General features: G+C 48.5%; 1 long non-coding RNA gene and 1 other non-coding gene across 2 annotated transcripts; one reads left to right on the forward strand and one right to left on the reverse strand.

The window, feature by feature from the left end:
* Positions 1–392: 392 nt before the first annotated feature.
* LOC122454864 lies at positions 393–28946 on the reverse strand. The gene is made up of 3 exons (XR_006273545.1): positions 28910–28946; positions 21061–21145; positions 393–446 (listed from the first exon to the last, which is right to left on the reverse strand). It is a non-coding gene; the product is annotated as an uncharacterized LOC122454864 (long non-coding RNA).
* Positions 8162–8234, forward strand: TRNAR-GCG. The gene has a single exon. It is a non-coding gene; the product is annotated as a tRNA-Arg (tRNA).
* Positions 28947–61991: the final 33045 nt, after the last annotated feature.

The raw sequence follows: 61991 nt of genomic DNA on the forward strand, positions 1-61991 counted from the left end.
GCTAAAACAGGCGAAAGTACTAAGCATCTGGATACGGCAGGTCCTGGACACACAAATGGGATCCAGATAAATAACCAGCACCAAGCAGAACGAAGCAAGTTCCAAGGCGACGAAGATGTGGGATGTTGTGCAAAAACAAAGGCAAGATAACTCTGACCAGGCAGATCAGGGAAGGCTTCCTGGAGGTAGGGGCTCCTTGCCTCCCTTTCAAGACTCAGCAGTGCCACTTCCTCCAGGAAGACTTCCGTGCCTGCTCAGCTGGGTCAGGCCCCTCTACAGGGCTTCCACCAGCCCCTGGGGCTTCTTCCCTACTGCCTTGGGGTATAAATCTCTGTAGGTCCATCACTGCTGCTAAAATGCATGGGGGGCAGAGATGGTGTCGCCTTACCTCTGAGTCCCCACAGTCCCATGTGAATGACACATCCTAGTCGTGGAGTAAACAGCTCCTGTATTGGGGGTTATAATTAAAACATGCTGTGATTTCCCCACACCGCTCTCAGGGCACCACCCCATTTCTCCAAGGAATGCAGATTCTTGAAAGAAGTGATCTACTCTTACTCAGTTGAATTGCTGCCTCCCACCCCCTCCAGAAGCCATTCCATCAGCTTTGGCTCAGTCAGCTCCAGCCAGCCGCTCTTGACAAGGTCACCACTGCCCTCCATGCTGCTAAACCAAATGGTCACACTCGGTCCGCATGGTACCAGACCCCTCAGCAGCCTACAGTTCAGCCAACCACTCCCCATTCTTCAGACGGCTTCCAGGAGGCCACAGGGCCAAAGTTTTTTTTTAAATCCTTTGCACTAGTCAGCAATCTTTTTTCTGGTCACTCCCCATCTCTCCACGTCTGGACATAGAACAACCCCAGGGTTCATGTCTTGGACCTCTTCTCAATTTACACTCACCCATTTGGTGACATCAACTTTACAAGTCCTTTCAAAGCTACATGACACTGACTCCCAAATTTATATCACCATCCCCTGCACTCTGACTCCATCTACCCAAACACCTGCTTGATCTCCTCACGGGGTCCCTAACAGGCACCTGACTCTTAAGCTCTCCAAAACCACGCCCCGAACGTCCTCCCCAAACCTGTCCCCTCACCGGGCAAACGGTTACAGCCCGGGCTAAAGTCCAGAGTCCATCCTGACCTCTCTCTTCTCCCACACCTGACACCCACTCCGTCAGTCCATCCTATCGGATCTACCTTTAAAGTCATTGCAGACACAACCAGTTACCACCACCTCCTCTGTCACCTCCCTGGACCGAGAGCCTTCCATCGAGGCTTTCCCTGTCTACCCCGGAGTCTGCTCCCACTAGGCATTCTGACTGTTTGAAACATAAGTGAGAACTCAGCTATATTCTACTCAAAGCCCTCAGTCACTCAGAGTAAAAGCCAAAGACCCTGCGATGGCCTGGATGCTCACAGGTGGTCTGGACTCCATTAACTTTCTGACCTCACCTCCATCACTCTTCATCTCTCTTGCTCTCCACTGGCCTGCACTTTTGTTTTCAATTTACCAGGGACACGCAGGCCTCAGGGCCTTTGCACCTCCTGCTTCCTCTCTCTGCTGTACCCGCCCCCCTCCCCAATATCTGCATGAGGTACTGCCTCCGCTCCGTGAGCCCAGCTCCTCCCCACCTCTTTTTACATTAAAACACAGATAACGTCGATGAAATAAACTAATTTCTTTAAAAACACAGCAACTGAAATTGACATAAAAGCAAGCAGAAAAATCTCAGCAGTTGTGTCTATTAAAGATTAAATCTGTACCTTAAAACCTTCCTTCCCTCCTGCCTCTTCCCCTGTCTCTCCCCACCCCAAGCAAAAACAAAAACAAACCTTTAGGTCCAGAAGAATTCACTGATGAATTTTCCCCAACATTTAAGGAAAAAATGATACCAATTTTACACAATTTTAAACTCTTACAGGAAACAGAGAAAGAGGGAGCATGTCCTAACTCATTTGATAAAAGGACAAATACAATGATACACTTGATCTTAGACAAAAGGCCAAGAAGTGATAGGACAAATAATGCTCATAACTATACCTGATGAAGATACTATAAGAAAAAAAATGACAGCCCTTTATCCCTCATGAACACAGAGGTGAAAATCCTAAACAAATTATTAGAAAACTTTATATCACAATGTATTCAAAGGAAGATACACCATGACCAAGTGGAATTTATTCTAGTAAAGTATACTTGCCTTCTTCTTCAGCAACTGATGTACCGGTGTGGAATGATCTCCAGCATATAGTAGAGGGTGACAGAGTAAAAGAGTATCTATAGTATATTGCATTTGGTGTAAAAGAAAGTGAAAATTAAAAAAATATACACTCATCTGCTCCTCTGCACAAAAAGGAACAGGAAAGATAAAGCAGGGACCAGTAACACTGATTACTGTACTAGCTTTCTAGGACTGTCATCACAAAGTACCACAAACTGAGGGGCTCAAACTACTGACATTGATTTCCTCACCAATCTGGGGGATGGAAGTCCAAGATCAAGGTGTCAGCAGGGCTGGATTCTTCTGAAGCCTCTCTCCTTGGCTTGTAGGTGGCCACCTTCCCTCGGAGGTACGTCTGTGCTTTGATCTCCTCTTTGAGAAGGGCACTAGTCCTACTGGATTAGGGGCCCATCCATCTGACCTCATTTTAACGTAGTTACATCTTTAAAGGCTCTGTCTCTGAATACAGCCACAATCTGAGGTACTGAGGGTTAGGACTTTAACATAGGACTTGGAAGTTTTGCAGTTCAGTCTGTAACAGTTACCTACAGGGCTTGGGTTAGAATGCGGTGGGAAGGATGGAGGGAATGGCAGATGGCAGGATAACATTTCTGAGTATGTGTGTGTGTTAGTCACTCAGTCATGTCTGACTCTTTGCAAACCCAGGGACTGTAGCCCACCAGGTTCCTCTGCCCATGGGATTCTCCAGGCATGAATATTGGGCTGGATATCCATTTCTTTCTCCAGGGGACCTTCCCCACCCAGGAATGGAACCTGGGTCTCCTACATTGCAGGCAGATTCTTTACCATCTGAGCTACCGGGAAGCCCTTCTCTGAGTACAGTATTTTATGTAATCCATATTAATGTTTCACATTCTCAAAAAAGAAGAAAATCAACGAGGATGGAGGGAAAGACCTAAATTAGAATAGAAATAAAACAAGAGCTGTATTTAAAACAAATAACTACACTGAATGGAGAGAACTAAGTAACTTTTGGACACAGTATTTGCATTACATGCCCACAGACAATAAAAAAAAAAAAAAAGAATTTGAAGCAAACATGGAATTCTAATTAGCAAGCTCCTGTCTTTGCAGAGGTGGTTGCTGTTGTTCGGCTGCTGAGTCGTATCCAGCTCCTTGCGACCCCGTGGACTGCAGCTGCCGCCCGTGGGGTCACAAAGAGTCGGGCACATCTTAGCAACTGAACAATAACAACCACCACTTCTGCAGAAAGGAAGCTTACTAGTTAGAATTCAGGGTGGGTTAGCAATTTTGAAACTACTCTCCGCACATTCTAGGATGGGACAAATAAGTGAGTAGATTATTGATAACAGGAGCCAGGCTTTCCACTGCTGAGAAGGGAGTTACAAATACGGAGAGAGGGAGGGGGACTTCCCTGGTGGCCCAGTGGCTAAGACTCCAGGCTCCCTATGCAGGCTGCCCAGGTTTAATCCCAGGTCAGGGAATTAGATCCCACAGGCCACAGCTGAGAGTTTGCATGCTGCAGTGAAGATCCTGCATGCCACAACAGAGATCAAAATCCTGCATGTGGCAACTAAGACCCAGTGCAGTCAAACAGAGAAATTAATTAAAAATATAAATATCTTAAAAATACAAATATGCAAAGAGGGAAAGAACATGAATATGAGATACTGTTGGAAATTGGAGTCATTAGCGTGAACTCATAGTTTTTAATATATGTATAGATAGTTAAATACAGAAATAAGTGTAAAGGCACGTGGACATGTATGTATGTGTGTGTGTGTACAAAATTTCCCAGATCTGTTGATAACAGAGCTGAGTAGCAACGAGCATACACAAAGATGAGATCTTGTTTTATAAATAATATTCTCCACTCAAAGGAATCACTGGCTGATTCCACTGGTGCAGGGGAAGCACAGATGAACAACTTATGGCAAAAAGTAAGAAAATGTTCAAAAACATGATGGAGGCATGTCAAAAGTACAAGAACCAGACCAAAGGGGCCTCCACTTGGCCAGTCTGGGACAATTCAAACATCAAATAAATAATGACAAGTGATTATAACCTAAAGAATAAAGTAAGACTCTGAGTCCATATGATTCATAAATAAATGAAAAGAAGGACTCCCTTACAGCAGAAAGTCAACTAATAAAGGTAGAAAGAATGACATCATTAGAAAATCACTATTTGGTAGTAGTGATAATAATAATAACAACCCATTCTATCAGTAGAGTAGAAGCATAGAATAAAAACCATTTTAAAACATAAGTGGCCTGTGCCCTTTAAAAGTATCAGTGCCATAAAACAGGAGACTGAATGAAGAGGCATGATAAATTTGTCCAGTAGATGACCTTGGGTTTCCTTCTAGAATAAAGGACATTATAGGGACAATTTGTGAAATGGTGAAATCTAAACAAAGATTTAGATAATAGTTTTGCACCAATATTCATTTCCTGATTTTGATGACTGGACCATGGAGACATATACATATGTATAGATGGATGGATAGATATAGATACATAAATATATTGATATGTATCTCTCTATATATATGTGTATATATGAGAAATTCTTATTTTTAGGAAGTACAAACTCTGAAATATTTAGAGATAAAGAACCATCATATCTACATCTTACTGTTGAATAATTCAGGAGAGAGAAAGAGAGGGACAGAGAAATGTAAATGTAGCAAAATATTAGCATTTGAGGAGTTTGGATGAATAGTATCTGAAAATTACTTGTACTGTTCTTACAATCTTTCTGTACATCTTCATTGTTGTTATTCAGCTGTACAGTTGTGTCTGACTCTGCGACCCCATGGACTGTACATCTTAAATTTTGTTAAATAATTACTCAATGTAGTAAATAGGATACCATTCTTGACACTTTCCATCTCCTCCCTGTGCTTTATTTTCTTCTGTAGCAGATATCAACATATATCAGTGTAGTGTATTTTACTAATTTTGTTTGTTGCCTGTCTTCGCCTGCCAGAATATAAGCTCATGAGGGCAGGAAGTGGGATCTATTTTGTTCTCTGCTGTATCTCCAGCAACTAAAACAGAGGTTGCCACAGAATTTTAACAATAAACGTTTAAATAAATCATTTGCCCAGAGTGGTGCTCAACATATATTTGTTGAGTGAATTAGTCGGGGGGAAATGAATGTGAAGTTGGGCTTGAGCACAGCGTTCATGTGGCCTCAAGTTTAACATCTGAATGCAAACGTTAATGGAAGCATCCTCCACATTCCACCGGACTTCCCAGGCGGCTCAGTAAAGAACCCTCCTGCCAACTAGTACAGCCACTATGGAGAACAGTGTGGAGATTTCTTAAAAAACTGGAAATAGAACTGCCATATGACCCAGCAATCCCACTTCTGGGCATACACACCGAGGAAACCAGATCTGAAAGAGACACATGCACCCCAATGTTCATTGCAGCACTGTTTATTATAGCCAGGACATGGAAGCAACCTAGACGCCCATCAGCAGATGAATGGATAAGGAAGCTGTGGTACATATACACCATGGAATATTACTCAGCCGTTAAAAAGAATTCATTTGAACCAGTCCTAATGAGATGGATGAAACTGGAGCCCATTATACAGAGTGAAGTAAGCCAGAAAGATAAAGACCAATACAGTATACTAACGCATATATATGGAATTTAAAAAGATGGTAACAATAACCTTATATGCAAAACAGAAAAAGAGACACAGAAATACAGAACAGACTTTTGAACTCTGTGGGAGAAGGTGAGGGTGGATATTTCAAAAGAACAGCATGTATACTATCTATGGTGAAACAGATCACCAGCCCAGGTGGGATGCATGAGACAAGTGCTCGGGCCTGGTGCACTGGGAAGACCCAGAGGAATCGGGTGGAGAGGGAGGTGGGAGGGGGGATCGGGATGGGGAATACGTGTAAATCTATGGCTGATTCATATCAATGTATGACAAAACCCACTGAAATGTTGTGAAGTAATTAGCCTCCAACTAATAAAAAAAAAAAAAAAAAAAAAGAACCCTCCTGCCAGTGCAAGAGATGCAGTTTCAATCCCTGGGTCGGGAAGAGGCCCCGGGAGGAGGAAATGGCAACTCACTCCAGTACTCTTGCCTGGAGAATCCCACAGACAGAGGAGCCTGGCAGGCCACAGTCCATGGGGTCGCAAAGAGTCGGACACAACTGAGCTACTGAGCACACACACACACACACACACACACACACCCCACATCCTGTCCCTGGAGCTTGCTCTCCAGTGCTGCTGCCTAAACCTGGCTTTGATGAGTCTATTCCCACCTCCACGAGGAGTGAGGGCACTGTTGGCCCCAGAAGAAATGTCTGCAACTTAGCTCTCCTTAGCTCCCAAGGTGAAGTGGAAAAAAATTCTCAAGCAGCCCCCAGAACTCACCAAGATCCAATCACAATCCCAGGACTATGAGCCAAACCTCCCCAAATAGTCTCTCGAGTGTACTCACTGCTTCTCCTCGTAGGCATGACTGGAGGGCAAAGGAAGATCTAAGAATGCCTGGTTTCCAGCACGGTTTGGGGAACAACTTGGGAAGATGCAAAGGGAACCAAGGAAGTTAAGGTAGCAGGAAAAAATACCTGCTCCCTCCTCTCCCTGTCTCCCCTCCCTTCCAGAAAATTTGTAATTCCTGGTGTTTTAGCATTCCTAGTCAGTTTCTCATTATAACCTCCACTCCTATTTTAAAACAGTTGTTCTCTAATTTGTAGGGCTGTGAGACTCACCTTAACTGATATGCAGAGTACATCATGAGAAACGCTGGGCTGGATGAAGCACAAGCTGGAATCAAGATTGCTGGGAGAAATATCAGTAACCTCAGATATGCAGATGACACCACCCTTATGGCATAAAGTGAAGAGGAACTAAAGAGCCTCTTGATGAAAATGAAAGAGGAAAGTGAAAAATTTGGCTTAAAGCTCAACATTCAGAAAACTAAGATCATGGCATCTGTCCCATCACTTCATGGCAAATAGACTGGGAAACAGTGGAAACAGTGGCTGACTTTATTTTGGGGGGCTCCAAAATCACTGCAGGTGGTGATTGCAGCCATGAAATTAAAAGACACTTACTCCTTAGAAGGAAAGTTATGACCAACCTAGATAGCATATTAAAAAGCAGAGACATAACTTTGTCAACAAAGGTCAGTCTAGTCAAGGCTATAGTTTTTCCACTGGTCATGTATGGATGTGAGAGTTGGACTGTGAAGAAAGCTGAGTGCCAAAGAATTGATGCTTTTGAACTGTGATGTTGGAGAAGACTCTTGAGAGTCCCTTGGACTGCAAGGAGATCCAACCAGTCTATCCTAAAGGAGATTAGTCCTGGGTGTTCATTGGAAGGACTGATGCTGAAGCTGAAACTCCAATACTTTGGCCACCTCCTGTGAAGAGTTGACTCATTGGAAAAGACCCTGATGCTGGGGGGGATTAAGGGCAGGAGGAGAAGGGGACGACAGAGGATTAGATGGTTGGATGGCATCATCGACTCAATGGACATGGGTTTGGGTGGACTCTGGGAGTTGGTGATGGACAGGGAGGCCTGGCGTGCTGCGGTTCACAGGGTCTCAAAGAGTCGGACACGACTGAGTGACTGAGCTGAACTGAATGGTCTAAAATTTCCTATATTTGGTGGAAAATGTTAAGTTACAAAGAGAGAAACTAAACAAACTCTAAGCAGGATAAATACAAAGAAAATGACACCCAAGAACCTCATAATGAAAAGGCTAAAAGTCAAGACAGAAATTCTTGAAAGCTGTCAAGAAAAATGGTACCTTACATAGAAAGGAAAAAGAATAAAATTAAATAATGCCTTTTCATCAGAAGCAGTGATGATCAGAATGTATTAAAATTGCGTTTTCAAAGTACACAAAGAAAAATAAAACTACCAACTAAAAAAAAAACTGTTCTTCCAGAATGAAAACAGGGACTTCCCTGGTGGTCCAGTGGCTAAGACTCTGCACTGCGAATGCTGGGGGCCTGGGTTCCATTCCCAGTCAGGGAACTAGATCCCACATGTAGCAACTAAGAGTTCACCTGCTACAACTAAAGATCCGCATGCTGCAGCTAAGACCTGACGTAACCAAAAATATATATAAATATATGTGTATATTTTTTTAATGAAAGCAAAAAAGCCAAAAAAAAAAGAGAAAGAAAGAGCTCAACATTAAAAGAAATGCTAAAGGAATCTGAAGGGAAATGACACCAGATGGTAATTTATTTCTATAGGAAAGAATAAAGAATAAAATGCACCAGAAAAGGCCATCATGTGGGTAAATTTTAGGATGTATTTATTTCTTGTCTTAATGTCTTTAAAAGGCATATAATTGCTTAAAGCAAAACAACAACACTGTATTATTAAGTTTATAATGAATACAGATGTAATATATGTGATAGCATTAAAGGAAACCATTGTCCCAAGGTTCTTCTACTTTACCTGAAATTTGTATAGAAATACAAATCCTAAGCAGATAAAGATGCCTAGTGTAATCTCTAGGACAACCATTGAAAACAATGTTAATATATATAGCTATAAAGATGAATTTAAATAAAACATCAGAAAATTTGGTTAACACAGAAAAAGAGAAACAGAACAACAAGAAGAAATACACAGAAAACAAATATCAAAATCATAGACCTAACCCCTACCAAATTAGTAATCAGTTTTTTTAAAAAATGAGTCACACAGTAAAATCAAAAGGCAAAGATTGTCAGACTAGATCAAAATGCAAAATCCAGCTAAATGCTGTCTGCAATAGATGTACTTTAAGTGCAAAGACTGTTTGAAAGTAAAGTCATGGCGTAAAAGGTACCATGCATATAGTGAGCACAAGAAATTTGGAGTGGCTCTATTATTATTATACAAAATAGGCCTTACAAAAAGAAGCCGTACTGAAGTGAAATTCATAATGATAAAAGAATCAATCAAGCAGAAAGATGTAAAAATTATGAACATGTGTGCGTTTAAAATCGGGGCTTCAAAATAGAAAACAAAAACTAATAGAACTAGAGAAAGGAAAGCTGCCACTGGAGGCTCACGGGCAAAGAATCCACCTGCCAATGCAGGCGACATGGATTTGATCCCTGATCAGGGAAGGAGCAACTAAACCCCTGCACCCCAACTGTTAAAACCCATGTGCCCCAACTCTAGAGCCTGCGCTCTAGAGCCCAGGAGCCACAGCTGTGAGTCCACGTGTACGACATTTGAAGCCCGCTTGCCCTAGAGCAAATGTTCTGCAACAAGAGAAACCACCGCCGTGAGAAGCCGGCACCCCACAGCTAGAGCGTGGCCCCCTCTCTTTCTCTAGAGCAAGCCTCCTCGCAGCAAGGAAGACCCAGCACAGCCAAAAATAAATGAACTAACTAAATTGTTAAAAAAGAAAAGGAAGTTTTAAACCAAATCCCTTATAAAAATACACAAAATCCTTGATAAATATTAGCAATCAATTCTAGCAATATATAAAAATGATAATACATCATAACCAACTAGAGTTTATTCTAGAAATGAAACAGTTTAAGATTTGAAAATCAATCAGTGTAAGTTACCATATTAATAGAACAAAGAAGAAAGCTGACATAATTATCTAAATAGATGCAGAGAAAGCATTTGAAAAATTTCAGCACTCATTCTTGATTAAAAACTCAGCAAACAGAAAGAAATTGCCTCATCCTGCAAAAGGGTATCTACAAAAAAAAAAAGAAAACTATAGCTAACATCATACTTGGACTTTCCTGGTGGCTCAGTGGTAAAGAATCCACAGGCGACAATCCATGGGGTCACGAAAGAATCAGACATGACTTAGGAACTAAACAACAACAACATCATACATCATGGTGAAAGACTAAATGCTTTCCCCCTGATAAACAACCCAAATGTCTATCAGTGGTAGAATGGATAAATAAATCTTAGTATGGTCATACAACAGAAACGACAGATCAATGAGCAAATATTGATAAAGGAACCATTGAAATATGCAACAAAAGGATGAATCTCATGAAACCAGATACAAATTTTTACATACTATATGAGTCCATTCCCATAAAGCTCAAAAATAAACAAGCAATTAAGCCACAGTGATAGAAGTCAGGATAGAGGGTACATTTGAAGGAAACAATGGCTTCTGGGGTGTTGATAATTTTCTATTGCTTGATATATGTGGTGGTTATACAAATAGGTTGGCTTTTAAGAAATTCATTAATTTATACCATTGTGGTCTGTGTATATTTTTCTATGTATGTTACATCTCAATTTTTAAAGTTACTTTAAAAATGATGGTGCCTCCACTCTATAAAATGCCAAGTAACCATTTTTTAATGAGGTAGCTTTTCCTACATGTACTAATTTGAAAATCTCCTCAAGACACCTTAAGGGAAAATAACAAAAAAAAAATCATATAGCATGATAGTACATTTTAGAATGGGCTATTTATTATGCATGTAAGTGCTGTGTGTGTATACACACATTCACATACATTTTAGATGGATAGATAGGTATAGAAAGATAGATATTAAATTGAAAGTTTTGAATGAAGCATGAAGATAGAATAAATTTGAAATTCAAAAATGAGAGTCCCAACCGAGATAAAAATTTTCAAAGGAAATACTATGTCAGTGGCATATCATAGTACCAAGTGTGGCCCCATGAGAGTAGTCCACTCTGGGTGCAGACAATTGTCTATACATAATTTGAAAACAATAATAAAGCTAAGTAGGCATTACTCTGCTTTTTATTAACACCATGCATTGGCCATTCTAAATAATGCTAGTAATAAAATACTCCTCCTGGAGGGGGGAAATCTTTTTTTGATCTAAGTTCTAAATAATTGCTACTATCACATTTGAGCTTTAATAATATGTAGGCAAGTTTAAAAATTAGCACATTTTATAATGTACCCTTTATAAAATATTGTATCCTACAAGGAAGTTAATGCAAAGAACTTCCAGTTAAATGGTTTGCACCCACAACACATAAACTCAGTTCCATGTGTTCATTTGGAAAGTAAGTTCATAATGGTGGGAATTATTCAAGCTCGCAAACTGAGAGATATGGTGTCTTTGACATGAGCATATTTTAGCTCATGAATAAAAGGTTTTACTGAATTTAAATGTACTTAACATTGGGCTTCCCTGGTGGCTCAATGGTGAGGAATCTGCCCGCCAATGCAGGAGACACAGGTTTGATCCCTGGTCTGGGACGATCCCACATGCTATGGGGCAACTAAGCCCTTGCATCACAGCTATTGAGCCTGTGCTCTCGAGCTCAGGAACCCCAGCTACTGAAGCCGGTGCTCACTAGAGCTGGTGCTCTGCAACGAGAGAAACCACGGCAATGAGAAGCCCATGGACCACAATTAGAGAGTAGCCCCCTCTCTCCTCAACTAGAGAAAAGCCCACACAACAGCCAGGATCCAGCACAGTCAAAAACAAATAAATAAAATTATTTTTTAAAATGTACTTAACATTGGTAAGTTTTTTTTTATGGTTGTTAGTTTTTAAGAACAAAATAGCAGCCAAGAAAACAATTATCACTGATTATTATGTGATCATAACTAAACATTTTATTATACAGAAGAAGTGTTAAAAATCATTGACTTTGGGTGTTAACTACTCTAAGTATGCTACTGACCACAAGGATACTATAAAGATTCAAAAAGAAAATATATACAAAACTTATGGCATAGTGCCTAGTATATAGTAGATGCTCAATTTATGGTAGCTTTTGTTATTAACATTCATAAGTGATTGATCCCCATTCATCCTCTTAAACCATGTATCAATTTCCATCCTTTGAGAAGCTGAGATTCAAACTGAAATCAAAATTTCAACCATGTGCCAAGCCCTGTGATTAGAGTCTTATATGCATTGTCTAATTTATTACTCACAGAAACTCTAAGAGCACTATTTTTATTCCTAGCTAATGTATGACAAAACTACAGAGCTTTTCCTCAAACTTGTTTTCTTCAACTCATTCACCTAATGTGAAAGTGTTAGTAGTTCAGTCATGTCCAACTCTTTGCAGCCACATGGACTGCAGCCTGCCAGACTCCTCTGTCCATAGAATTCTCCAGGCAAGAATACTGGAGTGGGTAGCCATTCCCTTCTCCAAGGGATCCTCCCAACCCAGGGATTGAACTCAGGTCTCTTGAATTGCAGGCAGATTTTTTACCATCCAAGAAATGTAATGATCAAACCTATGTTCCTTGATATTAATCCTTCACTCTTTCTATGTAACCATCCTGCAATTGTTATACCGTCATCATCAACAACAACATCATCACTACTACCGTTTATGAGCATCACATACCAGATACTCCCAGGCTTTGTTTTACATTGTCCATATGAGACAATTGTGGGGGGCTTCCCTGGTGGCTCAGAGGAAAAGAATCTGCCTGCCAGTGCAGGAGACACGAGTTCAATCCCTGATCTGGGACGATTCCACGTGCCATGGAGCAACGAAGGCTGTGCGTGCACCACAACTATTGTGCCCGTGCTCTATAGCCTGGGAGCCACAACTACTGAGCCTCGCGCTGCCACTGCTGAAGACTGCATGCCCTGGAGCCCGTGCTCCACAGCAAGAAAAGCCACCAACGAGAAGTCCATGCACCGCGACTGGACGGTTGCCCCTGCTTGCCACAACTAGAAAAAAAAAAAAAATCCTGGGCAGAAACAAAGACCCAGTACAGCAAAAAAAATAAGTAAATAAATTTTTTTAAAACACCATTTTTAACCCACATTTTACCACTTTCTTGGATCTCCCTTCCTTCATGCCGCTCATACATTTCATGGAGTCATTTTCCATCTGCTTAACGTATATATATCCTTCAGAGTTCTTTTAGTGAAGGTCTATTGGTGGCAATTTTTCTGGTTTTGTTTGTCTTAAATAAAAACTGCATTTAATCTCAATTGCTAAAAGATATTTTCACTTAGAATCCCAGTTTGATTTTTTTTTTCCTCTGCACATTTAAGATACCATCCCACTGTCTTCTGACTTCTATTGTCTCTGCTTAGAAGTCAACTGCCAGCATATATCTCCTTTGCGTGTGTGTGTGTGTTAGCCACTCAGTCATGTCCGACTCTGCTATTCCTTGAATTGTAGCCCACCAGGCTCCTCTGTCCATAGTATTCCATAGTATTCAGGCAAGAATACTGGAGTGGGTAGCCATTCCCTTCTCCAAGAGTTTTTCCCAAACCATGTCTCCCACACTGCAGGCAGATTCTTTACCACTGAGCCACCAGGGAAGCCCTTTATGTATTATCTATCTTTTCTTATAAAAGAAAACCTTCTTCTAGAATCTTTTGGTTTTGGTGCCCTGAGGTTTCATTGTGTTATGTTTTACTTCAATTTGCTTCTGGGAATTGTTCTTTCCTCAATTCTGGAAAGTTCTCAACTGTTACCCCTTCACACTACTGGCCTTGCCCCATTCCCCCACCCCCATGTCATCTCCCTCTCTCTCGTCTTTTCTTTTCTACTTCTCTTCTTTCTTTTTTTTTTTTTTAATATTTGCTTATTTATTTAGTTGTGCCAGGTCTTAGCTGTGGCATACAGAATCTTTTATCTTTGTTGAGTCATGCAAACTCTTAGCTGCTGCACATGAGATCTAGTTCCCTGACCAGGGATCAAACCCAGGCCCCCTGAATTGGAATACGGAATCCTAGCCACTGGATCACCAGGGAGCTCCCCTTCTTCTTTTCTTTCTTTTTGCAGTTGTGATTAGACTACATTTGGACTTCTTTCTTTATCTTTTAGGTCTCTTACACTCTTGTTCATATTTTCTGTATCTTTGTCTGTAAGCTACTTATCAGTAATTTCCTTATTTTTATCTTCAAATTCACTAATTCTTTTTTATTGAAGTATATAGTAGTTGATTTACAATGTTTCAGGTATACATTCAGTTATATATAACTGAATCACTTTGATGTACACCTAAAACATGTGTGTGTGCTTGTGTGTCTATGTGTGTGTATTCTTTTTCTGATACTAATTCTTTCTTAAACTTTTTGTAAACTATTATTAAGTCTGTCCATTGAGTCTTTAACTCCAATTCTAATATATTATTTACATTCCTAGGAGTTCATTTTCTAACCTACTTTCTTCCCACTCATTCCAAACTTCCTCTTATATCTTAAATATATTAAACACAATTTTGTGCATTTTTTGTATAATATTGATATCTGACGTTGTTGAAAGGCTGATTATGCAGTACCTGATTTTGCTTTCTCCCTCCCCATCTCATTGTCTTGTCTGTCTAGTGATTTTTACATTGAAGTTGCTCATTTTCCATGGAGAGATGGAAAGTGTTTAAAAGCCTGGGATGAAACAGTTTCCTCTGGAGAGCGTGTTTATTCTGTTCTGTAGGTACCTGGAGTCACCACCAGTCTGGGGCCACTTTAAAGTCTCAGCTTGAAATTCTTTGGGCTCCCAGGCTGCGTGAATTTGGGCTACAAACCCTCCTTGTCTACAGATTCTCAGAGGAAGCTTCATTTTCCCTCTCACCCAGCCCCACAGTCCAAGACAGACGTCTTCCCTCTCAGTCTCGGGAGGGGAGCATTGATTTCGAGTCCTGTCTCACAAGAGGGTGTGCCCTCCTGTACTCCTAACTTCAGAACCAACTTCTCATCTCGAGCAGGTCCTGAACTGTGTCCTCTGACGCCCTGTTCTCAGGATATATAAAGTCGGTTCTCACCTTCACCTGGTTCAACACGTGTCCCCAAGGCAAAAACAAGCTTCAGCCCTCTGCTGGCCTTCCTGAGTCTCCATCTTCACTCACAACCTGCCCTCATAGACCTTCTTTTCTCACCATCTCAAGGATGCATTTAAGATTTTTTTCAATCCAAGATTTGTAGTTTTTTCCAGTAAGAGAAGTGTCCATTTGGTCCACAGTGTTACCTGAAATAGAAGTTCCTGGGCCTCAATGTTCCTATCATTAAAACAGGCTACTACCCATGCCCCCTGGGATCATTGGGAAGACCAAATGGGCTAACAGTTTTTAAGATAATTAGTAAACCAGTGATGCTGTTGGGAGAAACCAGAGTCAAATACCTCAGAAAGCCATGAGGGTACACGTAGAGACGCACAGTCCAGGGCTCCACGTGGATCCAGCTGGGGGAAAGGCCGTCATTCCGTGCTCTCAACCCTCAGCATCTCAGTTCCCTGCAACTAAAGACTGGGGGACCCAGGCTTCAGAGACGAGGTGGTGTAGGAGCCGACCTTGAGGGGGCTTCAGGGGGAGCTGGGGAGAGGCTAAGGAAGAGCATTCCAAAACGGAATTGTGGACAAAGGTACATACACATGTCTTGGCCACTCAAGTCATGTTTGACTCTTTGTGATCCTCTGGACTGTAACACACCAGGCTCCTCGGCCCATTTGATTTTGACTGTAACACACCAGGCTCCTCAGTCCATGGGATTTTTCAGGCAAGAATACTGGAGTGGGTTGCCATTTCTTCCTCTAGGGGATTTTCCCAACCAGGGATAGACCCCGCATCTCCTGTGTCTCCTGCATTGCAAGCGGATTCTTTACCCGCTTAGCCATTGGGAAAGCCAGACAAAAGCACAGAGGCCTGCAAAGAAACTTGCCCATGAGGGCAGTGAGGACTGAGGTTAGAAAGCGAGGCTGAGCTGGATGGTTGACGCCTCGATGGCCAGGCTCAGCAGTCCTCACTCTGTCCTCAGGCATTGGGAGTCCATGCACACTTGTGAGTGACGTCATCAGGGAAAATGGAGGAAATTTCTCTGTTTCACTCATCAGTTTATGTCCAATAGCAGGTTGCAGGCATGCAACAAACATTTGAGGAATGAATGGATAAGTGAATGAATGAATGAAGACCATTGGCGTGGTCTCTTTAAATTGTGGCCACATTATACGTCTTTGCTAGTTTAGTCTGGATTTGTTTGGAGCTACAAATGTGGATGGAATATTAAATAGCTTCAATAAACATTTCCAAGCATGCATTCAAATGTTCCAAGTGATCAATACTGTCATTGACAATGTACTGGCAGTTCCTGAATTCCCTTCTTGTCCTTGAAGAGCTTCTCTGGACATTCTCAGGCAATTCCCCGGACATCCAGTCACCTTCCTGACGAGCTTCATCTTGTTGCTGTCTTTTTCAGTCCAGTCCAGCTCCTCATCTGGGTGTTTGGGGAACAGATCCCATCCCCTAACTGATAGGATGAGCCCACAATCCAGGCTGAGCCTGCTGGTCACCATGATTGGTCCAGACATGGCCATAGGATGCGAGGCCAGTCAGGCCCTCCCCGAGAATGTCTTCTGGATAGACCCAATGGAGAAGAGTTGTCTTTGCTCTCAAGTCACTAGCTGAAAGCGTGTGATTCCAGAACTGTCTGGGGCAGTATATTCCTCCCCGTCTGTTCTGCACACACATGGAAGCAGCGTGCAGAGAGGAGCTGAGATGATTAAAAGATGGAGGGAGAGAGCCAGCCAGCAATGCTGTCCAAGCCTCCATCTCCAGGCATTCCGAGGTCATCAGTACCCTGTCCTGGAAGGTGTTTTACCACCTGAACTCTTTTACACCTCGACCCAACATGAGTTGGAATTCTCTCATTTGCAATCAAAAGGATTCAGCTAATTCAGAACACTCCGCATGACATGCTACTTTGAGATTATTCATTCACTCATTCATTTATTTATTCAACCATTTGTAGACTACGAAGGCAGTTTTCCACAAATTGCCTCAGGCAACTGGTAGCACAGAATTTTTCCAGATACCATCTCCACCTGCTCTTCTTCCAGAAGCCTGTATCTGTCAGGACCTCGGGCCAGGTGTGCTGGCTGTCAAGGGACATGTGAGATGATGGGAAAATAAGGATAATCTGGCCACCAAGCATCACCTGTGTGTGTGTGTGTTTGTGTGTGTGTGTGTGTGTTATATATTGTGAGTGTGCACAAGGAACTGCTGAGATTTTCCAAGCTACTCTGACTCTGAATTCCCACACCCACACACACTTCTACACACACACACACACACACACACACACACACACACACACACTTAGAAACCTGGGTGGGGGCAGCTTACCCTGAGGAGATGCCCGTGGTTCCACCAAGGTGCAATCCCCTCCTCTCCAAGTTCACCCAGCAAATATCACACCTTCCCCTCATCTTCCAAGGGAAAACACCAAGGCTCAGAGAGGTTCAGAATGTGCCCCAAATGACACAGCTACCAGGAGATGGAGCTGGACCCTGAGTCCAGGTTTCTCGGCTCGCATCCAGGGCATTTCTTCTGGAGACTGTGAGGTTTGCGGGTGAAGATGAAGGGGGAAGACCTGGATGCAGGCAGCACCCATTTGGATACTTACTGCTGAGTGACCCTCAGGTAATTACCCAACCTCTCTGAGCCACAGTGTCCACCTCTTTAGAGCAAGGGAATGTGTTTCGCCAGTGCCTGGTGCAGGTTAACCACTACCATATGGCGAATAGATGGGGAAACAGTGGAAACAGTGGCTGACTTTATTTTTGGGACTCCAAAATCACTGCAGATGGTGATTGCAGCCATGAAATTAACACATTCCTTGGAAGGAAAGTTATGACCAACCTAGACAGCATATTAAAAAGCAGAGACATTACTTTGTCAACAAAGGCCCGTCTAGTCAAGGCTATGGTTTTTCCAGTAGTCATGTATGGATGTGAGAGTTGGACTATAAGGAAAGCTGAGCACCGAAGAATTGATGCTTTTGAACTGTGGTGTTGGAGAAGACTCTTGAGAGTCCCTTGGACTGCAAGGAGATCCAACCAGTCCATCCTAAAGGGATCAGTCCTGATGTTGAAGGACTGATGTTGAAGCTGAAACTCCAATACTTTGGCCACCTGATGCAAAGAGCTGACTTACTTGAAAATACCCTGATGCTGGGAAAGATTGAGGGCAGGAGGAGAAGGGGATGACAGAGGATGAGCTGGTTGGATGGCATCACCGACTCGATGGACGTGAGTTTGAGTAAGCTCCGGGAGTTGGTGATGGACAGGGAGGCCTGGCGTGCTGCGGTTCACGGGGTTGCAAAGAGTTGGACACGACTGATCGACTGAACTTGTATTTACAAGACGAAGAGTAAATTGGTCAGGGTGGGGGTGGTTGTGGAAAGCGGTGGGGGGTGGGGGGTAGGACTATAAAGGGGAAGCACAGGGGGCTCCTTTGCCACAAGAGAAGAGTTCTGATCTAGACTGTGATGGTGGCCGTACGAATCTACACGTGTGATAAAACATCATAGAATTATAACCAAAAACAAGCCCAAAAGACCAGTGCAGGCCACAAGTGGCACAATCCAAGTGAGGATTTGTACTTTAGTTCATCACCTTGTGCCAACCAATTTCTTGGTTCTGATAATGGACAGAATTATGGTCACATTTCTCCATTGGAAGGAACTCAGTGATGACTAAATGAGACCACTCTTCTATTTTTGCAATGTCTTCTAAGTCATTATTTCAAAACAAAACTTGTTAAAGAAAAGAAGTATAGGCCGAAAAAAAAAAAAAAACAACCCCACAGAGGTACAGATGGTTCCTGTGACTTTGCAGTTACAGATATCTCGCAATATAACTTTCACTCATCACTACTTAGAAATGACAGTGGTTGGTAGATCTGGTCATTGGCTAGGGCTTGTAACTGACATGCATTCATAAAGAAGCCTGTGTTTTTCTGTATCCCACGTTTCTTTTCAAGTATCTTGATAGCTGTATTTCAGTATAATCAGCTCCCTTTGTAATCTTCCAGATTTATATTATGCACTAAGACCTTCTGCTTCCCCAGCTCCATAGCACAGAAAAGATTAGGAACCTTGTCTGGGGCATGGAATGTAAGCTAGCCATGGTCTAGATGAGGAAACTAAGGCCAAGGATGGGGGCTGGTTAGCAACATCACGAGGTCTCTGATCCCCAGACTCACCCAGAAGGAAGTATCTCTGCCAGAAAAAGAAGACAACTGTTCTCCCTATTTGCCACCAGCCACATCGGGGGGGAGGTGTTTACTCTGCCAGGTGGGGTCCGTCTGGGTCCACTCTGGGGCCGCACGGTGGCCTTTGAGACAGAGAACAATGCCACATTGTGGCCCTGGCCTCAGATAAAAGGGAAACTTGGCCCAACTGCCCAGGCAAGGGTGACTGTCCTCTTAATATTAATACACGGAGGGTGTGCCCCCTGCCCACACCCTCACCACTTTTGCCGTTGACGGTTGTATAGAATGTGATCCCACTGCCTTCTAATGGATGGTCAAAGGCCAGTGTGCCGGGCACTTTTATTGTCAGCTGCCTCAGTAATCTTTAACCTCCCACTGGCCAAAGGGCTGAAACCCAGAATGACAAAACAAACATGGGCTGGGCACCAGAGGAGTGATTGAAATGATCCGGGGCTGGAGGGAGCCAGCTCACCCCCTTCTCAGCTCACCCCCCAACCCTGGCCAGTCTGAATGCTGGGGGACAAACGCCCACCCCCCGGATGCCATCAACATCTCTCCCTTGCTGGTGGTGGGAAGCAGGACTCCTGGTAACAGTTGTTCGCTTGTCACCGCAGGTCCAGGGAAAGACAGCAAATGCCACGTTAGCCATGGTCACGCCCAGCCTCTGGCCAACGTGTGGGGACAGCTGGGCCCCTCCAGAAGCAAACATTTCCTCCGGGTCAATCAAGGAGGGAAAGAGGCTCAGCGGGCAGTGGGGTGTGTGTGCATCAGATGGGCTGGGGCTGACCCAGCCCCACCATTCACTTGAACCCCCTCTTGGAGCCTCCGTTTCCCGGCCTGTGAAACGGGGCCACTGACATCTCCTCTCAGCACCGGCACCATCTGCTGCCATTTGCAGAGCATGTGCCGCCGCCAAGGGCAGAATTGACTCCAATTCTCACAACTCTGGAGAAGTGGCCTCCACGCTCCCCGCTCTGCAAGCAAGAAACCGGAGCCCAGAGAGGTCGACTTGCCCAGTGGCGACACTGAGATCTGGACCAGGTCCCCATGATTCTGAAACGTTCCTCTTTCCACTCGATAGCACACGGCATGCCCTTTCAGCACGCAGGACCCCTTGCATGATGGCCGTGAGGTAGGAATCTTGGCTCCATTTCACAGATGAAGACACTGAGGCTCAGTCCCCGCAGAAAGGAGGAGTGAGTCCTGCCCAAAGCCCTCATCATTTGATTCCATGTCTTCTTACTTCCTCTCAGGCTGAGGAGGGGCTGCCCACACCCATGGGCGACACTTCTCGTCACTATCATGAGAAGCTATGGACACAGAGCCAGGGCCTGAATCTATTTCCAGGTGCAAAGACAGAGATCTAGGCGTCCCTAGTGGCCCCTGGTGACACGGGGCAGCTGTCCCTTTCAGTGGCCTTGCTCTCTGATCAGAGCTGTCGTCATTATGTGGGGAAAGGTCAGACAAGGAGAAAGCAATGGAATCCACTCCCCCAATTCTTGCCTCTGAGGTGCAGGAACTGTTAGTCGCTCAGTCGTGTTTGACTCTTTGAGACGCCATGGACTGGAGCCCACCAGGCTCCTCTGTCCGTGGGATTCTCCAGGCAAAAATACTAGAGTGGGTTGCCACTTCCTCCTCCAGGGGATCTTCCCGACCCAGGGATTGAACTCAGTTCTCCCGTGTTGCAGGCAAACTCTTAACCCGCGCCACCAGGGAAGCCCTGTGAGCTGAAGACAGGGGAAAATACGCTGGAGGTAGGCAAGATGCTATCAGCCTGGATTGGATTCCTTAATTCCTTTCTCCACAAGCTGGGTGGCTCTGGGTCCTTGCTGCGCTGGCAAAATCCGCACCTGCCCCCAACCCTTCTCTGACCATCCCAGGCTGGGGCCCCAGCCAAGCCCTCACCAGCCCTGCTAATAAAGTTACCTTCTGTGCGTGGGGCAGAAGGTCAGGAAAACCCAGCAGCGGTTTGAAGAAGGCGATGGTCTTGCGATCTGCAGCAGGGTGGGGCCTGGGGAGGGAGCAAGATAAGAGTGGACAATAAAAGATAGTCAGAGAGAGGCCGGGGCAGGGGCGGGGGGGTGCTGGCACAGGAGTGCGGCCCCCGGGGGTGCCATCTCTTTATGACCCATAAAGGACACACACTCTGGCACCCGTGCCAGCCTTATCTGCCCCTCCAGATCTGTAAATGATCACCCAGAGTCCACCACTGGCTTCAGAAACGACAGTTGCGCTGGTCACACTATGGGAAGCGAGCCATCGGGCAAAGGGGAGCCCAGGACGGAGGGGCTCCGCTGGGCTCCGCCCACGGGCTGGGAGACCCGGCCCAGCCAGGCAGCCCCACTCTGGGAGCCACAGGGCCCATGGCTACTGAGCAACAAGGCCCCTGAGGCTTCCATTGCAAGGAGGTGTGTTACAGGTCAGGGCTACCCCGGTGGCTCAGATGGCAGAATCTGCCTGCAGTGCAGGAGGCATGGGTTTGATCCCTGGGTCGGGAGGATCCTCTCAAGAAGAAATGGCTATTCACTCCAGTATTCTTGCCTGGAGAATCCCATGGACAGAGGAGCCTGGTGGGCTACAGTCCATGGGGTTGCAAAGAGTCAGACACAATTTAGTGACTAACACTTTCACTTTCAACATAAGTCAGGGCAGCTCCCCACCCCTACCCCCCCAACACACACAAAGATAATGGCCCAGATGGGGCCAGGGGCCCCTTTCCTTTAGATGGTGCAGGCCATCGGGGGTCAGCATTTGTAGGGTAAAATGTCCCTGGATGGCAAGGATCACAGTGGAAAAACTGACCCCCATTGTGTGAGAGATGCTTTCTTTGTGCATTTTTGTGAATAAGTTAGCTGCGTCCAAAGCGGTCCATAGGATGGCATAAGCAAATGATAAATGGTGAGTGCTGTTATACTCATAATTCACACAACAGGCCTGCAAGAGGTGCCTTCTGTCCGGAGCCCAGGAGAACTCCAGGCTCCAGGCTCAGGGGCTCCACTGACCTGCACACCCCCTGCAACACCCTGGAATTCATCATCTCTGCATTTGCAGTGGGGCCGAGGCCTGGCTTCCCACCGGCCACTCCCAGCATGGCAGGGTCCTCAGAGGCGGGCAGGCATGGAGCCCTCTCTTCCTAGGGTCCTGCTGAGATACCAGGAATGTCATGGATATTGTTGTTATCATTCTGTCACTAAGTTATGTCTGACTCTTTGCAATCCCATGAACTGCAGCATGCCTGGCTTCCCTGTCCTTCACCATCTTCTGGAGCTTGTTCAAACTCATGTCCATTGAATCAGTGATGCCATCCAACCATCTCATCCTCTGCCACCCCCTTCTCCTCCTGCCCTCAATCTTTTCAGCATCACGGTCTTTTCCCGTGAGTCAGCTCTTCGCATCAGGCAGCCAAAGTACTGGAGTTTCAGCTTCAGCATCAGTCCTTCCAGTGAACATTCAGGGTTGATTTCCTTTAGGATGGACTGGTTGGATCTCCTTGCAGTCCAAGGGACTCTCAAGAGTCTTCTCCAACACCACAGTTCAAAAGCATCAATTCTTTGGTGCTCAGCCTTCTTTATGGTCCAACTCTCACATCCAGACATGAGCACTGGAAAAACCGTAGCTGTGACTAGACAGACCTTTGTTGGCTAAGGAAATGGAGTGGGGACGGAGGATGGAGTGGGGATGGAGGATGGAGTGGGGGCCCTCCCCTGGGGCCCGGGCGTTGGTGGTCAGGGCCCAGAGCCACCCGGAGCCTTGGTGACTGTGAGCATCCTCCAGGTGCAGCACCAGCTCATCCACAATCCAGTCCCCGCCCCTTTCTGTCTGCCCTGTGCCCCCATTTCCTGTTGGGCCCAGCCAATGGGAAACCGCAGTTGGGGATGGGAGGGAGGACAGAGGGAGAGGCTAGGTCTTTCTTGCCTTTTTTAGCTTTGTCCTCAAGCGACTGGGGCGACTGTGCACCTGTCAGGCGCCTCCCCTCCAGCGGGCTCCCTGCTTCCCCAGGCTGCTGCTCCCGGGCGCAGCAGCGTCCTCCCGACTCCTTTATCGCTGCTGCTCCCGGGCGCAGCAGCGTCCTCCCGACTCCTTCGTCCCGGCTCACACCTCTGCGAAACGTCCCAGCGTTACTTTCCCGTCCTGCATGGGATGCCGCCGCCTACACGGCCTTGCTGGCTGAGGACCAAAGCCCACTCTCAGGGAGGCTGGGCGGCTGGCACCAGGAGGGTGTTGCCCTTGACCATCACCCCCAGGCAACCACAGGAAGTGACCGCCACCCCTCCCCCAGCTTCCTGCCAGAGCTTCTCTCTGCCGGCCGGGCACCTCTGGGGGCAGTAGGTGGGCCGCCCTGCCCCAGCAGGCCTCTCCAGGGAGCCGAGAGAGACCAAGAAAGACAGACAGTGGCGGAGAGGAAGCAGAGGACTGTGAGGGGGTGGGGGAGGGGCATGTGTGAGTCTCCCAAAGGCCAAGAGGATGAAGGGCCAGGGATGGGGTCTGGGCCCCTGCTGCCTCCTCACCTGAGACGGCCACCTGGGAGAGGGTGGGTGCTGGTTGGCGGCCAGAGGCGCGGGAGGACCTGCTGCCCAGGGGCCAGGTGAGCCTGCCAGGGAGCTGGGCCCTGGGGTGGCCCCTGCACTCACATCGCCTCCCCCATGAGAGTCAGCATCCCGATGGGGCCGGCCGCCCAGGGGACACCAGGTGTCCAATCAGATGGGAGGGGAGCCCTGCCCTGGATGTGAGACTGCGGTTCTCAGCTGCCCGGGCTTTTGACAAGGGTCCAAGGGCTTAGAAGAGGGCAAGGGTGAGGTGACACAGTCCAGACGGAGCCAGAGAGTGCAGAAAAGCTGAGACATTTTGTGTCTGGGTCCAGCCCACCTGGAACCAGTCTGTAAACCAGACACATCGGGCCAGGTTCCCAGGCTTATAGAACTGGGTTTGAAACACCTAAGCGGAAATGATCCCAACCAGTGAAGCTGGTTGGATGGCATCACCGACTCCATGGACAGTTTGCTCAATTTGAGCAAATTCAGGAGATGGTGAGGGACAGGGAAGCCCGGTGTGCTGCCGTCCAGGGGGTCGCAGACAGTCGGCCACGACTGAGCAACGGAACAGCAACAAAAGCTGGAAAGAGGACAATGACTGGGCACCCTCTGCCTGCCCCCTCACCTCCTTCCTCTCCAGGTTCAGTCCCCTCCTTGGGGCACACGTCCCTGCATGCCCTGTCCTGGGCTGAAGCCACAGCTCCAGAGGAATAGACGTTGTAACGTAGCTGGTTGCAGAACCAGCTACAGCACGCGCTGCCTTGGGACCATGGTACACCGCACAGCAAGGAGCGCGCCCCCCAGAGGTCAGAAGAGTTTAAACTCAAAGTCAGAAGACGCGGATTATGCAGAATCTCTGTACCCATCTCCTTTTTCGAAAAAAAAATCTTTTGGCTGCTCCATGAGGCATATGGGATCTGAGTCCCTGAACCAGGAATTGAACCCACATGCCCTGCATTGGAAATGCGGAGTCTTCACCACTGGAGAAGGGGGTGTCAGAGGATAAGACAGCTGGATGGCATCACCAATGCTACGGACCTGAACTTGGGCAGACTTCGGGAGGTGGTAAGGGACAGGGAGGCCTGGCATGCTGCAGTCGCAAAGAGTCAGACGTGACTGGGTGGCTGAAAAACATCCACGGGACCACCGGGGAAGTCCCATCTCTGATTTTTAAACATTGAATGCACACCCGCTACACATCAAACACCACCGAGTCCTTCTACACATGTTATTCCATTTAATTCTCATTACAGCCCCAGGGCCTCCCTCACTGCATGACCGTGAACCTCAGGCCCTGCATCTATAAAATGGGGCTCCTAATATCTACGTGACTGTCTTAGACTGTGGGTTAAGGGGATCAGCGTCCCAAAGGCTTTGGAAATGGAGCGTCTGTGAACTTCTGTCCCCTGATGGTCCGTGAGCCCTCTGAGCACACAGACCTGCCCTGTCCATCTCACTACCCCAGTTCTGTGGATAAAGCCAGACATGGGGCGAGGGTAACCCCTGGGAAGTTAATTTACTACTTTAATATAAATAATTGGGGGCCTGTGATTTTACAGGTAGACGTAAGAGACATGGTTTCAATCCCTGGGTCGGGAAGATCCCCTGGAGAAAGAAATGGCAACCCACTCCAGTATTCTTGCCTGGAGAATCCCATGGACAGAGGAGCCTGGTGGGCTATAGCAAAGAGTCGGACATGACTGAAGCAACTTAGCATGCATGTGATTTTAAAATAGATCCAAACCACATACAAATGAGCTAGCTTTTATGCAAGGTCAGTTGGCAGGGTTTTGCTGCAGCGTGATGGGACAGAAATCTCAGTAAACGAACACAGTTGGAATTAAGGTGAGTCGCGTCCCCCACCCCGCCCCACACACACACTCATTTTAAAGCTCATCAAGAAATCATATAAAGTCAGTGGTGGGAGCGGGTAGAGGGCGCTCTAAACTGTGTTTGGGCTCTTGCCACACGGGGGCACCACCTTAGCTGGTAAACGGTCCTCCTGGTATCCTGGTCCACATGGTCCCTGGCTGGAGGGAGGTCTGTGGACCCCAAGCTCCAGGGGACCAGGCACCCCGTGCAGAGAGCCAGCAGGTGGTGCCAGGGCACCGGGGTGGGTGGAAGGCCCTCCTGGAGGTCTGGTGGGACGGACCAGGACAAACGGGCCAGGAAAGGCCAGTCCCAGAGGTCAGGTGGCTCCTCCATGGTCCAGGAACCCCCTGGGCCAGTTTCCGGTGTGGTCTGAGATGCTGTCACGTGAGCCCTGCAGAGGCGATCCCCTCCCCAACGCTGGGGATCCAGGGTGACCTTCCAGAGTCAAGCTGGGGCTGCTGGCCGCGAGGCGCTGGGCCGGCTGGGCAGGGCCTTTGCGGAGGGGGAGCCACGCCTGGGCTGGGCTCTCACCTCCGCCCACCCATTTGCCCCCTGCTTCTCTTTCCACTTCGTCTGTCCTCAGCCCTGACCCTCACTCTGGGGGTGCCCTTGGAAGGAATGCAGATCTCCCTCCTGCTCCAACTTCCTCCAGTGCTCCTGTCCCGCCCTCTCTGCTCAGCAGACAGGCCAGGGGACCCCAGGGACAGACGGCCAGAGACACCTGGCCCTCCTCCTCCTGTGGATACTGCAGCCACATAGCAACGCCACCAAACCACCAGGGTCAGCTGCCCACATGTGGGTGGTCAGCATGTGGCAGGACACGAGCTGCCACCCCGACCGGGCACATGGCCAGCTGTCCAGGGAGCAGCTGGGCCCTCGGACACACCTGGGCGCCATCAGGGCTGGTCTGCTGGGCCTTGGCCTCCCGCGCACCCGCTCACTCACCGCCTGTTCGTAGCGTGCTGGTGGACATGTGCACACGCACAGTCGCACTTGGGTTACACACTCACGTGTGCCCCAGGCACGCTGAGCACCTCAGGGAAGGAGTCTGAAGGTCTCCCGCTGCGTGTGCATCTGCAGCCCCGTTCTCTGTCTCCCCCTCCCATCCATCCACTCTCCTCCGTCAGCCCAGCCCCCGAGAACAGAGGGGGTCCCCTTCCTCAGTCCTCCCAGGATCCTCCACTCTGGTCACACCCCAGCATGAGCAGGACACGCCTTTGCCGGCAGCCACCCTGTCACCCCAGGAAGCCTCTTTGGGAGTCAAGGTGACTCCATGTGCCTGGACATAGACCCAGGCCTCGGGCTGGTCGCCTGCGTTCAAACCTTGGCCTCACTCACCTATAGCTTCCCATGTTAACTCCGGGCAAAACTCTCCTAACACCTATGAATCTCCATCTCATTGTGTTTCAACATCTCAGATACATGCCCAGGTGGAAACACCCCTCCCACTCTGGCCTAATTCCAGTGTATGTCATCTGCCGATTCCTCCAGGAAGCCCTCCTTGAGCTCTCCAAGCAGAGTCCGTGCCTTTCCCCACTGGCCATGTTTGTCCTCCCCCACCTCCCATCTCTGCGCCTCTCCACACGTGCTGTAACTCCCAGGGGGCCCATGGCTGGCGGCCACGCAGAGCCAGGCTGGAGGGACCCCAGTCATGTCCCCGGAAGGCCCCGGAGGGAACAGAGAGGAAACGGAACGGCATGCTGTGGCGGGGCGGCTGCCGCTCCCGGCGGCAGGCAGCGTGGAAGACTCTGGGTTTTCCATATGCCGAGTGCTTCTCCCCTCCGCGGCATTCGCCTGGGAGCGAACTTTGGGTTTGGCAGCGACCCCAGGACTCCGTGTTTCTCTGTTCCTTCCAAAGCTTTAGGAAGCAGCCTCCTGCCCGATGACAAAGTTTGGATCCTGGGGACTCTGTGAAGAGGCTCCCCTCCCCAGGGCGGTTCTCCCTCCCAGGCTCCCCAGGGCGAATCCCCCTCCTAGGCACCCCTCCCAGGGCAGTTGTCCCACCATTGGTGGGAAGGTCCAGAGAGGCTCCACCTGACCTGAGCCAAGAGCCCTTGCCCTGGCCGTGCCCTGGGAGGCCAGCCCCATCTGGGGGACCGATGGCCCTGCCTTTGTCCGCAGTTCCTCCAGCCCCCCTCCTCCCCCAGCACTGGCACTGATGCTTGGCTCCTGACCTGGTCCTGTGGCTGTGTCTTTGCTCCATGAACTCCCACCTGCTACAGCCCTGACCCTGGCCCCAGCCTCCAAAACCACCCTGCTGGAGTGAAGAAAGCAGGGTTGAGACTTGGGGTTGACCTATTATCTGCCCACGGAAACTGGGCCTCACTGTTCTCATCTGTAGAATGGGGACACCAGCTCCAACACAGCAGGGGCTGAGGATCCCCTGTGCCCGGTCCCACCCTTACCTCCACGGTGCCTCTGTGGCCCTGCATGCACCTGCCAGCCCACCCATCCTGCACCCTGACTCTGGCCAGGCCCAGCCTGGACTGCCCTTTTCCCTCCTCCGCCATTCCAGCGTCTCCTCCTCCAGGAAGCCCTCCTATTGCCCAGCCTCAGGGGTGGCTCTCCCCCAGGGCCCTCAACCTAGCATCACGCCTGAGTACCATCAGACTCCCTGGCCCTTCCCTCTGTTCATTTCTTTTCTTCCCATCTCTGAAAGCAAAGACGGGCTTCATCCACATGCCAAGCATGCTGCCTGGGTTGTTAGGGGTGTCCCGGGCCTCAGGGGGCTGGAGGAGCCTGACTCTTCCCCTTTTGGCTGCAAATCACTTCCCTTCTCCGAGCCTCAGTTTCCCCATCTGTACAACGGGGATGAAATGGGTGCTGCCTTCTGGAGTGTGGTTAGAACTCCTGGAGGCACACGCGTGAGTACTCACAGAAGTGTTTCATAAATGGCAACAGAAAACAAGCCTCTTCCTCCTCCTCCCGTCTTCCCGGACATCAGGCCCTGTTTGGGCATAAACTCCTTGAGTCCCCATCCTGGGCCATCTCTGGTGACATAGATAATTCTGGCAGCCCACTGGCCCGTCCCTGCTCTGGGCCTCTTCCTGTGAGTCTGGGCACTCCTCCTGGGGCTGGGAGGCAGTGGTCAACAGACACCGCCCGAGGACCATAATTTGAGTCCAAGCTCCTCTGTTTCAGCTGTGTGACCCAGGGAGAGTTACCCAGCTTCTCTAAGGCTCAGGGTCATCATCCATAAAATGGAGACAACAATGAAGATTAAATGAGAGAATGTATATACAGTGCTTAGCATGTATAGCACTGGGCGTCCCTGTAAAGAATCTGCCTGCAACGCAGGAGACCCAGGTTTGATCCCTGGGTCAGGAAGATCCCCTGGAGACGGAAATGGCAACCCACTCCAGTATTCTTACCTGGAGAATGCTATGGACAGGGGAGCCTACAGGCGGGCTACAGTCCATGGAGTTGCAAAGTAACGACTGAGTGACTAACAGTTTCACTTTCACACTTGCAGTGCTTAGCACAAAGGCTGAGCGCTGGTTACTATGACTGTCATTGCTACCATTATTAGTCTGGAGGATTGCAGGCTTGGCTTCCAGGGCTCTTCTGAAGGACAGAGAAGCCTCCTGGGGAGGACCTCAGGCCCTGGAGAGGTGTGTGTGAGCACAGGACGGCAGGTCCCTGTCACTCTCACCCTGGGGACCTGCAGCTGTGCCCAAGACATGCAGAGTCTTGCCCAAGGCTGTGGGGTGTCGCAGAGACAGTCAGCCCCAGGGGGCCAGTAGTGCAGGTGGCCCAGGCTCTGGCAGCCACACGAGGCCATGTCTGAGGGTCCCCTGGACAAGGGGGCAGAACCAGAGAGGAGGAGAATGGCAGGCACCTGGGGGGCACTCTTGGAAACATCTAGGAACCTTCTTGGGGGGGCTTTACTTCCTGTTGCAGCAGGTAGAGCCGAATCAGGGAAATACCGTCAGACTGTGCTCCCGGATTTTATTAATGGGAAACATTTTTTTTCTTTTTTAGAGGAAACCAGGTGAATTGGGCAATTCAACGTGAGCTTCCGTGAGGTCTATGCGACCGCCTCCTGCCCTCTGTGCTCCTAAGGACACCCTTTCTCTAGACTTACAGAGAAGGGTGCCATTTGTTTACCCGAGTATTGACTGACGGCCCTGCAAGTGCCAGACCCTGCTGATTCCGTGTTGAGCAAAGCCGAGCCCCAGTCCTGCCCACGGGAGCGGACTGACCGTCAGGGCTCCAGCTGCCCAGAGCGAAAAGAGTGCAGACTCAGAATCGACCACACAGGCTCCAGTTCAGACCGCATCTCTGCCACCCCCTGTGCCGTGACTCTGCATGACCGTCTGTGAAATGGGCGTGCAAGCTGACACATCAGGTGTCCTGAGAAGTTCATCCAAAGATGCTTTTTTATGAAGTTTTTTGAAAAAGTAAAACTAAGCAACACACCTTTTCTAATCCTCACATGTGAAAAGTGCTTTAACTTTCTGTTTAAGTTTTGTTTTGTTTTTTTTTTTCTGTTTAAGTTTTGAACACAACATTCAGGAGTGTGGTTCCCTGGGCAGGGAGAACAGAGGCCCTGGGTGGAAGCAAGTTATAAACAATGTTCTGGTTCTCACGTTGGGTGGCCAATCCTTGGGGTTTATTATTTACAGACGTAAAATATTAATGAAAACACACTGGGCCAGTCATGAGCATCTGGCATAAAGTAAGGACCACAGTGACCAAGTCCTATGTTCCCAGGGTCCATACAAGGGTGAAAACGGGATGATGTGGTGCCTACAGGAAGCCTAGTTCAGAGAAGATGCTTCATAAATGCCTCCTCCCCATCTTCCTTCCTGGAAGGTGACATTTCCCTTGCTTTTAAAAAGCAGATTTATGCCATTCCAGTGAACTTCAGAAGAAACAAAGAGCATGTCTCCCTGGTGAAGAATCAATCTGTTTCCTCCTCGAAGCAGTTCCGAGAACCCCTCAGACATCACACAGGCAGGTGACAGGTGTCTGCTTTGTCTGTCCAGGCAGAGCCATTAGGACATACATCTTTATACAAAGAGGTTTATTACAATGCATCGTTTGTCATGATTATGGAGGTGGGCAAGTCAGCAGTCAGCAAGCTGAAGAGTCAAGGAGAGCTGACGTTTCAGTTGGAATTCAAAAGCAGAAGAAGCTAATGTCCTAGCTCAAAAGCAATCAGGCAGGAGGAGTTTTCTCTTACTCGGGGGAGGGTCAGCCTTTTGTGCTATTCAGGCTTTCAACTGATTTGGTGAGGCCCACCTTAGGAAGAGCAATCTGTTTTACTTTTTTTTTCTTTCCAGTGATCTGTCTCTCTTTTTTAAGTGTACATTGGAGTGTTGTTGATTTACACTGTTGTGTTAGCTTCCGTTGTACAGCAAAGTGACTCAGCTATGCATTACATGTATCTATTCTTTTTTTCGAATTCTTTTCCTATTTAGGTTATTAAAAATTATTGAGCCAAGTTCCTTGTGCTATACAGTAGGTCCTTGTTGTTTACCTATTTTAAATACAGTAGCAGTGTTAGTCATTCAGTGGAGTCCAACTCTTTGATACCCCACGGACTGTAGCCCACAAGTGTCCTCTGTCCATGGGATTCTCCAGGCAAGAATACTGGAGTGGGCTGCCATTTCCTTCTCCAGGGGATCTTCCCGACCCAGGGATGGAACCCGGGTCTCATGCATTGCAGGCAGATTCTTTACCATCTGAGCTACAGGGAAGTCCATTTTGAATATAGTAGTGTATATATATATATGTCAATCTCAAACTCCCAATTTAGCTCCCCGCCCCTGACTTTTCCCTTTGAAAACTGTAAGTTTGTTTTCTCTGTCTGTGCTATTAAATGTTAATCTCACCCCAAAACATCCTCACAGGAACACCCGGAATAATGTTAAACAAATGTCTTTGGCAACCCATAAAATCCACCATCACAACTGTCAAGAGCTCACATGGGGCTCAGCACCGAAGGACCTCCTCACTTGGACCCTTAGATCAGGCCTCGCTGAACTACACTTTGGCATTTTCCCCTAATCCAAGACAACGTAAGATGCTGCTAGGAAGGAGAGCTGGCACCTTGGGGGTGCTGACAGCACCGTCATCCCATCTCCTTGGGGTGTACTTTGCCTGACTCGGTGAATAAGAACCCAGCAGGCCCAGCTAAATGTGAATTTCAGAGCACTTGAAACAATTGCTTAGTGTACTGGTGTCCCAGGAACTACTTCTACAACTTCATCTGACTTCCCTACTGTTGTTTCTCCTTTATTCTGATTCCCTCGCTTCCTTCAGGTTTAGGAGATGAACAGAGAGACTAGGCTTGGGGCTGGGCTCCCCGCCCTGGCTTGGGTTCTGTGTGAGTCACCCTCAGAGTGGCCACACTATGCATGCAGGGCCCCTCTGTGACTTCCACCCTCTGCCTTCCCCTCACAGAACTCTCTCTCTCCCTCCCTCTCTCTCTCTCTTCGCACCCTTGGATCAGAGCATATTTACTGAGCAATATCATCTATGTCCACAGCACAGGGCCCGCGGCTCCTGTTTCATGAAGACCCAAGCTGCTCCAGGTCACATCTCCCAGGGTGGTCACGTGACCCCAGGGGCACCTGAAGTTCAGATGCTTAAGCCCAGGGTGTGAAGAGCCTGAGACCAAAATGCTGGTGCCAGGACCACCCTGCCGGCAAGATGCTTCTGCTTGGGAGACGGACCTACCCGCCTCGAACTGCTTCAGACAGGCTTGTGGGCTGGAGTCTGATCACAGATAAGAGTGGCTGCCCTGAGAGCTAGGAGAACCAGGCTGCACCCCACCGTCCACGCAAGGTTTCTGCGCCCTCTTAAATGATCTGCTTCACCTTGCAAGCTTGTTTCCTCATCACCAGAGTCCTACTTGTCAATCTAACGTTTGTTCTTCTACCCAAAGTCCTGTGACCTTTACAGGTAAAGCAGATAAGCTGGCTGGTGTCAAGGTAGGCAGGGTAGAGAGGCTCATCCAGCCTTCAATCTGCCCCCAGAATAAACACTCATCCGTTTGTTCAACAAACAGAGAAGGTTTGCTCGTTAATGGTGCTTGGAAAGCGTCCCCCACACGCTAGAAACGCTCACAAATGCTGACTTCCAGGGGTGCCAACTTAACAGTGAAAATACTGGAAAGAATGGTTTGGTCTTCCAAGATCAGATGTTGGCCAAGGCCATCTGGTTAATGCCAAAAGGAGCTAGTTGATTGTGACATTGGCAGGAGCCCACATTATGCCATTTTCTGTGCATTGTGCTTAGCGGGAAAGACGGAAGAAAGAGGGATGGACACAGAGATGCAGAGGCCGAGAGATGGCTGGTGATAGAGAACCTTTTGGTCCTCAACCGTCCCTGCCTGTACCACACGGACACCAAGTGAATCCTCGCTAGATGGGCATCTAGTGGGTCAGCCATCAGCTCCCTCCACAAGCTAAGTTCACATCATTTTGCTGCTGCCAAATCTCTCCCCCAAATGACAGATTATTATCAGGTTCCCCATAAGAATAGCTTAGAAGGCCTTCAGACTCTCCACCATAGTAGTAAAAGTCATTCAAGCTGTAAAGACCCATTAAACTTCAAACTGGGATACTTCTAATAAATCACCTATGCCTAACATCTTAGTCTATGTTGAACAGATGGGGAAACTGAGGCTCAGAGAGGGAATGTGACTTGTCAGGATTGCACAGACAGCCGGGGTGGCTGACAGAGGACAACTCTGGTCCCTGAACCAACTGGAGAGACCATAAAAGCACTCTGGGGCCTCGTCACAGGATGCCTGCCCCCTAAACTGCCAAGACACCAGACTCGACCAGCCAGTTCAAAAAGCAAGGGCAGCTTCTCTGCAGTCAGCAAAGCCCTGTCCGTCTGCCCCTGCTTTGGGCCACATGGGGGCTTCTACCTTCGGAGGACAGTGGACGTCCTCATGCCAGTAATTATCAATCCTGTGGCTCAAAAAAAAAAATCCTGTGGCTCCAAAAACCAACATCAATGACAAACAGACTTTGCCTCCAGTTCTTAGACAATTGGATGCTGAAGAGAGTCTGTGCTGAGACCACACATACATCCTGATGGCTTTGCTGGCCTCTGAAATCCGGGCTGCACGTGGAGCCCTGCTAACCCCTCCATCAAGCCCTAACATGCTGCCAGCATCTCCCTGGCTCGGGGGCTCTTGTGCTTGATAAAGGGATGGCCCAGGAGACAGAGGAGATGAATTCCAGGAATGTGATCTTTCAACACCCAAGGAGCTGGAGCCTGGGGTGAGAAATTCCTTCCTGCCTCTTCAAGTGGCTTCAGTGCTTCTAGGACATGACAGGGCTGGGCCTTCTTCTAATCCGTTCTCATTCACCCACCCAACCGCTAAGAGGCAGAGAGCACCGGCAGTGTGCCAGGCCAGGGGCCGTGGGGGCTCCAGCTCCATGGAGCCCTGCTTCCCCCCCACACCCCGTGCTCAGGACCCTGTGTCCACCCTCTCAGGACACACATCTCCTGAGCATGTGTCAAGTGATCCCCACCCCCTTGCACCTGCCATTGACCTGTCCGAACCCCTCCCCAGACCATGACGCCCATGGGAGACTCACACAGAATAAGGTCTTTGCTGTTGGTCAAGCTAAGATGAGGTCAGGAAGGTGGACCTTAATCCAGTATGCGTGCATGCATGCTCAGTCGCTTCAGTTGTGTCTGACTCTGTGTGACCCCATGTAAGCCACCAGGCTCCTGTGTCCATGGGATTTCCCAGGCAAGAATACTGGAGAGGGTTGCCATTTCCTCCTCCAGGGGATCTTCCCGACTCAAGGATCGAACCTGCATCTCTTGTATTGGCAGGCAGATTCTTTTCCCCTGAGCCACCAGGGAAGCCCCATCCAATATAACTGTGTCCTTATATAATGGGAAATGTGAACACAGATGCACACACACACGGACAAAGCCATGTGCAGATGAAGGCAAAAGTTAGAGTGATGTGTCTATAAGCCAAGGAAAGCCAGAGGCCGCCAGCAACCAGCAGAACTCCATCATGCATGAACGCCGGACGCCCCACGCACAGTTAGGTCCGCCTCTTCCCCCACTGCCTTTGTTCCTGCGGTTCCTTCTGCCCAGAACGCCCTTCCTGCCATCCGGCACCCGTGCTTCCTTCATTCACTCAGCACCGCCCTGGCGGCTGCGCAGGTTGCCCCAGAACCCCAGGGGTCTACCGCCTCCCCACCTGCTCTATGCTGCACCCCATGGGGGTCCCTACAATGTGCCAAAGAGCAAGTGCCTCACCCGCTCAGAAACCATCCATGGCTCCCAAGGCCTTCCCCCTTCCTGAGTCTGCCCCCCACCGTCCGCCCCTCTCAAGCACAGCCCGAATTTGTCCTGTGCCCTCCTGGGGGCTGGATGCACCTGGGTTTCACTTTCTGCTCCCATGTGACCTTGGAAGCGATACCTGCTCACTGAACAGCAACCGCCCCCCCACCCCCACCAAGCTGTCAACAGGAAGCTTGAACTACAGGTGTCTCTGAGCTCCCTTAGGGCTCCCAGGTCTCGATGCTGGAGGAAAAGCTCATTGAGAACATCTATGACCCAGCAATCCCACTTCTGGGCATACACACTGAGGAAACCAGATCTGAAAGAGACACGTGCACCCCAATGTTCATCGCAGCACTGTTTATTATAGCCAGGACATGGAAGCAACCTAGATGCCCATCAGCAGATGAATGGATAAGGAAGCTGTGGTACATATACACCATGGAATATTACTCAGCCGTTAAAAAGAATTCATTTGAATCAGTTCTAATGAGATGGATGAAACTGGAGCCCATTATACAGAGTGAAGTAAGCCAGAAAGATAAAGAACATTACAGCATACTAACACACATATATGGAATTTAGAAAGATGGTAACGATAACCCTACATGCTAAACAGAAAAAGAGACACAGAAATACAGAACAGACTTGTGGACTCTGTGGGAGAAGGTGAGGGTGGGATGTTTCGAGAGAACAGCATGTATATTATCTATGGTGAAACAGATCACCAGCCCAGGTTGGATGCATGAGACAAGTGCTCGGGCCTGGTGCACTGGGAAGACCCAGAGGAATCGGGTGGAGAGGGAGGTGGGAGGGGGGATCGGGATGGGGGATACATGTAACTCCATGGCTGATTCATGTCAATGTATGACAAAACCCACTGAAATGTTGTGAAGTAACTAGCCTCCAACTAATAAAAAAAAAAAAGAGAGAGAGAGAGAACATCCCACCACGCCCTCGGGGAAGGGTCTGGCTCCTCCTGCCCGCAGCCTCTGAGCGCTGATGCTGTGACCCTACCGTGTGATCTGCAGAAACCACTAACCTTTGGAGTCTCCGAGAGGATTAAAATAGGAAACTGTCTCCGCCTCCCACACGGGGTAGACGGTTTTCACAGTTCACACGGCACTTTGGCTCAGCGAGCCACGGCTGCCGTTCCAGCATTTTCAGACATGACGATCAATACTTAAAAATGGATAAAAATAAAAGAGAGAGAGAGAAGGTGAGTGGTGGTGGCGACAGGAGGTCTGCCCCCCGGGGCCTCCACGTGCCACCAGAACGCGTCCTCTTGTTTCTGAACAGGTCTGAGGTGGGACGTCACACACACACACACACACACACACGTGAACATGCATGCAGACATCCCAAGTAATGCCTGTAAACACTCAAATGCACCAACATCCACAAACCCGCACACAGCCAAACACTTACATCCGCCCTCCGCCACCCACAGGCGCGTCCACCGGCCACACACACGCCGCGTACCCATGTGCATGCACCCGTGTGCTTGTATGCACACCTCCCCCTCGTTGTCTGACCCGCCTCTGAGCGAATCCACGGGATGGCACACGAAGACACGAGCCCCACGCACCTCCTCGACCACCGAGAGGCACACAGCGCACGGGGCGCCCACATGGACCTCTCCGTGGGGCGGGTGTTCTGCGGGATGGGTGGAGCTCCAGCTTCGGGGCTCCCCCGCACTGCGGGGTCCCTGGAGAGTCTGGTCGGAGTGGAGGTCCGGTGGGCGAGCGGAGCCGCAGAAGTCAAGGCAGCGAGTCTGGCCAGGACGACCACTTCCTCGAGGAGACGGAGGAATTCAGATGCCCGGAGCCGGGCCTGGGGAGCGGCTGGACGGCCTTCACCCGCAGCATCCTGCCAATGAGGAAACTGAAGCCCAGTGGTGGAAAAGACAAGCCGCCCACCCCAGGCTGGCCACCTTTTCACACCCGCTGTCCTCACCTCGGGGGTCCAGATACAGGTGACCCCTCCTCTTGGCAGCCAGCCCGGCGATAGGAAGGACTTCAAGGCTTGACCTCAGTCCACGTGCAAAAGGCTGGTCTCCAGGAAGCGCCGTTTGTTCACTGGACACAGACAGAGGGCTCCCTCCTACGTGCCAAGGCCCCAGGGGGTGGAAGTGAAGGATGCAATCTAGAAGATGAAGGCCTGCCTGGGGTGGGGGGCTGCCCTGGCAGAGCTGAGCTGAGGTGGGGGGTTTGGGAGGGGCTGTCAGGAAGGGGACTCCGGAGGCTTCGGGACAAACACGCAGAAGCTACAAGCGGTGCGGGGCAGGAGCCCTGAGCGGGCGCAGGGGCGCTGGCACTCATCGCCAGCTTGCCTGGGCGCGGGGCGGGCTCCTGGCAAGCACAGCGTTTCTTCTGGAGCTCCTGGCTCCAAGAACCCAGAGGAGGAACTTCCCTCGGCTCCTAGCTAACAGTTTGCATTCTGGGCAACCTTTACCATCTCCGAGTTACGTGCTCGGAGATCTCAGGGTGTCGCGCTGACATTTCAACTCCTCCAAGCGGCTTGTCACCTCCGTGTTTTATTTCCATGCGGCTCCGAAGAGGGTGGTGTCTGGCCAGCCGCGGAGCCCAGGGAGCGGGTCTGGCCTTTTCTTGGGGAACATTTGAAAGGCTCTTGGCAGAACCCCGAACGCATATGGGAGGGGGCTGGCGGGCCCACTGGAAGAACTCCAGAGCAGGAGAGAAGAGAGTTCCAGAAACCCTGAGGACTTTCTGAGCCTCCGGTCTAAAGAAAGCACCTGCTGGCAGGCTTCCCCTGGCGACGGGGTCAAGGCAGGCAGGGCTGGACATCTGTGAAAGGTGACCGCCCGTCAGAAGCAGTGGACTCAGGGGCCGCGGGCGGGACCTGCGTTTTGGTCCTAGTCCCATGCCTTTCTGATTGTGGGATGCTTGTCTGCTTGACGAGGGCCTCCAAGCTTCAGTCACGTCATTTCCAAAACTGGGATAATAATAAATAGCTCACGGGGGTCTTGTGCTCTGTAAAAGGCCCATGCTTTTAAAGTGGAAAAACATCTGTGCAGGAAGGATGATGACTTTCCTCAATGACAAATAGGATGGGGAGGCGGGTTCAGGATGATGGGGGGACACATGTATACCTATGGCCAGTTCATGTTGATGTACGGCAAATCACAATATTGTAATTATCCTCCAACTGAAATAAATTAATTAATTAAAAAAAAATAGGATGGAAGGGTGGACCTGTATCCCTGAGTCATCCCCAGGAACAGAGCCACCCACCAAAGGAGCCTGCTCGCCCAGGGCCAGTGGAAGTGGGACCCCTCCCATCTTCATGAAGCCACTGGGTTTGTGGGGGCACCTTGGTTAGCAGAGCTCAACCCTCACCCTGACTCACACATGCTCCTTTGCGGGTCACCCTCACAGGATGGCATTTCATCCTCTAAGCATCATTTCACATGTGATGTGATTGCCAAGGGACCAGCAGACTGGGCAGCGTGCAGGTCGCCTGGGGAGACTGGAAAAGGCAGAAGCCAATCTGGAGAGGGCTGAGGGTGGAACGTGAGAAAAGAGTGAACAGAGCAATTCTTACAGGAAGTCTTCACTGGAGGGCCATGTAGAGTCAAGGGAGGGGTTTTGTTTGTTTGTTTGTTTTTTAAAGATTTTTAGCTTAAGTATTAGTAGGAAGGAACCAGATGTGGGGAGGTGCCAATCAATTGTATAAGGTCCCTGAGAAGGGAGGAGATAAGTTTTGATGCATGATGGAGGAATCAGTCTTATGTAGAGGAGTGGACCCATCTCAGGAAGCTGCTATGGATATTTAACATAAACCTAGACAGTGTTAGGTCCTAGAAAGCAGAACCTAAGAAAGCAGAGACATCGCTTTGCCAGCAAAGGTCCATATAGTCAAAACTGTGGTTTTTCCAGTAGTCATGTAAGGATGTGAGAGTTGGACCATAAAAAAGGCTGAACGCCAAAGAATTGATGCTTTCAAACTGTGGTGCTGGAGAAGACTCTTGAGAGTCCCTTAAACTGCAAGGAGATCAAACCAGTCAATCCTAAAGGGAATCAACCCTGAATATTCACTGGAAGGACTGATGCTGAAGTTGAAGCTCTAATACTTTGGCCACCTGATGTGAAGAGCCAATTGATTGGAAAAGACCCTGATTGGGAAAGATTGAAGGCAGGAGGAGACGGGCATAACAGAGGATGAGATGGTTGGATGGCATCATTGACTCCATAGACATGAGTCTGAGCAAACTCCAGGAGACAGTGAAGGACAGGGAAGTCTGATGTGCTGCTGTCCATGGGATTGCAAAGAGTCGGACATGACGGAGTGACTGAACAACAACACAATATTAAGTCCTTAGCAACTTGGTAGCACATAGCAAAAACTATTTCATATTAAATAATATTATTGAAGAAAAGGAATAACTGTTCATTTGAGCCAAAGGCCTTTTAGATATCTATTGTTGTTTAGTCACTAAGGTGTATCCAACTCTTCTGTGACCCCATGGAGAGTAGCCTGCCAGGCTCCTCTGTCCACGGGGATTCTCTAGGCAAGAATACTGGAGTGGGTTGCCATGCCCTCCTCCAGGAGATCTTCCTGACCCAGGGATAGGACCCATGTCTCCTGCATTGGCAGGTGGAGTCTTTGCCACTGAACCACTATTGAGATATAACAATATATATCTGTGATATGATTTCTTATACTAATAGATTTTCCTTAACATTAAAACATTTTTACATTCCTGGGACAAGGTCTACTGGACTTGGATGAATAATTAACGTGCTATTGAATTTGACTTGTGAGGATTTTATTTAGATTTTTAACATCTGCATTCACAAGGGAGACTGTGTAATCTTGGTGACAAGATTACTTTAACTTCGCAATAGTATTTGGGCAAATTTTGGTCTTTTCTATGCTTTGGAAGAGCTATACATCTCTTCCTTAAATATCTTAAACAACTACATACAAAACTATTACTACTTGACCCCACAACCTTCTTTTAAAAGTGCCCATCAGCAGACAAATGGATAAGAAAGCTGTGGTACGTATACACAATGGAATATTACTCAGCCATTAAAAAGAATTCATTTGAATCAGTTCTAATGAGGTGGATGAAACTGGAGCCCATTATACAGAGTGAAGTAAGCCAGAAAGAAAAACACCAATACAGTATACTAACGCATATATATGGAATTTAGAAAGATGGTAACGATAACCCTATATGCAAGACAGAAAAAGAGACACAGACGTACAGAACAGACTTTTAGACTCTGTGGGAGAAGGCAAGGGTGGGATGATCTGAGAGAATAGCATCAAAACATGTATATCATCAAATGTGAAACAGATCCCCAGTCCAGGTGGGATGCATGAGACAAGTGCTCGGGGCTGGTGCACTGGGAAGACCCAGAGGGATGGGATGCGGAGGGAGGTGGGAGGGGGGTTCCAGATGGGGAATACATGTAACTCCATGGCTGATTCATGTCAATGTATGGCAAAAACCACTACAATATTGTAAAGTAATTAGCCTCCAACTAATAAAAATAATTGGGGAAAAAATAAATTTTAAAAAGTAGTTTTATAAAATGTTCAATCATTTAAAAATATTTTATCATTATTTACATTTTTGAAGTTTTTATACATTCACAAAAGTGTTGGTAATCTACCGTGTTCCAGATAATTGCCTATTTTCTTTGAGATTTGCAAAGTATTTGCATAATTATATATATATTATTCTTATTGTAAACTACCCTTCTGAAATTATATCCTCTTTATCATATTGTTTGTATTTTGTATATTTTTATTTAATTACAGTCACTAGATTACTAAAGGTTATTTTTTCAAATTGACTCATGTTTATATGTCAGCTCCATTTTTCACTACATTAAGTTTGGCTTCATCTTTTTTTATTTTACCACCACAGAGGGTAGCCATTCCCTCCTCCAGGGGATCTTCCCAACCCAGAGATCGGACACAGGTCTCCTGCTTTGCAGGCAGATTCTTTACCGTCTGAGCCACTGGGGAAGCCTCTTTTTATTTTATTGGGGTTGCTTTTCCCTTCTTTCCTAATTTATTGAATTGAACACTTAAATCATACATATTTTAACTCTCTTTCTGGATAAATAATTCATTTAATAACTATGGGTCTGCCTGGGAGAATAGCTCTATTCCTACCAGGTAGAGAGTTTTTATTTTCATTAGTTTCAAAGTAGTCTGTAAATGTATTTTGTCCCTCTGTGTTCCCATTGTTATTAAAAAGACCTTTTAAAAATTAGTTATTTATAGTTTAATTTTGCATTGATCAGAAAATGGGACTTATTAAATTTACATTTTAGGGAACACAGTAGGATTTTTATGACCTAGCATATCCTCCACTCTGGCCAATATCCCACAGATGCTAGAAAATAAGGTAAATTCTTTATGTGTAAAATGGTAGACACTTGGGAGTTCTCAGCAGTACAGAGGTTAGGACTCCGCAATCTCACTCTCAGGGCCAGGGTTCAATCCCTGAGCAGGCAACTGAGATCCCACAAGCCACACGGCATGACCAAAAATTTTTAAGGTAGACACTTTATTAATATTACTATTCTGATAGTTTCGGCCTTTTTCAAATTGTTTAACTCGTTTCCAGCCTTCTTTCTGTTGTCTTATTTTCTGCTTTCTGCTTCTTAGTTTCCTTGTTATCTTTTTCCTCCGTTTCTTGCTGTCTATATAAGGAATTGCTCGCTTTTACCTCTCCCCCTGGAGGAGGAGGGAGGGAGGGATGATAGGGAAAATATTTAGGTGTGATGATTTGCTCACAGTCTCAGGGGGGATGATGGCTGCACAGGTGCACACCGATGCCAAAATGCGTGAAATTTTATGTCTGAAATATGTGCAATTATAGTATGTCGATTATACCTTAATTATACCATTTTTAAAAATGCCTGCCGCATGGCTCCAAAAGACCTGAACACTCACTGGAGATCAACCCCATGGAACCCAGGCTCCCTCCCCAGCAGAGGTCCAGCCCCGTGCAGACCTTACAGGTGTGTGGATCTTCCTCTTACACAAACATGCAAAACCCTTCTACCATGGCTTTTTCTCATCGAACATATTTTGGTACAAACTTTTAGCTCTATTAGTGATCTCCTTTCTGATAAGCAAATGCACATGCAAGCTAATATGTTTTATAGTTTCATTTATGAATTTATTTTTGGCCACATTGGGTCTTCACGGCTGCTTGTGGACTTTCTCCTGTTATGAAGGGCAGAGGCTACTCGCTAGTTGCGATGTGCGGCCTTCTCATTGCGGCGGCTTCTCTTGTCGTGGAGCATGGGCTCTAGAGCACAGACTCAACAGCCGTGGTGCACGGGCTTCATTGCTCCACAGCATGGAGGATCTTCCCAGATCAGGGATCAAACCTGTGTCTCCTGCATCGGTAGGTGGATTCTTTACCACTGAGCCTCCGGGGAAGCCCTCAAGCTTATATGTCTATATTTGCCAGAATCAAGAACAATATAATAAGCCTTGACAAGCCTGAAGCAAAGCTTTATTTTGTCCTAGTGTGTAGTATTCAGAGGAGAAATAAAAAACAAGCCTATTTGTGCTTCCTTTATAGTTAAGCTGTTTTTTAATATCTCTCTGCTCAGTGAAGAAAACTTGGGAAACACAGAGAAAAATAACTGATTGCCTAGAACCACACCCAACGTAGATAAGGCTGTTGATACTTTGGTGTGGGTCTTTCTGATCTTTTCTCCCCTCTGTAAGGTACGGGGAGTTCCCTGGTGGCCTAGTGGTTAGGATTCTGGGCTTTCACTGCCAGGGTCTGGGTTCAGTCCCTGGTTGGGCATCAGAGACCCCACATGCATGCAGCATGGCCACAAAAAATATAATGACACATACCCACTTGAACTGAGAACAAGATCCACAGATTAAAAAGCATAGGAAATGTTTGGTTGAACTTTTCCAGCTATTTGGAAGAGAATTAATAAATGACTCTGCTTCTGAATGCATTTTTTATTAACAGAAAATCCCTTTCTCCTTCAAGGGATGAAGAAATTCTTCAAGAGATGGGAATACCAGACCGCCTGACCTGCCTCCTGAGAAATCTGTATGCAGGTCAAGAAGCAACAGTTAGATCCGTACATGGAACAATGGACTGGTTCCAAATTGGGAAAGGAATATGTCAAGGCTGTATATAGTCACCCTGCTTATTTAACTTATACGCAGGGTACATCATATGAATTGCTAGGCTGGATGAAGCACAAACTGGAATCTAGATTGCCAGGAGAAATATCAGTAACCTGAGATAAGCAGATGACACCACCCTTATGGCAGAAAGCGAAGAAGAACTAAAGAGCCTCTTGATGAAAGTGGAAGAGGAGAGTGAAAAAGTGGGCTTAAAACTCAACATTCAAAAAACTAAGATCACAGCATCTGGTCCCATCACCTCATGGCAAATAGATGGGGAAACAATGGAAACAGTGACAGACTTTATTTTCTTGGGCTCCAAAATCACTGCAGATGGTGCCTGCAGCCATGAAATTAAAAGATGCTTGCTCCTTGGAAGAAAAGCTATGACCAACCTAGACAGCATATTAAAAAGCAGAGACATTATTTTGCCAACAAAGGTCCATCTAGTCAAAGCTGTAGTTCTTCCAATAGTCATGTATGGATGTGAGAGTTGAACCATAAAGAAAGGTGATCATTGAAGAACTGATGGTTTTGAACTGTGGTGTTGGAGAAGACTCTTGAGAGTCCCTTGGACCGCAAAGAGATCAAACCAGTCCATCCTAAAGGAAATCAGTCCTGAATATTCATTGGAAGGACTGATGCTGAAGCTCCAATACTTTGGCTACCTGATGTGAAGAACTGACTCATTGGAAAATACCCTGATGCTTGGGAAGATTGAAGGCAGGAGAAGGGGACAACAGAGGATGAGATGGCTGGATGGCAACACCATCTTGATGGACATGAGTTTGAGCAAGCTCCGGGAGCTGGTGATGGACAGGGAAATTTGGCGTGCTGCAGTCCATGGTGTTGCAAAGAGTCGGACATGACTGAGGCATTTAACTGAACTGAACTGATTCTTTGGGAGAAAAAAAAAAAAAACACTGAATGAGCTAGGAACTTTTCTGGAAAGTCTAGCATAGGTGGTTGCTATATTGTTCTTCCTCCTCTGTAAGAAAAAATAGAACAAATGGAGACAGACCTGCTTAACCACGCACAAATCTTTGAGCCAAAAGTTTTTCATCTGGGAAGTGAGGATGGTAATGTGGTCATTGGGAGTACTTAGTAGGAGAGAGAGGAGCAGGAGGTAACAGGGTTGTAATGAATGAAAGGGGCTTTGAAAGTTACAAACTGTGACAGTGCTAGATAAATCAATCCCTTGTGATTGGCTCCATGAGTGCCTCCTCTTTGTGTCCCCTCCCCTCTGTTATGGGACATCCCTGTTATGGGACATTCAGGGAAAATCCCCTCTACCCAGCCTAAGAATTTCCATCATCCTCATGTAACCACTATCCCCCCTTACGGGGAAACAGATGGGATTAACAGATTGTCGCTATTGTCTCTTGTTCTTAAGCAAGGTACACAAGGATCTGTGTGTCCCCTTACAGAAGAGAGGCTCTATCGCTGCCACAGAGAAGGGAACATGTGAGGTCCACAAATACCCTCAGAGTTCCTCTCTGTTTAGAAATCAAGCTTGCTTGGTGTATCAGTAAGGATCATGTTCAACCACGTGTGACTGAAACTCAAAATAACAGTGACTCAAACACAAGAGAACTTTATTTCTCTCTCACATTAAAGAAACCCAGAAGTAGGAAATACAGAACTGACATGAAGGACACAAGGCCATCAAGAACCTCGGTTCTCTCTAGCACACTGCTCCACCATCACTAAAATGTGACCCTTGTGATCTAAGATGGCTGCTAGCACTCCAGCCATCACACCCATATTCCAGACAGCCAGACACAAGAAGGATCCAAGAAGGGCATGCTCCTAATTTTTTAAGATGAATTCTGGAAGTCCCACAAGACATTGCTGTTCATATCCCATTCGGCCATAGATGACTCACTTAGCTACAAGGGAAGCTGGGAAACAGTCTTTGGGATGGTCAGCAATGGGTGAGTTAAAAATCAAGGTACTGAGATGGCTCCATGTAAGGTCAGCTGGTAGAAGATTCCAGGGACTCTTGAAAGGAGAAAGCATTATTCTTATCCTTGAAAGGAATAAGAGATCTTACTAGGTGGCTTGGAGGGCGGCGGTGCCTGTTGCTGGAATGCAGTTTGATTGGTCACCCTGGCACAAAAAGGAGCATCTAAAAAGCCATACCTGGGAGTCCCAGCCTATCTATGTTAGGACCGTGGTTCTCTAATGGCTGTGATAAAGACCCCCAGTCTCAAGGGGGATTGTCTGAGTAGGACTCAGTGGTCACACAGCCACCGAAGTCTTGCTGAGTCCCTGCCTAAAGTCCTTGGATCATGACCAAAGGAGACTTTAGGGACGGAACCCCGACCTTTCACTCCAGGATCCACAAGGATGACAGGCTCTGAGGCTGATCAGCTTGAGTAGTAAAAGTGTGTGTGTTGATTCTCCCGAGTGCTGAAAGAGAATCAGTTGTACATGAAAATGCAGAGCTGGGTCTCAGCATTCATGGAACCTGAGCCCCTTTTTTTTTGCTGAAGGATCCTCGGGTATAAAAGCATGAGGCTGTGATGGAGAAAACAGTGTTAGACTTTGTGCGTGAATCCATTACCCTAGCACTTGTATCCTAGATAAGCAGAGAGCCGGTGCCATAAAGAATGGAGCCTGGAAAGGCACTTAAAGATCACGTGCATAAACACACAGGCACGTGAGCACACACACACACACACACACACACACACACACACACACTTAAAGATCACGTGCATAAACACACAGGCACGTGAGCACACACACACACACACACACACAGCCTTCCTTCTGAGATGAGAAATGAGGCCAGAGAGGGAAAGACTTGGCCCAGGATGCAATCCGCTGTCAGGAGGTAACCCAAGGGGGAGGTAACTGTGAGGAAACTGCCCAAAAGTCAGAAATGTGGGGCAATTAACTGACTGCCATTTGACCTAGGGTGGAGATAATTCTTCCAGACAAAGACAGACAAGCCAGTCCCCAAGGAAGCAGGGCCCAGCAAGGGACTCTCTGATGACCGTCACACCACGAGGCTTGCTCTGATCCCTGGAACCCAGGTCAGAATTCAGCAAATGGGAAAATCTGCCGAGATTCAAGACCACCTAGCTTTCTAAGCAGAGCAGCGTGATAAAGTGGAACCACGTGTGACTCCAGGGCAAGTTAATCAATTCTGAAAAAGTGCCAAGCCAGGTGCCCCTAAATCCTCCATGTATGCCCTGAGGGGGCAGAGATGCAGCAAGACATATGCATTGATGGGAAAGACACTGCCCTGCACCCAAGGACCTCCCTCTGGACCCCTGAGGCATCTTGAACAGGTCCTACAATGTCCCTGAGACTCTGGACCCTCAGCTGCCACGCCGACTAGTTGATCTCCAAGTCCCATGACAGCTCTGCAAGTTCCTCTCTGTGCAGGGAGGTCAGTGGACCTAAGCCTCCCTGAGGAAGGAAGGATGGGAAGGGGAGGCAGGAGGGAAGCACCTGGGCATTTGTGTGTCTGAACCTCAGTCTCTGGGTAGCCTTTTCTCTTCTGTGCCTGTTTCCTCATCAACAAAATGAAAATGAAAATCCTTGCCCTCGACGTCAGAGGATTATTGTTAGGATAGAAGCATAATGTTTTGCCAACTGTCAGACACTTAGCGCCATGCACAGGTGGGCACTTTTAAATTTGTATCTATAGTTAATTGGATGGAGAATCAAGAGTATAGACACCTGTGGTGTGATCCTGGGTGAGCCTCTTCTTTCCAACTGGTCCACTGAACAAGCACAAAGGTTCCTGAGCTCACGTGTCATCTTTTCTGTAAACAGCTACTGTCTCACTTGAGCCTCCAACACCCCAGGAGGTAGATGCAACAGGCGCTGCACTCCTGTGTGCTCCGACTCCAAAGCCTGCCCTGAGCCTGGTGATGGGCTGACGTGGACCTCTTCTTGTCTCCAATCCCGCAGGGGCAGAGGAAGAAGGTGTGCTTGCACTGTAGTATTTAGGACTGACCCTGGTGGCTCAGACAGTAAAGAATCTGCCTATAATGCAGGAGACCTGGGTTTGATCCCTGGGTTGGGAAGATCCCCTGGAGGAGGGCATGGAAACCCACTCCAGTATTCTTGCCTGGAGAATTCCACAGATAGAGGAGCCTTGTGGGCTACAGTCCATGGGGTCGCGAAGAGTTGGATATGACTGAGCGACTAAACACAGCTCACAGCACTGTGTATAAGGGCCTCAGGGGGCTCAGATGGTAAAGAATCTGCCTCTAATGCAGGAGACCAGGGTTTGATTCCTGGGTCAGGAAGACCCCTGGAGAAGGGAATGGCAACCCACTCCAGTATTCTTGCCTGGAGAATCCCACAGATAGAGGAGCCTGGCGGGCTACAATTCATGGGGTCACAAAGAGTCGGACATGACTGAGCGGCTAACGCAACACACACACTACGTTATTACACGTGGGTTTTATTTGACTCTAAGTGCCACACTGATGAGTGAATGTTCCCAGAGGAGGCATCTGTCCTGCGTATCCTGGCTTTAGCTCGTTTGCGTGTCCATCTCGGCTTGCTTGAATCGTAAACCATTTTAGGTAGAGGGGAAGGAGCAATTCCTATGTCATAGGCCCGTTTTGACTCCATCACTCCATGCAAGCAGTGTATTTTTTTTAAAAAGGCCTGAGGGCTCCCTTCAGGGGGCAAAAAGCAGAAAAAGACTTTGTAAAAGCCCTGTGGAATTTTGCCTGGGTTTCAAACATTTGGAATGGCCACATGGAATTTGATGGGGTTCTATGCAACATTCTGGGTAACATGTGTGGGGTTTCCAGAAGTCCTGATGGAGTTCCAGGAAGGCTGGGGTAGGCTCACTGGTCATTTCACAAGTTGGCGGAGGGATCCCACTAGGTCTTAGATGGAACTGGGTTGGGAAGCCAGGAAGATCAAGTTTAAGGATGTGGTAGGTGCAGAGAGCTCTGTGTGCTGAGGTGCAGAGTTGGGGGAGTCCCAGCCAGCTACCCCAGGGAAGGGCAGAGCCATCCAAGTGCAGGATCCAGGAGGAGGCAGGGCCCAGACGAGAGCCTTTCTAGAAGATGAGGAAGAAAGAGGTCCTGCCTTTGAGAGGCTCTAACAGGCCAGGCCAGAGAACCCACGTTCCCAAAGGTAACCAGGGGCCAAGACAGGGAATGGGGTGTAGAAAATGTGCTTGCATCTGGATGGTTAGGTTCATAAAGGGAAAAACATGCCTCACTATATCCCTGAAACGTGACTCTCCTAATACTAGCCTTTTATTCGTAATTCTTTCAACTCCCAAGCCCACTGTGACTCAGGGGCACTCCCTCCCGCGTTCTGCCTCTTCTTGCCCCAGGAACTCAGCCTTGTGCACAAAGGCCGCACGGGAAAGGCTGGCAATACCAAGACCCCCGTGACAGTAACTGTGGGACTGGGAAGTTATTCCACATCCAAGGGTATGAATAGAAATTCAACGGAACCCATGTTCCAGGCTCACTCAAACAAAAACAGCACATGAGTTTTCTTTGCAGGACACCCGTCAGTCTGGCTGCAGCAGTAGTTCTGTGCATCTTTGGTTAAAAACCCTGAGAACAAATCAAGTATCACCTTAAAATGTTATGTGTTTAATAGACATTTTTTCCCAAAATGTGGGGTTCCTGATGGGAGGAGGTGGGTGAAGCCAAAAGCGAACCACTGATGTCTGTCTGTGGCCTAACCTGCTGAGCCCTGGAGTAAGGACTGAGGGAGCCCCAGCTTCCTCACTGACCCCCAAGAGGCCTCGCTCACGATGGGAAAGGCTGGTGAAAGCTCCACCAAGGTATTTGTTTAATGAACAAACGCAGGGCCCACGGGCCACTGTTTCCTGCTCCTACCTCCTAACGAAGGCCCACAGCTTCCTACAAATCTCCCCAGTAAACACACACACACCAACTCAGGTGTTTGGGGGTCTCCCACTGGAGGGGCTTAGGCAGCCTTATGCTCAAGAGCAGTAACTGTGGGACAGGCCCAGGCGGGCCCACCTTTCCCCTCTGATTCCAGCTTTTCCATCACATGTAGCCCCACTGCCTGCTACCAGCACCCCAGAAAGGCACCCACTGCTCCTGCAGGTCACCCCGCATTCCCAGAGCACCACTGACTGCTAACCGCTCCCCGCACCGCCCCCCACCCCAACCAAGGTCCCTGCATGCTGGAACCATGAGGACCAGGAGCAGGCACGATTCTCCAGGCTTCTCAGAGAGTTCTGGACAGAAGTGGGCGAAGGGCTCTCTCCACGTTATTGTTACCTTTCCCCACCTGATTGGAGGCCCATGGACCCAGACCTCATCTGATATTCTGATGACTTAAGTCCGGATGAAGGAAGTAGATATTTTCAAGAGGTTGCTCACCACCAATGCACCAGTGGAAATTAACAATGACCATCTAAGCAAAATCCATCCGTTCACTGAAGGGGCATCTTTGGACCTGCACCATGCTAGGTGTTTCAGGTAGATGTATTAGACTCACGAGGAATCAAACACAGCAATAAATAATTCAGAAAAGTACATTAGTTTAAAGGAGAGGCTGGCAAACTTTTTCTGCAAGTGGCCAGAGAACTATGTGGGACTTCTCCGGTCATTCTGTAGCTCCAATATTTTGGCCACCTGATGCGAAGAGCCAACTCATTGGAAAAGATCCTGACGATGGGGAAGATTGAAGGCAAGAGGAGAAGGAGGTGGCAGAAGATGAGACAGTTGGATGGCATCATTGGCTCAGTGGACACGAGCAAACTCCGGGAGACAGCGAAGGACAGGGAAGCCTGGCGTGCTGCAGTTCATGGGGTCACAAAGAGTCAGACATGACTTAGCAACTGAACAGCAACAAGAAATCTCTGATACAACCACTCGACTCTGCCACTGTACACAGTGTGACAGCCGCCCTAGACAATGTGGAGGTGAATGAGCGTGTGTTTCAATAAAACTTTATTTATAAAAAATACGTGGGGGCCAGGTTTAGCCCTTGGGCTATGGTTTAGAGTAAACCACATGTTGGCTGCTGCCATATGTTGATTTCTGCTCTGCGGGCAGCTCCCCTCTACATCTGAATTCAGAGCCTCAGGCTCCTACCACTATGCTGCTCCAACATTTTCCACGTGTGTGTGGTACTGAGGGCGCTGTGCTCGGGAGCGTTGCCCCATGAAGGGATGACAGAGAGGATGAAGGACCTGCCTCTTGGGCACCTTGCTGGCAGCAACACACACCGCTTTGTCCTCGGGTCCTGTGGGCAAGAACACGTCCCAGGGCTCCAGTGAGATGCAGTGGTTCCTGGGGAAACCCCTTCCAACCTTGACTCCTCACTGGGAGCAGACAAGTGACAAGGAAATTACTAGACGTATTTCCAAGCCTCAGAAGTGCAGATTAAGTCCGGACAGAACTGAGGTTTTAACAGTCACCTAAGTCTCTCAGCCTGCCGGGGGTGAAAAAGAGAGCTTGTTCTTCACTGAGGACAGGAGGAAGAGCAGTGAAACCAGGCTGGGGTGGGGGGAGGGTTGGGCCTGAGCACGGGGGCTCACCGGCAATGCCCAGGAGCCCAGGCTTCATCTCTAAGACAACGGAGAATGAGATGGGGAGCAAGGCGATTAGATGTATTACAGATCACAAGGATGCAGAGGCGGCTCAGTGGTGAAGAATCCACCTGCCAATGCAGGAGACGAGTTCGATCCCCGGGCAGGGAAGAGCCCCTGGAGAAGGAAATGGCAACCCACTAGGCTATTGCTATGGCCAGTGCAGGATGGCTTAGGGAGGAGGAAGATTGGAGGCCAGGGAACAAAAGAGGTCTTCAACAGTTCTAACCAGCAGGAAGCAAGAGGGGAGGGTTCTAGACCATTTTAGGATGTAACGCCACAAAAATTTGTGAGGGGGGTTGTAGGCGTGCAGGTTTCCTGGCTGGGTGACTGGGTGGGTGGTGGGGGCTTCTACAGAGACCAGAGAGCCAGGAGGAGCAGATATGGGGAGGCGGGTGAGTTTTCAGGACATGCTGAATTGTGGGTGTCAGGGGACGTCCAGGTGATGGGACTGCTGGGTCCACTGGGCTGCTGGCCAAGATCACAGAAGTCATCTCACAAAGCGAGCCAGCAGGGCATGGGGCCACCAGCCCACACTCGCACCCGCGGAGCTGTCTGGAGAGGGAGACGAGCCGGGTGCAGCTCGGGGGATGGGTCATGATTTACACCCGAGAATACTGATTTCAAACAGGTGGAAAATCCGAGCCGGCAAGGGAAGACAGGAAAAAGACGCTGATACCCATTCATCAAGGGCTGCAGATCAAGGAGACCAGATGTTGCTGGACAAAAAAATGCAAAGAATTTCATAATTTATCCCGCAGACAAGAAGAGCCTGTTAAGGTCGGGGCAGGCAGCCTGGAGTTCCAGGTCAGCCGGGAACTCTCCAGTGGGGGCGGTAAGTGTGACCGCCCGTTACCAATTGATGCCAGGCGGTGTCAGACACACACCTCTGTAAACACCTGCACTGCAGGCAAAGAGCCTCCACGGACAAGCGGCCTCCTCTGGATCCAATTGTCCCAACGCTGGGCTCCTGGAGGGAGCCTGGATGAGCTTGACAGTCTCAATACCCCTCCTCTGGTGCACTCTTGACCTGAAAACTCAGTGTCGCTATCGTCCCCTACCCGGGGCCAGGCCCATCCCGTGTGGTTGAATCCTCACCACGACACAGGGGCTGTTTCCACCACTTGTGGGGTGCGGTGGGGAGGGGACCCCAAAGGGTGGAGAAGAAAGGGGACTGCCCAGTTCCTACTGCTGGAGCCAGCACAGCACATTTCCACACAAGCTTTGGAGTCAGGACTGGGATCAAGTGAGTTCATTTTCTTAAACGTTTAAAGAATGAATGTCTGTCCCTATCACCAATTTTTAGAGAAATGCAAATCAAAGCTACTGTGAGGTATCACCTCACACTGGTCAAAACTGTTGCTGTTCAGTCCCTCAGTTCTGTCTGACTCTTTGTGACCCCATGGACTGCAGCATGCCAGGCTTCCCTGTCCTTTACCATCTCCCGGAGTTTGCTCACACTCATGTCCATTGAGTCAGTGATGCCATCCAACCATCTTGTCCTCTGTCGCCCCCTTCTCCTCCTGCCCTCAATCCTTCCCAGCATTAGGATCTTTTCTAATGAGTCAGCTCTTCGCATCAGGTGGCCAAAGTATTGGAGCTTCAGCATCAGTCTTTCCAATGATTGATTTCCTTTAGGATGGACTGGTTGGATCTCCTTGCAGTCCAGGGGACTCTCAAGAGTCTTCTCCAACATCACAGTTCAAAAGCATAAATGCTTTGGTGCTCAGCCTTCTTTATGGTCCAAATCTCACATCTATACATGACTACTGGAAAAACCATAGCTTTGACTATACAGACCTTTGTCGGCAAAGTAACGTCTCTACTTTTTAATACATTGTCTAGGTTTGTTATAGCTTGTCTTCCAAGGAGCAAGTGTCTTTTAATTTCATGGCTACAGTCACCATCTGCAGTGATTTTGGAGTCAAAAAAAAAAAGCCTGTCACTGTTTCCCCATCTATTGCCATGAAGTGATGGGACTGGATGCCATGATCTTTGTTTTTTAAATGTTGAGTTTTAAGCCACCTTTTTCTCTCTCCTCTTTCACCTTCATCAGGAGGCTCTTTAGTTCCTCTTCACTTTCTGCCATAAGAGTGGTGTTATCAGCATATCTGAGGTTATTGATATTTCTCCTGGCAATCTAGATTCCAGCTTGTGCTTTATCCAGCCCAGCATTTCGCATGATGTACTCTGCATAGAAGTTAAATAAGTATGGCGACAATATATAGCCTTGACATACTCCTTTCCCAATTTGGAACCAGTCCATTTTTCCATGTCTGGTTCTAATGACCTGCATACAGTTTCCTCAGGAGGCAGGTAAGGTGATCTTTTGTATTCCCATCTCCTTCAGAATTTTCCACACTCTGTTGTGATCCACACAGTCAAAGGCTTTAGCGAAGTCAGTGAAGCAGAAGTAAATGTTTTTCTGGAATTCTCTTGCTTTTTCTATGATCCAGCAGATGTTAGCAATTTGATCCCTGGTTCCTCTGCCTTTTCTAAATCCAGCTTGAACATCTGGAAATTCTCATTTCACATACTATTGAAACCTGGCTTGGAGAATTTGGAGCATTACTTTGCTAGCGTGTGAGATGAGTGCAATTGTGCAGTAGTTTGAGCATTCTTTGGGATTGCCTTTCTTTGGGATTGGAATGAAAACTGACCTTTTCCAGTCCTGTGGCCACTGCTGAGTTTTCCAAATTTGCTGGCATATTGAGAGGAGCAATTTCACAGCACCATTTTTTAGGATTTGAAAGAGCTCAACTGGAATTCTATCACCTTGACTAACTTTGCTCATAGTGGTGATTCCTAAAGCCCACTGGTCAAAATGGTCATCCTCAAAAATTCTACAAACAATAAATTCTGGAGAGGGTATGGAGAAAGGGAACTCTCCTACACTGTTGGGGGGAATGTAAATTAATACAACCATTATAGAGAACAGTAGGGAGTCTCCTTAAAACACTAGAAATAGAACTGCCCAGCAATCCCACTCCTAGGCATACACCTGGAGAAGATCATAATCAGAAAGATAGATTTTCCCCAATGTTTACTGCAGCACTATTTACAATAGCCAAGACATGGAAGCAACCTAAATGTCCAACAACAGAAGAATGAATAAAAAAGATGTGGCACATATATACATATGAATATGTATATGGCTGAATGGAATACTATTCAGCCACAAAAACGAATGAAACTGTGCCATTTGCAGACATGTGGATGAACCTAGAGACTGTGATAGAGAGTGAATTAAGCCAGAAAGAGACAAACAAATATGCAAATATCACATTTTAATGAACAAATGTGTACTCTAGAAAATGGTGTGTTGCTGTTGCTCGGTCGCTAAGTCACGTCCAACTCTTTGTGGCCCCATGGACTGTAGCCCACCGGGATTTCCCAGGCAAGAATACTGGAGTGGGTTGCCATTTCCTTCTCCAGGGGATCTTCCCAACCCAGGGATTGAACCCGCATCTCCAGCATTAGGCAGGCATTAGCAGGCAGATTCTTCACAGTTGAGCCACCAGAGAAGCCCTTAGAAAATGGTATAAATGAACGTATCTACAAAGCAGAAATAGAGAGACAAATATACGGAAACCAAGGGGGGAAGGGAGTGGGATGGATTAAGAGACTGGGACTGATATATATACGCTACATGTATAAAATAATTAATTAATGAGAACCAACCATACAGCACAGGGAATTCTACTCGGTGATCTGCGGTGATCTAAACGGGAAGGAAATCCAAAAAGGCGGGGCTAGATGTACACGCAGAGCTGATTCAGCCTGCTGCACGGCAGGAACTAACACAACACTCTAAAGCAACTCTGCTCCAACGAAAAATAAAAAAAGAGTGAATGTTTGATCAGTTCAAACCCCCTTGGACTCCCAAACCAAGCTCCTTCTTTTTAGCTGGACTGGTTCCCAAGATACCTATGATGGTGTGTAAGAAGAGGTGCCTGGGTGTTTTACACGGGCAGAATTGCTCATTATTTCCTGCTGAATACGATACAAACCAGAGTCGTGACTTTTACCATCAGTCACAGCAAAGTCTCAAGTCCTGCAAAAACAGGACCTCTCAGCTTGTGAGGCCTGGACTCAAACTGAAACTTCTAACACATAGGAGAAGAAACCAAGGAATTTGAGCTGAGAGTCCCCATTGGCCCAGATTATTCTCAATGACACATCTGAAGACTCCTACACCAAGCAGGATTTTCCCTGGGATGCATGGATGGTTTAACATACACAAATCAATGTGATACAGCAGAGTAATAGACGAAAAGATAAAAATTATGTGATTGTCTCCATAGCTGCAGAAAAAGCATTTGACAAAATTTAACATCCTTTCATGATAAAATACTCAACAAACTGGGTATAGACGAAACATGCTGCTATTTAGTTGCTTGCAACCCTATGGACTGTGGCCCACCAGACTCTTCTGTCCATGGGATTTCCCAGGCAAGAACACTTACATCCAAATAATAAAGGTCATCTATGACAAGCACAAGAAAACATCACACTCAACAGCGAAAGTTTGAAACTCTTTCCCCAAAGATCAGGAACAAGACGATGGTGCTCATTCTCACCACTACTATTCAACATGGCACTGGAAGTCCTAGCCAGAACAATTAAGCAAGAAAAAAATAAAAATGCCTCTAAACCAGACAGGAAGACATGAAATTGTCATTATTTGCAGATGATGTGGACTTAAACACAGAAATTCCTAACAACTGTTAGGCTCAAAGAAAAAACCCGTCAGAACTAATCCACAAATTCAGTAAAGTTGCAGGATATAAAATCAACATATAGAAATCAGTTGCGTTTCTGTACACTGATCAAGAAACACTGGAAAAAGAAATTTTAAAAACTATTCCTTTTATAAGAGCATCAAATGCAGTAAAATACTCAGGAATAAATTTAACCAAAGACAAGAAAAGATCTGTACAATGAAAATTACATGACTTTGATAAAAGGAAGTGAAGAAGGCACAAACAAATGGAAAGATATCCCATGTTCTTGGATTGAAAGAACTAATATTGCTAAAATGTCCAATATTACCCAAAGCCATCTATGGATTCAGTGCAATCCCTCTCAAAATTCTTAGGACCCCAGATTGCTCTTGAAAGGGACCTCATTGAAAGTCATCAGCCCGTCACCGCCCTCTGGCGTGTCCTCCAAGGGACACTGCTCCTCTGCTCAGCCCATCAAGAGCCCTGTGGTCTGAATCACACTGCCCGGGTGAGATGGCAACAGCAATGGGGTCTACACTCAAGTCCGCAAAAGCAACAAAGATGAGAGCTAGCTGGTCAGGGAAAGGGACCTGGGAATGACCACCTATGGGCCAGAAATGACCCTGGCAAGGGTCTCTGCTCTTACATACCCACCCCTGGATCTGGCCAGCATATGTGGTAGGGGGCTGGAGGAATGGGAGGATGGAGGAACACTGAGGAGGGAAGGAAGGAGGCCCCAGGGTCAAGGCACTGGAAAGAGCAGACTCCGTGTCTGGGGGCATCACAGACCTCCTGGGGTGGCTGCCTAGGAGATCTTCAGAAAGGAGAACCCCTGGCCAAGGTCTATGTGGTGCCTGGTCACCATCTCTTCAGGCTGGTCAGGCTCAGCTGCTGGGTCCCCACAGCCCCTGGGCATCCTCTCCCATAATCCTGAATTCAGGGTACCACGCTGTTGCCGTTTTCTGTCTGCCTCGTAGGCTGGGTCCTCTACGTGTTCACACCATCATTGAGAAGGAATGGATGCACCTTTCTGGGAGTCGAGGGGTAGGGGGTTGGGATGGGGGCTGGGTGGACAAAGAGGCGGAAGGAGGTGGGCTTCCTCCTCCTCTGTCCCCTCCCCGCCACCGGCCCCCTCAGTCCCAAGCGAGCGGCTGGGCCCAGCGAGGGAGCCGGCAGACACAGCGTCCTGACTGCCGGGAGCAGTGACTCAGCCACCATCTGTTATTTAATGAGAAGATGACAAGCCAATTGGCGTGTTTCCCCCGCTTCTCTTTAATATGGCAAATCGAGAAATGTGACTTTCTTGATCTATATTTTAATGATTCTGACTTGCTCACTCTTACTTCTCTTAATTCAGCAGTAAATAAAGCTGTGATTTGCACAGGAATCCCTACTGGGGTTTCTTCTCATTTTGCTTTGGGGGTTTGGGTCTTATTTGGTGAATGGGGGGGATGAGTAAGAGGGTTTGACCAGGTGACGCCCATCCTGATTCTGCCGCTAGAAGGGGCCAAGTTCAATCCCAGGGTCTGCTCCATGAATCACAAAGAGATGGGGCCCAGGAAAGCCCTCCTGACCCAGCCCACTCGAGAGGGGCCAGCCCGCCGTGGCAGGTGGCAAGCTCTCCTTGCACAAGTGTAGACGAAGCCTGAGGCTGCGCTGGTCCAGGCGGGCTCTGCCACTGACCCTGCGTGACCCTGGGCGGGTCCCGCTCCCCCTCGGGCCTGGGGTTCTCGGGCCGTAGAGGGAGGAGGCCCCCCCAGGTCCGGCAGCTCCTCAGTGCAGGCTGGGATTCTTCTGGACGGATGGTTTATGTCTCACTACTCACTCCTTATGTGACCTCAGGCAAGTTCCCCACGTAGGGGACCAAGTCTTCAGCTCTGAGCTGTGCCCAGGGGAGGGCGACAGCGCCCACGCTCCTCACAGCACCCCAAGGAAGGAGTGCGGTCTCCCTCTGGAGAAGGAGCCACGCAGAGAGGGCATCTTGTCCACCATCACATGCCTCCTGGCCTGCAGGGGAGCTCGGGTCTGTGATGGGACGGCGGCTCCCCACCTAGGACCCTACTGTCTTTAATCCCCTAAGTCCTCGGGAGCTTCAGTAGCTTTGCAGGAAGCCACTTGGCTCATGAGGACATGGGTTCTGGAGTGTGACAAACCACTGTTTGGATCTGTTTATCGGCTATGTGACCCCGGGCCAGGGACCCCTCTGAGACTCAGTTTCCCCATCTGTTCAGCAGGGCTGAGAAGCCTACTCAGCACTAGCAGAAACAATGTGAAAAGTCAGGGGGCCTGCTGTGTCTAGGAAAGAGACTGCCGGCTTTGCCCCACTGGTGACAAGTCTGGCCCGAGCACCCAGGCGCCGTGCCCCTTGGCTCCCCGCGCGAGTCACCAGACTCCTGCCTGGACGGACGGCCCCGGGGCCGGGGGCGGGGGCCTGGGGGCGCGGAGATCTGGCCACGTGCTCTGCCTCAGTCCAAAAGCCACGCTCACGTGACCATCGGCAGCGGATTGATGAAATTAAGCACAGATGGCTACTTTGTTGTTGTTCTTTGAACTGACAGCTGCTGGTATAAAAATAAATTAAATTAAATTTCACATAAGTCAGACTTTTTTGTATTTTTTTTCAAATGATCTAAGTTTTTTTGTGTTGTTGTCGTTAAATTGTTTTCTTTCTTTTTAACATACGGAGGCAGAGAAAACTCCAGGGCAGCAGAAATAAGAATGAGAAGAGAGCTCCAGGGTGACCCCTAGATTTGGAGAAAAGCCCCCACTATGCCTTCCCAAATCCCCAACCCCACCCCCCAAGGTTTTTGAAGGACCACAGAGCTGCAGGGTTAAAAAAAAAAAATCTCTTCGCTCCTTTGTCTTAAGAGGCATCGGCCAGGGAGTCAAACAGTGTGACTTTGAAGCCAGTCTCGGCCACCAGCCCATGTGCCCTTGAGAAGTCATTCAGCTGTCCCCATCTGTAAGGAGGGAAGTGAGGCTGCCTCCCTGGGGGGCACCTAAGTGCTCAGCATTCTTGGCCTGTTATTACTTGCATGATCCAAGTAGCTAGAGAACCCTCACTCACTTGGAAGGATTATTGTGAAGGTTAAATGCAAGAGGAAATATGGAAAGAAGCCCCCAGCAACCCCTGATTCCCAGCAGGTTCTCAAAAACCACCTCCTGTGGCTGGCCTCACCCACTCACTCAACCCACCTCCTGCCTCCTTGCCCCACATCTTGTGCACCAGGTCCAGGCTGGGCATGGCCACACGATACACAGAAGGACTGGGCAGCTACAATGAATGTCCCTGGGATCCCCATCAGCTGCCCTGTGGCTGTGTTCTGAGACAGTCCACCTACTGGCCATAGCCAAGTGGTCCAGGGGAGAACATTTGGGCCAGGCAGGCCAATCAGATCCCTGTCCTGAGGTTTTTCTAATGAGAGACAGAGAGAGAAAGAGATTGACCTTGCATCAGGTGATAAGCTGTGAACCTTTGGAGAAGGTGGTCGGGAGAGAGAGGATGAGGACAGCCCATGATGAGAGGCAGAGATGAGAGATGGGGAGAAAACCAGAGGACCATTCATTCTCTGGTCTTCCCTGCATCTCTGCAGCATCCTCACCCTTCCCACGATTCAGCTGTTCACCCTGGCTATAGACCTCTTTCTGCCTAAGCTGGCTCCAGCTCAGCGGCTCAACCAAAATGCCCTGTTCGTCCCTCCCAGGCCAGCGGAGGAGACCGCATGCGTTATTGACAATAACAGTAGGAAGAATCCACAAAGGGTCATAGGAGGGGTGAGATAAAAGGCGGTGGGCACCCTGGAAGGGAGAGGTCAACTCTGATGGGCAGTGTGAAAGCTTTCTGGGAGGAGGAGAGACAGGAGGGACGGGGCAGATTTGGATAGGTGAACAAGGTGATGCTCCAGGCAGAAGGAGCAGAGTGAGCAACGCCACGGAGGTGGGAAAGACAGGCCTGCATTATGTACACGGTCAACAGTGGGGAAGCACACTAGGGGAGTGGGCAGGGTCAGATCATAAAAGGTCTAAGTGCTATTCTAAGGGATAAATGTTTCTCTACGGTCAGGAACCATGAGGGCACACACACCCCCCACACACAGGCTGCTCTTTCCTCTCAGGCCCCTGGCAGATCTTATTGACCCAACTCCTCACTGCGGTGGGACATGGTTTCAGGGTCCTTCTTGAGGCTTAACGCTCCAGGCTGACGGGATATAGCATGTGGAGTAAAATCTATTTGCTACCCATATCACCCTGATGGGGAGGCTACTGGTCCACACACACCCCCACCCCCCTCCCTACCTCCAGGCAGTGATTTGGTCCTAATCAAGTATTAGCACTGACAACAGTCACTACCGGCTTTCGACAAGACCCTGTCCTGGCCTGGCACTCCAATGGCCGTCCATCAAACAAGGAAATGGACAAGACCAGTGACTTCCAAGTCTGTGTGTTTTAAGCATTTGAAAACTTTACTCAAATTCCACAAACCGCTCTCCAAGTACACTAAAAATCACTCTCCTGTCTGCTCTAGGGAGAGGCGGCAGAGATCCACCCAGGTTACGAGCAGCTCTCTGTCCAGAGGTGCCTGTGCCTTCTCCCTGAGAATGGGTGTGTGTCCACGCCTAGTCACTCAGTCCTGTCCGACTCCTTGTGACCCTGTGGCCTGTCGTCCACCAGGCTCCTCTGTCCATGGGATTTCCCAAGCAAAAATACTGGAGGGGGTGGCCATTTCCTACTCGAGGGGATCTCCCCGACCCAGGGACCAAACTCGCGTCTCCTGTAACTTCTGCCTTGGCAGGTGGATCCTTTACTACCGCGCCATCCGGGAAGCCCCAAGGGTGGGCACAGAGGAGTAAACCTGGACTCCCGGGTTCCCAGGGCAGGAAAAGGGGAAAGGCAGCTGAGAAAAGGACGTGGTCTCACAAACGGCCCCAAGCAGCATGATTCTGATGGAGCACCAGGGGCCGCTGGTCCTCTGGACCAAGGCATCCTATGGGATAAAGGGCTGAACTCCCAAGTCCTGTGGCCCACATTTGGCCTGGGAAGCAGGGCTTGAGTTCAATCATTCAACCCCAGGCTATGACCGTGCCAAGTGCAATGAGCAGTAAGACAGGGCTGGTCAAGAATGGTGATGATGCGGGTTCATGTTCCTTGGAGAACAGCTGCTTCTGAGCAGTTCAGGGGTCCTAGGCAGACACCTTGGGCTGGGGGTTTTCATGCCCTATGACATTAACCTGACCCCAAAACTCCCGGAAGTGACCACTGGGGCCAACTCCCAGGGCCTCTGCTGCTACCCAGCCTTTGGGTAACTTGGTGGAACACAGGCCTCCGCCACTCTGGTGACCACTCATTATTTAGCAGGAAATGTCCCTGAGAGGTCCCTCTGCATGGGGACCTGACAAGTCAAGGCAGTTGTTTTCAAATGCCGGTGGTTTCTTAAAAATATTTTTGGCTTCATCAGGATCTTCGTTGCATCACATGGGATCTTCCATCACGTCTCAGTTGTAGCGTGCTCGAGTTTTCATTACAACACAACTCTCTCGTTGTGGCACATGGGCTTAGCTGCCCCTCAGCACGTGGGATCTTAGTTCTCCAACAGGGATCAAGCCCACATACCCGGCATTGTAAGGTAGATGCTTAACCCCTGAACTACCAGCGATGCATGTGCTTTTATTTCTCCATCTGTGGGGAAGAGAAGGCAGAGGGCAAAACAGAGTTCTTCCAAGTCTCTTTTGATCCCAGGTTGAGTGCGGCATTTCCCTTCTCTTGACTTGGTTTCCCAGTTTGTAAAAAACAGAAGTTGGACCGGCGACCTTTTTGGTATGTAAGAGCTAGGACTTTCTCCAATTCATTAAAAAAAAACCACAAAAACCGTGTAACAACAACAACAAGGATAAGAATGATAAACAACCATGGCAACTACTATTTGGAGAATGTTTGCGTGTCGCCAGACACCAATAGCTTTACCCTGATGCCTGTGTTGCCACCAGTGAGGGAGGGATCATTGCTTTGCTTTGAAGAGCCGATGAAGCCAAAGCTCAGAGAGGTGACGCAGCTTGCTGAAACTCACAAAGCCCACCAACAGCCACTCTACGGCACGACTCTCAGCTGATTCTCCCTCTCATGTCAAAGTCCCCATCCTCCCGGCCTCTCAAGATCAGGAGACCTGAGAGCATATCGTTCATGGAGTCCAAATATCAGACCCACAGGCATCATCTGATCCCATCCCCTCAGTCAGCAGGTAGAGGCCAAGACGCCGAGGAGGGAAGGGATTGACCTTGGTGCCACGCCATTGAGCCAGTACCTCAGGCCATGAGCTGGCTCCAGGAAGATGGGAGAAAGGTTTGCATCACTTGCAACCAGCTCCTTGCTGATCTGGACAGGCCAGCCGTGTGGAAGGAGCCCCTAGAACCGACACACAGACTGTCCTACAGGGAATTCCCGCAGTACCACTGCTCTAAGCTCCTCGGTTCTCTGAACCTGTCGCCCCATCTGAAAATGGGGGACCCCTGCGCCCTCTTGCTAAAGGACAGTGGCTGCACTCGGGCACAGGGGAGCAGCGCTGGGGGCTCAGACGGTGCTGCAGTCCAAGGACCAAATCCAAGGATGAGAGGTCCTGGCCAGGAGAGGGCCGCCCGGGGAGGGACTGCACCTGAAGCAGCCCATCCCTCCCCTGGAGGGAATCAGTCCTCGGGGCCGAGTCCCCAGCCGCTCGGCCGGGAGAGCCTGGCAGCCGCCCGTCCCAGTAGCACC

This window comes from Cervus canadensis, chromosome 17 (genome assembly GCF_019320065.1).
Source record: "Cervus canadensis isolate Bull #8, Minnesota chromosome 17, ASM1932006v1, whole genome shotgun sequence".
Lineage (NCBI taxonomy): Eukaryota > Metazoa > Chordata > Mammalia > Artiodactyla > Cervidae > Cervus > Cervus canadensis.